At 42.8% G+C, this 72,089-nt stretch overlaps 4 protein-coding genes across 7 annotated transcripts; 2 read left to right on the top strand and 2 right to left on the bottom strand.

The window, feature by feature from the left end:
- Positions 1–14,702: 14,702 nt before the first annotated feature.
- LOC139560416 (gastrula zinc finger protein xFG20-1-like) lies at positions 14,703–21,280 on the top strand. 2 transcript variants are annotated; one of them, XM_071377160.1, is made up of 8 exons: positions 14,719–14,832; positions 15,463–15,665; positions 16,697–16,801; positions 16,887–16,982; positions 17,097–17,207; positions 17,332–17,458; positions 17,561–19,335; positions 19,390–20,375. In XM_071377160.1, exons 1-8 carry the CDS (start codon positions 14,802–14,804, stop codon positions 20,236–20,238), a joined length of 3,297 nt encoding a protein of 1,098 aa, XP_071233261.1. In that variant the 5' UTR covers positions 14,719–14,801; the 3' UTR covers positions 20,239–20,375. The 2 variants fall into 2 exon arrangements, with proteins under 2 accessions (XP_071233260.1, XP_071233261.1); XM_071377159.1 differs by having other exon boundaries at positions 14,703–14,832; positions 17,561–21,280.
- A 266-nt stretch (positions 21,281–21,546) lies between these two features.
- Positions 21,547–33,241, bottom strand: LOC139560419 (uncharacterized oxidoreductase ZK1290.5). Of its 3 annotated transcripts, none has more exons than XM_071377164.1 (8): positions 33,052–33,231; positions 31,924–32,172; positions 31,383–31,484; positions 31,191–31,282; positions 30,699–30,881; positions 23,142–23,201; positions 22,664–22,764; positions 21,547–22,177 (listed from the first exon to the last, which is right to left on the bottom strand). In XM_071377164.1, exons 1-7 carry the CDS (start codon positions 33,122–33,124, stop codon positions 22,669–22,671), a joined length of 855 nt encoding a protein of 284 aa, XP_071233265.1. In that variant the 5' UTR covers positions 33,125–33,231; the 3' UTR covers positions 21,547–22,177; positions 22,664–22,668. The 3 variants fall into 3 exon arrangements, with proteins under 3 accessions (XP_071233265.1, XP_071233263.1, XP_071233264.1); XM_071377163.1 differs by lacking the exon at positions 22,664–22,764 and having other exon boundaries at positions 21,886–22,013; positions 22,049–22,177; XM_071377162.1 differs by lacking the exon at positions 22,664–22,764 and having other exon boundaries at positions 33,052–33,241.
- A 52-nt stretch (positions 33,242–33,293) lies between these two features.
- On the top strand, positions 33,294–39,378 carry extl2 (exostosin-like glycosyltransferase 2). Its single transcript, XM_071377161.1, has 6 exons — positions 33,294–33,462; positions 33,979–34,433; positions 34,897–34,967; positions 35,819–35,934; positions 37,608–38,064; positions 38,301–39,378. Exons 1-5 carry the CDS (start codon positions 33,458–33,460, stop codon positions 38,005–38,007), a joined length of 1,047 nt encoding a protein of 348 aa, XP_071233262.1. The 5' UTR covers positions 33,294–33,457; the 3' UTR covers positions 38,008–38,064; positions 38,301–39,378.
- A 5,026-nt stretch (positions 39,379–44,404) lies between these two features.
- Positions 44,405–52,272, bottom strand: LOC139559991 (vascular cell adhesion protein 1-like). The gene is made up of 8 exons (XM_071376501.1): positions 51,988–52,272; positions 51,599–51,889; positions 49,541–49,837; positions 48,771–49,031; positions 48,091–48,429; positions 47,502–47,762; positions 46,033–46,299; positions 44,405–45,174 (listed from the first exon to the last, which is right to left on the bottom strand). The coding sequence occupies exons 1-8, from the start codon at positions 52,118–52,120 to the stop codon at positions 45,038–45,040; spliced, it is 1,986 nt and encodes a 661-aa protein (XP_071232602.1). The 5' UTR covers positions 52,121–52,272; the 3' UTR covers positions 44,405–45,037.
- Between the last annotated feature and the right edge of the window lie 19,817 nt (positions 52,273–72,089).

Raw genomic sequence — 72,089 nt, 5'->3', positions numbered from 1 at the left:
GTAGCGTAAACCCAGTATTAATCATACAATCAAAATAAAAATTATTTTACCACACAACTATAAAGCCTATCAAATACTAATACGTCCTGAAATACCGTATACAAAAAGGTTGTAGTCAGTCGGTCAGTCAGACAATACAATCCGCCAACAGATCTCCAGCAGAGAAAGGCCACGAAGAACAACGGAGAGATGTAGTCCACGGATGCAAAGAGTGGATCCGATCCTGAGTAAAACTTGCTATTAGGTTACAAAACACACTTTTAAAGGCAACAAAACAAACGGAATAGAGAAGCTTCGGAACTGAGGGTTAAACACATCCTCATTCACGTCTCCATCACAACCCCACTTTTGGGCAGCTGATGCTGGCTATTTAATTGGGAATTAAAGGGGAAACGTCCTATTGGAAGGAGAAGCACTATTTAATTGGGAATTAAAGGGGAAGCGTCCTATTGGAAGGAGAAGCACTATTTAATAGGGAATTAAAGGGGAAGCGTCCCATTGGAAGGAGAAGCACTATTTAATTGGGAATTAAAGGGGAAGCGTCCTATTGGAAGGAGAAGCACTGAGACGGTTCAGAAATATTCAGGGCCGTCACAGTTAGTCCTCAATTTAAGCATGTTTGATAGAATATCTGCATCGTGAAATTTACAATCCCAGAAGTAGCAGAAACACAATAAACCAATTATTATCCACATGGTATCAAGGGCCATTGCTTACTGAACTGTTAGTTGTTGATGAACAATTTGAGATGTTACAATGTACAACTTCTAGACACAATTATCTATCACAAAGATACCTTATCAGTTTGTGGTTTCCATCAAGGTGCCATAACGAGTTTGGTCCAGCAACACGGTATGACCTATGCAGCCTCTGTGACATGGCTCTGAGGGCAGCCGCCCTCGGGTTAACACGAAGCATGCTGTCCCTCACACTGCGCCTCTGCACCCAGAGCCCTTAATTGTGATCGAACAGCCTCCGGTCCACATTTGTCGTTCCCAGCCACCAAGTCCTTAATCTTTTCATCCAGTGCCAAGTCTGACATGTCAGAATATAACGGTGCATGTGACAGATTGTTAATTTTTTCCAGACACTTCAATGGACAGGGATAAGATAATGCATATCATCTATGTCATTTTAAAGTCCTGTCTTGATTTTAGTCATTCTAAATTGTTTGATTGATAAGAAACTGGAAACCATGCATCTAAAGTTTATAGCATTACTCCCAAGCACAACTGACCTTAGATGACATTTGACTGTCGATCGGGACACATGTAGAATATCTGCCATCTGAGACGCACTGAAAGCACAGGACATCAGAAACATCAGTTGCTCTTGAGTAATGGCATAACAAGGTGCACCTCTAGCTCCTCTCCAAGTCCGAGGAGCCCGGTAACCGGAACTGGCTGTAACAATAATACTGTGTTTAGGCTACTTAATGTATTGTGACACAGCCCAACCCCTCATTCCAAAAACACTTTTAAATTATAGTAACTGTCACATTGTGGCCAAGTAATGTTTTTATAATATTGGATTTTAAAGCCAAGACATAAATAGGAATAGTTTACCAAGAACGAATAGAATGGGCAGCAGGAGAACAAAGAGTGAAAACAACAACAAAACAAACAGTAAACCCAACCACACCCAACATTTATCAGCCTCCCCCTACAGTAAACCCAACCACACCCAACATTTATCAGCCTCCCCCTACAGTAAACCCAACCACACCCAACATTTATCAGCCTCCCCCTACAGTAAACCCAACCACACCCAACATTTATCAGCCTCCCCCTACAGTAAACCCAACCACACCCAACATTTATCAGCCTCCCCCTACAGTAAACCCAACCACACCCAACATTTATCAGCCTCCCCCTACAGTAAACCCAACCACACCCAACATTTATCAGCCTCCCCCTATCCCACTCAAGGATCCTCTGCATGGTTTCCATTCTGCAAGACGACAGTTTTGTGAAAATAGAGACCATGGATGGGACTGAGATTCCTGTTCAAACAGTGCCATAGTACTAACGTTGACATTCCTGGTTTATGTCTGAAGTAGGCTTAGATTAAATATCCATATTTCAAAGGGTATTCAAAATGAATATCTGTGCTGTTGGAAAGCTGATATGTTGTAGATATTAGCAAAGTTTTTACAGGGTTGTCCTAGGTCAAATGAGCTTTGTGAGCTTTATAAATGTTTTCATGCTAGCGCGGCAAAGGCTAGGTAGCATTGAAATTATAGCTAGCCAGCCAGCCTGCCTGAAGTTTTAGACCGTCAGTTGTTGTTTTGCCTAAAAATACAAAAACATGTTTGACGTCAGTACTCCTCGATAATAAGTCACCTTTATGTAACTAGCAGGGCTGTAAAAATATTACAAGACTGCGCCGTTCACTGTGGCTATGGCCGGGGTGTGCGGCTAAGGAACGTTAACAAGCGAACTAGTAACTCATTTTGCAGTCCAACCATTTAAATACCAGCACTCATTACAACAAAATATGTATATATATATATTTTACATATACTAGCTAAGTATAAAATACTCCCTTGGCCTAATCAGACTTACAATATTAGCGATACATAGGCCTAAGTTACTTACACCGCTGTCTCAGTGTCTGAGCCTCCAACATAACTGCAAAGCACTACACAAATCCGTCCTCTGTGTTAGCTAGCAGATCAACTTTATGATTTAAGTATTTAAAAATAATCAACCTTGTTAAGGTGGACCGAAGGGCATTAAGTGCAGCCATTTAGGGTCTGTTTGCAGCGGCGAGAAGGAACTTCCTTATCCATCTTCACTTGTGGTGTTGTTGCCTCAAACTGACTGTACACCAATTTAATGAAAGGAGGAGGTAGGGAAATTGGCTGGTAAAATTAGCATATTAAAGTACGCGTTAAGTTAGCGTGTGTAGGTGTATATTTAGCAGCTGTAGGAGTTAATTTGACATGTGCAGGACTGCTTGCAGCCGTTTATTTATCACATTTCCACGAGCTTATTTAACGTGTGTAGGCGTTAATTTAGTGCCTGCACCTGCTTACTTTACAAACGCAGCATTAAAAATATTGAGTTTTGACCACGTGCTTTAAGACCCAAACGGCGTTCCATAGAGAGAGGCGTCTGTGGCGCATGTCCTGGCTCTTCTTCTCCCACACATCCATCCTTTGGTAGGATTCACGGAGTAACACAGCAATGTCGTTAAGGAGAGCAAACAGTGACCCACTTGCTAAGACAATTTCAGTTGTTGTCAGACAAACCAGATTATGGACATGTGCATAGCATCATACATGCACTTGATTGGGGGGACTTTGAGGTTAACAGAGTAGAGAAGCCCTTATATTTGCCCTGCCTATTGGATGCTCCATCCGTAGCATTGACAATGCATTTGCTCATGTCTACTTTTAGTTTATCCACTCCATCTGTCAACAACTGGACAAAGTACTGTCCAGTGGATGCCTCACACTTCACAACAACCACAAGCCTCTCTTGTACAACATTTGTCACATATCTCACAATGACAGAGCACTGGTCTTGAGAAGTTATGTCCTGAGTTGTGTCGATCTGGACAGAGAACATTCCAGCTTGCTCCATTTCACATCAAATCAAAGTTTATTTGTCATGTGCGCCGAATACAACCGGTGTAGACATTAGAGTGAAATGCTTACTTACAGGCTAACCAATAGTGCGAAAAAAAGGTGTGTGTGTGTAAGTAAAGAAATAAAACAACAGTAAAAAGACATCTGAAAATAAGAGTAGCAAGGCTATATACAGACACCGGTTAGTCAGGCTTATTGAGGTAGTATGTACATGAAGGTATGGTTAAAGTGACTATGCATATATGATGAACAGAGAGTAGCAGTAGCGTAAAAAGAGGGGTTGGCGGGTGGTGGGACACAATGCAGATAGCCCGGTTATGTAATGCTCATCGTTGGAATGAGGTGAGGACCAAAGCGCAGCATGGTAAGTGTTCATCATTATATTTATTAAAACATAGAACACTAAACAAAATAACAAAGGAGAACAAAACGCAACAGTTCTGTAAGGTGACATCCACTACACAGAAAATAATCACCCACAAAACACAATGAAAAACAGGCTACCTAAATATGGCTCCCAATCAGAGACAACGACTGACACCTGCCTCTGAGAACCATACTAGGCCAAACACATAGAAAAGGACAATAGAACAAAACATAGAAAAAACAACATAGAATGCCCACCCCAACTCATGCCCTGACCAAACTAAAATAAAGACATAACAAAGGAACTAAGGTCAGAACGTGACAGGTTAGCCAATTGGTCGGGCCAATTGAGGTAGTATGTACATGAATGTATATGTAACGGATGTGAAATGGCTAGCTAGTTAGCGGTGGTGCAAGCTAGCAGCCTTTCAGTCGGTTACGTCACTTGCTCTGAAACCTAGAAGTAGTGGTTCCCCTTGCTCTGCAAGGGCCGCGGCCTTTGTGGAGTGATGGGTGATGATGCTTCGTGGGCGACCGTTGTTGATGTGTGCAGAGGGTCCCTGGTTCGCGCCCGGGTCGGGGCGAGGCGACGCCATAAAGTTATACTGTTACATATAGTTAAAGTGACTATGCATATATGATAAACAGAAAGTAGCAGCAGCGTAAAAGAGGGGTTGGGGGCACACAATGCAAATAGTCCGGGTAACCATTTGGTTACCTGTTCAGGATTCTTATGGCTTGGGGGTAAAAACTGTTGAGAAGCCTTTTTGTCCTAGACTTGGCACTCTGGCACCGCTTGCCATGCGGTAGTAGAGAGAACAGTCTATGACTGGGGTGGCTGGGGTCTTTTGACAATTTTTAGGGCCTTCCTCTGACACCGCCTGGTGTAGAGGTCCTGGATTGCAGGCAGCTTTGCCCCAGTGATGTACTGGGCCGTACGCACTACCCTCTGAAGTGCCTTGCGGTCGGAGGCCGAGCAATTGCCTTACCAGGCAGTGATGCAACCGGTCAGGATGCTCTCGGTGTTGCAGTTGTAGAACCTTTTGAGGATCTCAGGACCCATGCCAAATCTTTTTAGTTTCCTGAGGGGGAAAGGCTTTGTCGTGCCCTCTTCACAACTGTCTTAGTGTGTTTGGACCATTCTAGTTTGTTGTTGATGTGGACACCAAGGAACTTGAAGCTCTCAACCTGCTCCACTACAGCCCCGTCGATGAGAATGGGGGCGTGTTTGGTGCTCCTTTTCCTGTTGTCCACAATCATCTCCTTAGTTACATTGAGGGATAGGTTGTTATTCTGGCACCACCCGGCCAGGTCTCTGACCTCCTCCCTATAGGCTGTCTCGTCGTTGTCGGTGATCAGGCCTACCACTGTTGTGTCGTCTACAAACTTAATGATGGTGTTGGAGTCGTGCCTGGCCAGGGAGTACAGGAGGGGACTGAGCACGCACCCCCGGGGAGCTCCAGTGTGGCAGATGTGTTGCTACCTACCCTCACCACCTGGGGGCAGCCCGTCAGGAAGTCCAGGATCCAGTTGCAGAGGGAGGTGTTTAGTCTCAGGTTCCTTAGCTTAGTGATGAGCTTTGAGGGTACTATGGTGTTGAACGCTGAGCTGTAGTCAATGAATAGCATTCACAAATAGGTGTTCCTTTTGTCCGGGTGGAAAAGGGCGGTGTGGAGTGCAATAGAGATTGCATCATCTGTGGATTTGGTTGGGCGGTATGCAAATTTGAGTGGGTCTAGGGTTTCTGGGATAATGATGGTGTTGATGTGGGCCATTATCAGCCTTTCAAAGCACTTCATGGCTACGGACGTGAGTGCTACGGGTCTGTGGTCATTTAGGCAGGTTGCCTTTATGTTCTCAGGTACAGGGACTATGGTGGTCTGTTTGAAACATGTTAGTATTACAGACTCAATCAGGGACATGTTGAAAATGTCAGTGAAGACACCTGCCAGTTGGTCAGCACATGCCCGGAGCACACGTCCTGGTAATCCATCTGGCCCAGCAGCCTTGTGTATGTTGACCTGTTTAAAGGTCTTACTCACGTCGGCTACGGAGAGCGTGATCACACAGTCGTCCAGAACAGCTGATGCTCTCATGCATGCCTCAGTGTTGCTTGCCTCGAAGCGAGCATAGAAGTGATTTAGCTCATCTGGTAGGCTTGTGTCACTGGGCAGCTCGCGGCTGTGCTTCCCTTTGTAGTCTGTAATAGTTTGCAAGCCCTGCCACATCCGACGAGCGTCAGAGCCGGTGTAGTATGATTAAATATTAGCCCTGTATTGACGCTTTGCCTGTTTGATGGGTCGTCGCAGGGCATAGCGGGATTTCTTGTAAGCTGCCGGGTTAGAGTCCCGCACCTTGAAAGCGGCAGCTCTACCTTTTAGCTCAGTGCGAATGTTGCCTGTAATCCATGGCTTCTGGTTGGGGTATGTACGTACAGTCACTGTGGGGACGACGTCCTCGATGCACTTATTGATAAAGCCAGTGACTGATGTGGTGGTATTCCTCAATGTCATCGGAGGAATCCCGGAACATGTTCCAGTCTGTGCTAGCAAAACAGTCCTGTAGTTTAGCATCTGCTTCATCTGACCACTTTTTTATAGACCGTGTCACTGGTGCTTCCTGCTTTAATTTTTGCTTGTAAGCAGGAATCAGGAGGATAGAGTTGTGGTCGGATTTACCAAATGGAGGGCGAGGGAGAGCTTTGTACGCGCCTCTGTGTGTGGAGTACAGGTGATCTTGAATTTTTTTCCCTCTGGTTGCACATTGAACATATTGATAGAGATTTGGTAGAACTGATTTAAGTCGACTTGACATGGTCTCTTGGGTAATGACTGTGTTGACAGGAGTGTGATTAGAGAACCTCTGCCTCTTGTCTCAGACTGATGTAGGTTCTTGCTTTTCTCAATGCATTTGGTGAGATGTTCTTTCAAGCAGACGTCATACTTTCCCAGCAGTATTATAATCTCTAAGAAATGACTGTGATCGATACTGGTGTCCTCTAATGTATACGCAGACTCAGACTGCATCCCCCTGTAACTGAGCCCCATCTTGCCAATGACTTTCTCTACGACACGTTCCTTCTCCTGCGTACCTGCTCCCTGTGGACAGACACCTGACTGCCACTGAGCAGACTTTGAATGTCTGCTTGGGAGGACCTTAAAAGGTATGCCTCAGCACTACTTCAGTGCATGTTGCTCTTCTCCCCTTTGGTGAACATGTTTCCAATCCGTCATTCCACCCATAAAAATACTGCTGTCAGTAGGCTTCACAAATGCCATACAAATTGACTTTGGGTCTCTTGAAATAATCAAAAGTTGATCTGGCATCCTGGCCTTCCCTGACTCTCTTCCACTGAAACTGGACTGGACCTGTCATCAACATCAATGCTCACTTCCACTGAAACTGGACTGGGCCTGTCATCAACATCAATGCTCACTTCCACTGAAACTGGGCCTGTCATCAACATCAATGCTCACTTCCACTGAAACTGGACTGGACCTGTCATCAACATCAATGCTCACTTCCACTGAAACTGGGCCTGTCATCAACATCAATGCTCACTTCCACTGAAACTGGACTGGACCTATCATCAACCTGGATATGAATAAAATAATATATCAATTAACTAATAAAGGCCCAAATCTGCCCAAAGATGTTGAATGCAAATATACCTCCAGTCTGTGGCTTACGGTTTTATAATGTAGACATTCACCAATAAATACACTATACACACATTACTTGAACATACACAGCATCATACCTTTGATGAGAAGTATAAAAAATTGTCTCTGCATGTTGCCTTGTTTATTATTCATGAACTTAATTAGTTAAATAACGTATGATATACAGGCAAATGATTCTGCCTGCCTTTCAGTAGGAACTAAGTGATTTATCTCTTCCACTGACTACAGTTATTAACGGTCCTCCCTTTTGTCTGAAATTACACTTGTCATCATCATCCCCACGTGTGATTAATGTCACTAGAGCTATGGTTTTACCCCCTCATCTTACTTCATCAGACAGGCACTGACACTTAAAACTGGTCTGAGACCTGCTCCGTTTCTAAGTCCATTTTGTTTTAATGAGTTAACCACCGTAGCAGAGTTAATCATGAGAGCCAAACTGATACTTTTACCTAAAGTCAATTTACGGAAAGAACTTTGACATTCTTTCAGACATATCCAGAAACCTATAAAGTTTGAATAGCTTGTTTTCTACAAGCCTTACTGAGAAAGTGTCAGACATTCTTTTTACGAGTGATTTCCCAGCTCTTCCAAGAGCTGTTAACTCACTTTACATTAAGTGCAGCGATCAGGAAAGACAGTTTAAAGTGTGCCGCTGTCCCTGAGAGGTGTACTCAAGACACAGTGGGGCCAGCCAGGAAGGGCCTGAAGACACCAAACAGGCTGCACGTCAACTGAAGATATTAAGGAAATCTGACGTCGAGGTGTGGGAAATTTGTAAGCCCAGAATAACATAATTATTTAAATTCAAGTGCAAAGAGTTAAATAAAGCACATAATAATATATATATATATATATATATGGAGATAAGTAAACGATATCTTGATCTGAAATTTAAAAGGTGCAACTACATTTTGAAGAAGATGAATTATCTGAATTGAAAAATTAAATAGTTTCTTTTAATGTGTAATCTCCTTTAAACATTCAAATTTAAGCAGGTTTTGGAACAAATCCGATTGCCATTATACATGTCTCCCGAATGCCATATCAATGTGTAAAAATAAAATAGAACGGACATGTATTAATGCCATAAGAAATGTGAATGGAGAAACTGTTACTGATGAGAATAGGAAAAGCTGTAAAAGAAACAAACGTATAAGAAAATTGTCTAATGAAATGTATGAATTCCTAAAAGCTGTTAACAATCTACCTGTATGTTATTTATCCATTTTTCATTTTACTAGGCAAGTCAGTTAAGAACAAATTCTTATTTTCAATGACAGCCTAGGAACAGTGGGTTAACTGCCTTGTTCAGGGGCAGAACGACAGATTTTTACCTCGTCAACTCTGGGATTCGATCTTGCAACCTTTCGGTTACAAGTCCAATGCTCTTACCACTAGGCTACCTGCCGCCCCGATGATGTGATCGACTTACCTCTGCTTTTAATTAAGGTGTAAAACAAGGCAATCTAATATCAGCAAAAAAAGAAACATCCCTTTTTCAGGACACTGTCTTTCAAAGATCATTTGTAAAAATCCAAATAACTTCACAGATCTTCATTGTAAAGGGTTTAAACACCGTTTCCCATGCGTATTCAATGAACCATAAACAATTAATGAACATGCACCGGTCGTTAAGACACTAACAGCTTACAGGCGGTAGGCAATTAAGGTCACAGTTATGAAAACTTAGGACACTAAAGAAGCCTTTCTACTGACTCTGGAAAAACACCAAAAGAAAGATGCCCAGGGTCCCTGCTCATCTGCGTGAACGTGCCTGACTACACTGCGAGCGTTGCAAAATAAATTTTGAAATCTATATTGTTCAATTATTGCACCCACACAGCTTGCACGCGTTGCCATGGGCTAAAATAGAAGTCAGTTCTATTTGTGACACAGATTGTGCTGCAAGTCCTGCCTCTCCCATCTCCTCATTGGTTTATAGAAGCAGGTACCTACGTGCCATCACCTCATTGGTTATACCCACGTGGGTGACTGAAAGACGAACGAGGTCGGTGGCGGTAATGCACCTAATTTATGAAAGTTGCCAATCGCAATATAAAGTCAAGAGAAGAAAAAGCATGGAAGGACGAGAGATGACTAGAAACGATTCGGTTGACTGTTTTATGTGTAGATTATTTGTCGGAGTAGAGGACCTTGTGCATTTCAGGTAAAATAACAACTCAATGTTTATATCCCAGGACAAATTAGCTGGCAACACCAAGCTAGCTAAATAGGACAAATTAGCTAGCAAGTGCAAGCTAGCTAGCTAAATTACCATAAATGTTTAATGCATTTCGACCTGTCCCCAAATTAATGTAATTGGTTCAGAGTTTGTTTTGATATTTTAACCTGCGTGTAGTGATCACGTTTGGTGGTGGGGGGAATACATTTATGCACGATGACGCACGTGCGCAGCCGATTTGGGTTCCGTGTTAGGCATGCTGCAAGGAGGCATGAGGACTGCAGATGTGGCCAGGGCAATAAATTGCAATGTACGTACTGTGAGACACCTAAGACAGCGCTACAGGGAGACAGGACGGACAGCTGATCGTCCTCGAAGTGGCAGACCATGTGTAACAACACCTGCACAGGATCGGTACATCCGAACATCACACCTGCGGGACAGATATAGGATGGCAACAACAAATGCTCGAGTTACACCAGGAACACACAATCCCTCCATCAGTGCTCAGACTGTCCGCAATAGGCTGAGCGAGGCTGGACTGAGGGCTTGTAGGCCTGTTATAAGGCAGATCCTCACCAGACATCACCGGCAACAACGTCGCCTATGGGCACAAACCCACCGTCGCTGGACAAGACAGGACTGGCAAAAAGTGCTCTTCACTGACGAGTCGCGGTTTTGTCTCACCAGGGGTGATGGTCGGATTCGCATTTATCGTCGAAGGAATGGGCGTTACACCGAGGCCTGTACTCTGGAGCGGGATCGATTTGGAGGTGGAGGGTTCGTCATGGTCTGGGGCAGTGTGTCACAGCATCTTCGGACTGAGCTTGTTGTCATTGCAGGCAATCTCAATGCTGTGCGTTACAGGGAAGACATCCTCCTCCTTCATGTGGTACCCTTCCTGCTGGCTCATCCTGACATGACCCTCGTTATGTGTGTGATTTCCTGCAGACAGGAATGTCAGTGTTCTACCATGGCCAGCGAAGAGCCCGGATCTCAATCCCATTGAGCACGTCTGGGACCTGTTGGATCGGAGGGTGAGGGCTAGGGCCATTCCCCCCAGAAATGTCCGGGAACTTGCAGATGCCTTGGTGGAAGATTGGGGCAGCATTTCACAGCAAGAACTGGCAAATCTGGTGCAGTCGATGAGGAGGAGATGCACCGTAGTACTTAGTATCTGGTGTGGCCACCAGCTGCATTGACTGTTACTTTTGATTTTGACCCCCCCACCTTTGTTCAGGGACACATTATTCAATTTCTGTTAGCCACATGGCTGTGGAACTTGTTCAGTTTATGTCTGTTGAATCTTATGTTCATACAAATATTTACACATGTTAAGTTTGCTGAAAATAAACACAGTTGACAGTGAAGAGGACGTTTCTTGCTGAGTTTATGCACATCGTTTTCCCATGGGCTGATTACAATGCTTGACAGTAAACAAAAACAGACAGTGCCATGGCACCTTTTGGACTTGAAATCCAGTCACACCTCATACCTTTTTCCCTCCTTGCACACACAGACCATGATCCAGTACATATGAACCAGAGAAGGAATGGATCATTAGTAAATGTATTGAATTTGTGTAATATGAAATGCTTTTCCTCTTGATGAAAGTTATACACACATGTATTTGTGCCATTCGAATTAATAAGGCTCTTTTAAAAGAGACATGATACTGTAAATGTTTTTGTTCATGTACTGTATATAACATCATTGATTGATTCATTAGGTATGTCATAATACAGACACACAGGCCTGCATGCATGAGACACACACACACACACACACACACACACTAAAAGGGTAGAACAATTTGTGATAATTACCCATAACCAAGAGAAGGCTCTCACCTCACTCCCGAAATATGACTCTTAGTCGAGTGCATCCTGACTTCTACAGCAAGTCAACAGATAGCCGTGTCTATTTGTTTGTGGCGTCCTGTCTTTGTCCGCTCTGCTGCCCTGCCGAGAGAGAAATAAATCGTCCATTATGGATGACATTAAAGTGTCTGTGACAAGCATATGTCAACAGTGGCGCATTAATCAATCTTAATGGCCACCGCTGCTGTTGCACTAATTATTATTTCTGGAACTCTCTAATGACTGGAACCTTCCTAGACTGCAGGGTTCTGCAGTTATGTCTCCCTGCTATACAAGAACTGAGACTGGCTGTGTAACCTTTTATTCGTTAGATATATTTTATTAGGTAGCATATATTGTGAGAAATTACCCATACGTGTGAATTGCAAGATGTGTGTGTCTCTCTCTCTCTAACTTTATCCTCTCTCTTTCTCACTAACTCCCCCTCTAAAAAAGACTCGTTGTGGATCCTTGGGAGGTCCTAAGGTCGCTATCCTCTTTTCCTTTCAGGAAGACAAGAAGATCAGTCTATGTGGTGTGTTAAGTGTGATTTGAATGTAGCCGAAAGTACATGACAGTTTGATAGTTGGCATGATAGTTCTGCAAAAACATGTTAATTCATACTCCAATCTGTGTGTCCTAACAAAGTAAAGCTCTACTGCCACCTAGTGGCTGTGTTAACACATACCCGTACACCAAAGCAAAGTTTTTTTTGGTCTGTACACAGTTTTCAAATCAAATTATATTTGTCACATGCGCTGAATACATCTGGAAAATACCTTACCGTGAAATGCTTAATTACGAGCCCTAAATAAACTACAGTAAAAAAAAATGGAACAAGAAAATTACATAACAACAACGAGGCTATATACTGTATGGGGATACCAGTACTGAGTCAGACTATGCATAGATAATAGACGAGTAGCAGCAGTGTAAAAACAACAAAGATGTTTACAGATGTTATCGCAGGTTTAGTGAAATGCTTTTGTTTCTAGCTCCAATAATGCAGCAATATCTAGCAATACAATAACAATACACACATAATACAAAAAGAAAGAACAAGAAATGTAGACATATCTGAGCCCGGAATAAAAATATGTACAGTATGTGAAAGGTGTGTATAGACAGTATATGAATAGAAAAGGTGTGTACAGACAGTATATGAGTATAGAGGTGTGTATAGACCAGGGCTCTCCAACCCTGTTCCTGGAGAGGTAGCGTTCTTGTAGGTTTTTGCTCCAACCCTAATGTAGCGCACCTGATTTCTAATAATTAGCTAGTTGATGATAAGAATCAGGTTAGTTACAACTGGAGTTGGAGTGAAAACCTACAGTGGTTAAAACAGAATGAAAACATTATTAAAGTGACCATTTGTTCAATGGCTGTATGTACATAGGGCAGGAGTCTCTATGGTGAAGGGTAGGTAGAGTACCGGGTGGTAGCCCACTAGTGACATTGTCTAAGGTTCAGGGCAGGGTACGCCATACACTCAAACAAAGATGATCAATTATATTGACAAGACAGTTGACTGACCGTTCCCACTGTGCACAGACGTCAATTCAATGTCTATTCCACGTTGGTTCAACGTAATTTCGTTCAAATGACACGGAAACAACGTTGATTCCACCAGGTGTGTGCCCAGTGGGTTCTAATAATGGAAATATATGTCTGCAAAGGTGGACAAGGCAAAATCAGGTAGGAACATTCTAGCCAATGAGAGAGAGAGCAGATAAGTGCGTGAACAACTGACACAACTCCGATATGAAATAGTTTTTCTCAAAGATGCCGGAATGCCACGTGTGTCCACTTATATCATTACATTTCTAACACCCTAATCATTACGAAACTTCTGTTCAATCAAATAAGCCTCACATAGCAAATTAGCAATTAAATTGTTTGTTGTAGACCAAATTCGACACTCGTAGATTCTCATACAAAAACAAAAATCCCCATTTGGTCTGCTAAACGCGGTATTGTCGCGCGCACAGCTTTTTGGGCTGGAGTTGAACATCTTACTTTCCCTTTGACTCAAATCAAAGAACAGTGAAGAGAATATGGCCTATTCATTGTTCTTTGATTTGGGTGTACCGGTGTGTGTTAAATCAGCCACTAGGTGACAGTAAAGCTTTAGTTAGGCAACATGAGAGCAGTGTTTCATAATCCTGGTCCACGGGACCCCAAAGGGGTGCATATTTTGCTAGTGCAAAAAACTAAAATGTGCACCCCTTTGTGTCCCCAAGACCAGGATCAAGAAACACTGCAGTAGACAGATCAGGGCCACGTTCAAAGGTTCTCTAACGTTGCAGATAGAAATGTCATGAATAGAGCCTACATGATTTCTTGTTCCATGTCGGAGAGGCATGTTTGTTCTATATAACATATTTATATCTGAACTGTCCAAAACGTGTCCTGCTGAACGCGCCCCAGAGTATGAATGAACATACAGTGTCATAATCAAATGTCAATGTCATTGTGATGTCAAGGTACTTTCGCCGGCAGGTACCCTAGCGGTTAACAGCGTTGAGCCAGTAATTGAACGGTTGCTGGTTTGAGTCCCTGAGCCGACTGGGTGAAAAATCTGTCAATGTGCCCTTGAGCAAGGCACTTAACCCTAAGTTATCCTGTAAATGACTAAAATGTACATTTAAATCACACTACAGGCCCGGGACTACTGAAATATAAAAGTTCTTTAGTCACCTTGTTTACACTGTTCTTTTGTCTTCTTCTATGGCTGACGAAAGACACAAGATAATGTGTGACTGTCTGTGTGTGGCTGGGATAGGTAACTTCTCTGGAGAATCTTTACAGTTTTTTGTGGTTATTGGTCTGAAAAGGTCTTCATTATAATTTTCACCTCATTAATTAATTATTAACTACATTTATTTATTATAACAATGTCAGTGACTAGAAATTTCAGTTTTTCTTTTCTTGTTCCTCTTCTTTGGGGTTTTATGACTGTGTGCAAACCAAACCAGAGACGGTATAGAAACCTTTTAAAGATTTCTTATTTGAATACCGGAAGTGACGTTAAAAACAAGAAAGAAGGAAACGCATCCACGAACAAAGCTCACATAATTGTATTTTGAATACAAGTATTCTGGCACTGAAATCTCGAAATGCGAAAACACCATATCCTGATTGAAGAAGGTATAGTTGCTTGTGGCCTTCTCTTTGGTGTTGTCAACATTTCTCGGCTAGTTAGCTAGTGTATTGAATTAAAAACGTGAGGAACTTGTAGCTAGCTAGCTATTAGACAGTTTAGCCACACGTTGTAAAAGATGTGCCACAAACAAAAACGTAGCTGTTTAGCTGAACAAAGTAATTGCATTTTCACATGGAAATAGCACTTGATTTTCTATGTAATATAGTAGCTCGTTTTCAAGGAATGACATTATATGAAGAAAAAAATATATACTTTGCTAAAACTTTGGAAGCTATAGAATAACAAGGATACTTGACAGTGTTATTAAAGAGGACAGGGTTTTTGTTATCCAAATAACTGAATGTGTGCCTGCAGTAGGTCCCCCTATCATCTCTGTTATCCAAATAACTGAATGTGTGCCTGTTGTAAGTCCCTCTCTGCCCCTATAATATCTGTTTTCCAAATAAGTGAATTTGTCCCTTCTGTAGGTCCCTCAAGCTGGATAACAGAGATTATAACTGAATTTGTCTGCAGAAGTTCCCTATCATCTCTGTTATCCAGCTAACCGAATTTGTCTGCTGTAGGTCCCCCTATCATCTTTGTTATCCAGCTAACTGAATTTGTGTCTGCTGTAGGTCTCCCTCTCCCCCTATCATCTCTGCGTCTGTTGGTTCCTCCACTGCGGCTGGTGTCTGCAGCTCTATGGCAAGTTGTTCAGCAGAGAGACGTAATGGACTACGGGTTGGTGGAGGAGTTTGTCACCACTGTGTTGGAGATAGTTCCTGATATGATGAGTTACAGGGAGAGAGTCCAACTCATCATGGGGCTCCGAGCACAGGTGAGAGATGTTGCAGAGTGAGGGGCCAGAATTCCTCAACTCTCATCTCCCGACGTGTATTCATTAGTGTGTACACCGTAGTACCGTACCATATTCTGAGGCTTTTTAAACACAAACCCTTACGGGTGGCAGGTAGCCTGGTGGGTTAGGGGCTTTGGGCCAGTAACCGAATCACCAAGCCCACTAGGTATGAGCAAGGCAATTAACCCTAAGGGGCGTCTCAGGGCGAGTGGGATATGCAAAAAAACACATTTCCATTTTACACCTCACACTTGTACAGGTTACCCTCTTGCACATACAGTGGAACAGGACTATATACACACACCCTAATAATAATCATTTAAACATCAGCTATCTGAGCAGCTAACCGATCGCTGCAGCTGTACATAGTCCATCTGTAAATAGCCCACCCAATCTACCTACCTCATCCCCATATTGTTTTTATTTACTTTTCTGCTCTTTTGCACACCAGTATCTCTACTTGCTCATCTATCACTCCAGTGTTAATCTGCTAAATTGTAATTACTTCGCTACTATGGCCTATTTATTGCCTTACCACCTCACGCCATTTGCACACACTGTATATAGACTTTCTTTTTTTCTATTGTGTTATTGACTGTACGCTTGTTTATTCTATGTGTAACTCTGTGTTGTTGTTTGTCACAATGCTTTGCTTTATCTTGGCCAGGTCACAGTTGTAAATGAGAACTTGTTCTCAACTAGCCTACCTGGTTAAATAAATGTGAAATTCAAAATAAATTGCTGCTTTTTGTGTCTGTTTTTATGGTGTATTTATTGATGCTGTATTGGCTTGTGCAATCAATCAAATTTCCCCTCTGTGGGATGAATGAAGTACCATCTTGTTTTTGCAACAAAAAATACTTTCTTATTGGACACATTCATATGTTTCAGCCCATTTGCTTTCTAGTGAATACACTCCCGATGTCAATATACTGTTTCTATTTTTGTTGGCCCACCCACCAGTCCAATTTGAATTGCATTCATAACAAATTGAACTTTTACTTCATCAGCTGGTTCTGGAGTTGTGTCGCTCTGATCACCTAGCCAACCCTGAGACCATCCAGCCACACCTGAACAGGATGAACACCTGTATCATCACTCATAGTGACAAGGAGGTTAGTACTACCCAGTAACAGATCAAGACTTGTAACGCTGCTACTTAGTTGAATTTATTGACTGAGCTATCCATACTTGCTGTAGATTTCAGATCCTGAGATGGAGGCATCAGAATTAACTTTCCGGAAGCTGATTCAAACTCTGCTGGAAGACCCAGTTGAGAAAGAACACTTCTTTCAGGTCAGTGTTGTAACTAAGGAGCTGCTGATAACTAAGGGGTCATTTGTTTTACGAGGCAGGTGTAAATAATTGTCTAAATCAGAAAGTACTGAATATCCTCTACTTGTTTCTTAGAATATTTTTCCAGAGGAATTTGGCCCCAAGTATGACTCCGCACTGCAGACTCTGGTGTGGGAGTTCCTCTCCAGGCTGGAGAAGCTGCTTCCAGCACCAACCCTTCAACAGGTACCACGCTAACATCTTATTACCTTCATCAGCATACTGTCATACATGTTGTTTAACAATTGCATATGTTATAATATAAATTGGGATACATTGGTCTTTTTAAAAGCCATTCTCTTCCCATTAGACTACATCTTGGTTCCTACCTGATCCCTCTGTCTTGGAGGAGTGTGTGCAGTGTGTATCCCACCCTCAGCCTTTGAAGACCCTTCTCCAGCACCACAACAACACATGTGGACATGTAGACACCAATGGTAGGAGAAATAGACTTTGGACAGGAAATAATGTTATCAGAAAGCCTATAACATTTCCATGTTTGGCTTTAATATTGACTTTTCTTCTTCAACTGTCCCTAGCTCTGTCTTCCGGTGACAATCAGATCCTCGCTTCAATGTCTCTCACTTCCTTAGTGATAGATGAAGCCTTCACTGACCAAGCTGACCCAGAGGTCCAATCAGAACCTGAGCAGGAATGTATGAGTCCTGTCTCATCTGACAATGAGCCAAAGATGGCCTCTTTGTTGGAACACATGGAGAGTGAACTGTTGCCTTTGAATAAAGAGGTGAAGCCTGCTTTTTTGGAGGTAGCATGTAGACACAAGAAAACAACAGCGAAAAACAATACATCTTTTCACCACCTTCACACTGACAGTGGGCTGAAAATCCAAGGAAAAGCCCACAGCAGCCAACATGAAGTGCAGGACATTTCTACTTTATCTACTTCCTGTCGGCTCCGTCAGCCCAAAGTGCTGCTACACAGACTTGACATTACTGATATGAAGAGACCTCTGACACAGGTAACAGCAACACCGAGGAGAGAGAGGCTTCAGATTGACAAAGCGGGATCCCAAGGACAGAGAAGAGGACAGGTCATATCACAAAAGAGTGAGAGGAATATCAATGAAGAGCCCTCTGATGTTCAAGCTCAGTATTCTCTGGCCCCTGACCCATCCCCTCCCTCAGGGCAGCCTATAAGAAGCAAGCGTGTCAAAATATGCTCCTTGTGTGGAAAGACTTTCAGCGAAGCAAAGGATTTGACGGCACACATGAGATCTCACAATGAGCAGAGCCCTTACAAGTGCACCCAGTGTGGACAAGACTTTGAACACCATGAGGACTTACAGAAACATCAGCAGAATGTGTGTGAGGAGGCAGCTCAACCAGAAGAGGACAACATGTCTACGGCATCTTTTAAGGAGGATGACATGTCTATGACATCTGTGGAGGATGATTGGACAGAGATATCCCACCCCCATGACACTTTACCTCGGAACAAAAGAGGTCCCTATGTTCATCACACTCCAAAAGCCTTCCAGCCTTCCAAAGCCAGACAAATATGCCATGTGTGTCACAAGACTCTTTGTAATGTATTTATGCTGAGAAGGCACCTGAAATCCGTTCATGGTCTGCGCCCCTACAAGTGCTACAACTGTGAGGCAAGTTTTGGGAATAATCCTAGTTTGAAGAAACATGTAAAAGAGTGCTTGAAGACGAAGAAACGCCACCCTTGCTCTCTGTGCGGTGTGACCTTTGAGCGTTCGGAGGGGAACCAACAGGAGTTCATAGCTGCAGTAAAAAATGGTACAGTGATACCCCAGACCTCCAGTTCTACACCACAGAATGCAACAGCCTTCAGTGCTCTGCCTGTTCTGATACAGTCCTCCAGTAATTACAGAACATGTCTTCTGTGTAATGAAACTTTCGATACTGCAGCGAACTTGAGAATACACCTAAAATGTCAACATGATGTACATCCTTACCCATGCATCAATTGTGGGGAAAGTTTCCCAAGCATATCGGATCTGCGGATACACAAGTGTTCAGGTCAAAACATTCCAGACTCCAGAAAGTGTCCGGGGTGCAGGAATAGGACCTCTCAATCCACACCTGAGCACTTAAAGATAAGTCAGGAAGTGAACCTTAGACACCAGACAGATAGGCCACTAGTTGCAGCAGAAAACGAGATGGCGATCCCGCAGTCCTGCAACATAGTTGTTGACTACTCAAATGACTTGCAGCAATGCCAGCCAAAGGAGTGTGAGATTAACTTTCAGAGAGGACAGCAAGACTGGAGCGAGGCAGTTGATCCAAACCAGCATCCAGAGGAGGTTGATCCAAACCAGCATCCAGAGGTTGATCCAAACCAGCATCCGGAGGAGGTTGATCCAAACCAGCATCCAGAGGAGGTTGATCCAGCGGACAGAAGCAGTTCTCTGGTTCCAAGGGAGAATGGGACAGAGATTCCCCAGAGCCAAAGCACGTCATCCGAGAACCCAACAACTTCCAAAGCTCCTCCCACTGGCGTGATTTTAAATTCTAGAACATGTCTGGTGTGCTATAAGACATTCTTTAACAGGGCAAGCTTGCTTCAACATCGAAGACGTCACTCACAGGGTCAGGGACCCCACACATGCGCCATATGTTCAAGGAGCTTTGGTCGAGCTTTCGACTTGACGAGACATCAGGCCAGGAAAACAGGTTGTGGGTCAATGCACCGTAATCTGGTTGTACATGAGAATGCTCCTACAGAAGTGAAACCGGTCTTCTCTTGCCCCCGTTGTCAGGAATGGTTCACGAGCGAAAATAAACTGGAAACACACATGCTATGTCACACAGGGGAAGGGTTCACATGTAGGTTTTGCGGCAAGATGTTTGTTAAACAATATAAATTATACATCCATGTTCGTTCGCATATTGACAGACCTCATCTATGTGATGCATGTGGTAAGGATTTCAGAACTAAGTATGCATTGAAAGTACACACACGTGTACACACAGGAGAACGACCATTCTCTTGCCCAGATTGTGGCAAAAGATGTTCTTCGAAGGGTAATCTGAAGGCCCATCAACAGAGTCATACAGGAGAACGTCCATTTGCGTGCCCTCTCTGTAAAGTACGCTGTCGCATTAAGTCGCAACTAAAAGTACACATTTTAACTCACACAGGGGAGAGGCCTCATAAGTGTTTGGCTTGTGGGAAGACTTTTCAACTGAAACTTTTGTTGAGAAAACATCAGTTGGCTTCGTGTTCTTAGTTGTCTTTGACTCCCAGGATGTATTTTTTTTTATTTTTTATACTTTGTTTTTATTGTAGGAACACAAAGAAAGTACAAATAAAAGAACAAAAATTATCTAGCAGTTACAGTGCACTTCATACCTTCATCATCATATTAGTTACATTAGCATCTTTGAATTAGACCTTTTCCAAGTATGAAACCCATTTCTCCCAGTATCCCTGACCTCTCTCCCAGTGATAGCCTTTTTACTGGCTGCCAGTAGGATCTTCAAGAGGTACTTTTCTCTATTGTTTAAGTTATCTGGTATTTCAACCAAGTACAAAGAAAGGAATGTTTGTTCTATGTCAAATCCCATTATTTTTCCAATGTTAGATCTTATTTCTCCCCAGTAAGTTTCGATTGCGGGGCAGGACCAAAAGATAGTGGTCCGCCCTCAATAGACCGCATTCTCTCCAACAAGGGTGTGGTGAGCCAGTCTGTTTTGATGTCAGTTTAGGTGTTATGAAGAAACGTATAACATTCTTCCAACAGAATTCTCTCCATGACCTTGAGTTGGTGGAGCTTTGTTGAGTCTCTAATATGTTCAACCATGTTTCATCAGTTATTTCAATGTTAAGTTCCTCCTCCCATTTCTTTTTAATATAGTTTGTAGAATGTTTCTTTGAGGTTTGAATACCCAAGTAGAGATTTGAAATCGTTTTTTTGTTACTCCCCAAGTTGTATGCGTTAGTGAATACTTGGATTAATTTGAGGTGCTCGAGGGTCAGTCACTTTTATCGATGTACACGTTTAAGTGTTCGATTTCATTCGTCAAGATTCACCACGTTACTAGCTCGTAACTAGGTGTAAATTCTAATCCAGACTGTAGCCTTCACCTTTTGCTACAGTAAGGTCACTTTGAACATTTTATTCTCTTTTGAATGTACATGTTAAAGAAAATCTCAAATGCAGTATGATTTTTTTTTCTCACTAAGAATTGATTAGCACAACAGCCCATTGTGAAAATCCTTTATAAATGGCAAATGTATGTTAAAAATAAACGGTGCAATTATTACGCGTGGCGGTTGTCCTCCCCCTTTGTTTCTCCTTCAGCTGATCTTATTCAAAGATCACCATGGCATACCCAGCTATGTTTAGCTATAAAGTTTTTACCCATGTGAGCAACCTATATATATTTCTTTAAGTTCAGGATGTTTTTGTTCACTTACACCTCAAGAAAAATAATCCATGCAGTGTTCATGATTTTATAATGCCCTTCTGGTTCAATTCTGAATGTGTTTCTCAGAGTATACGGTACCTTGAGAATAAAATGATAAAAGCAACTGATAAATTGAGATGAACTCCGTGTTCCCCTCAAAGTATTTATTAAAATTAATTTAACCAATGACATGATCGATGAATTACAATATTCCGGAGGAAGGATCCTTTTTTACAATTAAAATAATCTTAACCTCGATATTCCCAGAAGGAATATTTTGTTAACTTTGCTCCAGTTTAGCATTAGCAATAGTTGAGTACAAAAATGTCATTGATCTAAGGAGCATAGCCTCCCTAAAATCCCATTAACCATTTGGGTGACCTAATTCTTTAAGAGCCAGTGGATTAAGGCAATGTTGTGTCTAGGCATACAGTAATGGCTGATTTATATAAATCAATGATGTTAACAAGTATCCTACCAGTCACATCGATTAGGAGGATAGGCACTAATATCTCATTAAGGCAGTTGGGTGAGGCTAGCAGCAACTATGGCTTCACAAATCTGGTTGAAGCACCAGAGTCACCCACCATTTCTATTCACAGCCATAAACACACACAGATCTAATTTCTAAAAGTTCTGTTTTGTATTTTAAGATGTTAATCCTTTCCAGAGTGGGTAGCTGAGATGAATGAGCTTCATGTCACTGTGGAGTCTCCTGACGTGATCCACGTCCTCATCTGAGAGGGAGAACCCAAAGACCTGAGGAGACAACACTTATGAGTGACATCACTCTCAGAGAAAACAGTCCTCCCCAGATCTCAATGGTATTTTAAATTGAGACACGGCCATTCATTTTCTACTTAGTTACCTCTAACTAAGCAGCCATTCACATACTGAACAGAGTACATACACACCAACTAAAAGCGAGCCAAGATATAGGGGCAGCCAAATATACACATGAAATCAGATGAAAGGGTTTGTGAAGCAAAATGAGAAAAGCGAATACGTTGTATGCAAATATGATTAATGATAATCAAAGATCCTGAATCAGGGATACATTTTGTAGGGTGGAAGACTGCAAGCCAGGGAAAAATACCAGAAAGGAAGAGTGGGGGGGGATGTGAAAGAGTGGCTGAGAATGATTTAGTTACTAAATAAAGTTAGCAGAGCTTCAGCTCTTTACTCTTCTATCCATAGAGGCAAGGCATGCTTGTGAGAAGCAGTGATGGTGAACACATGCTGCACCTGTGTCACTCCACACATGTGGGATCCCAGCTCACGTGTCTCCCATCATGCAAACTGCCCAGTGCCGCCATGTCTTTCCCCTCCAGTTGGAACCCAAAGACCTAGGAGTGGGAGGAGCCAGGACCAGCAGGGGGGAGGGGTGGAAGTTGAGTGGACAAACATGGTGGTTTGATACGTGTCCTTTTAGCTGGGGCAGGACTCTGACAGGATCCATTCTTGAGCTTGTGATTATCATTTGACATTTGAGTCTTAAAATAACAGTACACCCAAATGTCCCTTTTCATCCTTCACAGACTCAAGTTGGCATTGATTACCCCAAAACAATGGGGTTCTCTTAGAGCCTATTTCAATGCAAAGTTAGACCGAACTGTCTTTTTAATATTAGATTGATCTAGATCTACTTCAACACATGCTCAAACAGAACTCAACTAAAACATGCACACAATTCCCTTCTGTCTTGTAAATAAATCCAACTCACTTGACAGTTTTCCAGGATCCTCTCGTTTTTGGTGGACTTGGGAATGGTGACAACTCCATTCTGAGAGGGAAGGGGGACAAAGCACGCCATTAAAGATTTACATTTTCAGTGTCTTAATGTAAGTGTATAATTATGACAGTGTAATAAGGAATACCCTTTTCATAAGAATGAGTAACTGTATGGAACTTTCACTCTCAAACATCCCCTTACCAATCATATCCAGTCGCATAGGCGCCTGAGCAATGAAGCAAACGTGTTTTTGCACCCCCACTTTTTTACTAGAAAAGTATCATGATCCATTGGGTAATTTGTCATTTTCAATAATTAGAAATATTTTTCGGCTAAGTTTGTATAAAAAAAAAAAATGTCAATTTAATATACATTGGGGCAAAAAAGTATTTAGTCAGCCACCAATTGTGCAAGTTCTCCCACTTAAAAAGATGAGAGGCTTGTAATTTTCATCATAGGTACACTTCAACTATGACAGACAAAATGAGAAGAAAAGAATCCAGAATATCACATTGTAGGATTTTTAATGAATTTATTTGCAAATTATGGTGGAAAATAAGTATTTGGTCAATAACAAAAGTTTATCTCAATACTTTGTTATATACCCTTTGTTGGCAATGACAGAGGTCAAACGTTTTCTGTAAGTCTTCACAAGGTTTTCACACACTGTTGCTGGTATTTTGGCCCATTCCTCCATGCAGATCTCCTCTAGAGCAGTGATGTTTTGGGGCTGTTGCTGGGCAACACGGACTTTCAACTCCCTCCAAAGATTTTCTATGGGGTTGAGATCTGGAGACTGGCTAGGCCACTCCAGGACCTTGAAATGCTTCTTACGAAGCCACTCCTTCGTTGCCCGGGCGGTGTGTTTGGGATCATTGTCATGCTGAAAGACCCAGCCACGTTTCATCTTCAATGCCCTTGCTGATGGAGGTTTTCACTCAAAATCTCACGATACATGGCCCCATTCATTCTTTCCTTTACACGGATCAGTCGTCCTGGTCCCTTTGCAGAAAAACAGCCCCAAAGTATGATGTTTCCACCCCCATGCTTCACAGTAGGTATGGTGTTCTTTGGATGCAACTCAGCATTCTTTGTCCTCCAAACACGACGAGTTGAGTTTTTACCAAAAAGTTAGATTTTGGTTTCATCTGACCATATGACATTCTCCCAATCTTCTTCTGGATCATCCAAATGCTCTCTAGCAAACTTCAGACGGGCCTGGACATGTACTGGCTTAAGCAGGGGGACACGTCTGCTTAAGCCGGAAGTGAGTGCTACGACCCGTAGCACTCACTTCCGTCATCAGGAAGTGCTTCCAGAGGCTAGTCAAAGACCACATCACGTCCCTTCCTGACACACTCGCCCTCTCCAATTCGCCTACCGCCCGACAGATCCACGGATGACACAATCGCCACTGCACACTGCCCTCACCCACCTGGAGAAGAGGAATGCGTATGTGAGAATGCTATTCATTGACTACAGCTCGGCCTTCAATACCATAGTGCCCTCTAAGCTCACGGCCCTGAACACCTCCCTATGCAACAGGGGTCCTGGACTTCCTGACGGGCCACCCCCCCAGGTGGTGAAGGTAGGCAACATTACCACCTCCACACTGATCCTCAACACAGGGGCCTCACAAGGGTGTCCTCAGGCCCCTCCTGTACTCCCTGTATACCCACCACTCCGTGACTTTACAGAATTACAACTCCATCATCAAGTTTGCTGACGACACGACAGTAGTAGGCCCGATTACCAACAGCGACGAGACCACCTACAGGAAGGCAGTAGGCTCTCTGATGGCTTGGTGCCAGGTAAACGACCTCTCCCTCAACAAAACAATGGAGCTGATTGTTGACTTCAGGAAGAACCATGCTGGGGCCGCCGTGGAGACAGTCAAAAACGTCAAGTTCATCGGGGTACACATCTCTGAGGAGCTGAAATGGTCAAACCACACAGACACCGTGGTGAAGAAGGCACGACAGCAACTCTTCAACCTCAGGAGGCTGAAGAAATGTGTCCTGTCCCCGAGGGCCTTCACAGTGTTCTACAGGAGCACCATCAGGGCATTCTGTCGGGCTGCATCACAGCCTTGTACGGCAACTCCACCGCCGCTAACCTCAAGGCACTACAGAGGGTGGTACGCTCAGCTAAAACGCCTCTTTGGGTGCACACTGCCTGCTCTCCAGGACATATACAACACCAGGTGTCGCAGGAAGGCCAAGAAGAACATCAGGGGCCTCAGCCGGTTCTCCACGCTTCCATCACTCAGATGCGGGCAGTACAGGAGCATCATGGCTAAATCTGAACAGACTGGCCAATAGCCACCACTAGTCAGCTATCTGCTCCCCCTGCTTTCACTCCAACTGAGCTCATAGCTTAAGAATTTCACTGTGCACTGCAACTACATCTGCGACCTTGTGCACGTGACTAAACTAATCTAATGGGTTTTTAGAAGGAGGGAGGACTTGGAGTATGCAATTGAGATTCTCGCACTGACTCGGAGTAGCCTTCCATCAGCCTACACCTTTGCAGAAAACTGAATGTCCAGTAGCTACTATTACATGATTAAATCTATGAGAATGTATTTTTCTCCCCAAGCCGTTTACAAGTATTTAACACCATTCTGCAAAAAAAATTTTTTATCTATTTTCCCAAGATCAAATCGGTTAAACCACATTATTAAAATGTTTTAAGTCTGTCACAAAATGAACAGTCCTGGCTGAGCCCCATACGCTTTGCGGTTACAATGTAGCCAAGCTGTGTCTGGATGCGCCTATGCGCAAAAGGATATTTGTACCTTTTGATAAAACAGCTCTGCTTTACTTGGTAAGTAATATCGACCAAATAAGCCATTTCTACCCTCGTTGCATCAAATATTACTACGGAGTGTTCATGGTGACACTGTGACAGCACTTCAAAACCCCCCAAAAATCCATGTCGGAGTTAGAGATAGGTATGAATCTCGACGGACGTAAAAATACTTTTCAAATACGGTAAAAGTATTTGGTGGCTGGCTGCCCAAATGGGCAAGTGACATTTTGTCCCTGAACAAAATTGATATACTGTATATTTTGTCTTGAAGACAAAAGAAGCTTTGACTCTAGTCTTCCATTTGTGGGCCTACATGTGCAGTTGCGGAGCACAACAAGAAAAAAAGAAACCAAGCCAAGCATCACGCAGTTCTTCTCCCCAAATTCCCTTTCCCCTCTGACCGCTCTCTCTACACGTGTCCTGAGTGAGCACACAAGCTTCCGTTAGGCCTACAGAATTACATGCCTAGAAAAACGTATCTAAACTGAACAAAAATATAAACGTAAACTGCAACAATTTCGAAGATTTTACTGAGTTACAGTTCATATAAGGAAATCAGTCAATTTAAATATATTCATTAGGCCCTAATCTACGAATTTCACATGACTGGGAATACAAATAAGCATATTTTGGTCACAGATACCTTAAAGAAAAAGTAGGGTGTGGATTAGAAAACCATCTGCTGTGACCACTATTTGCTCCATGCAGCATGACACATCTCCTTCCCATCGAGTTGATCAGGCTGTTGATTGTGGCCTGTGGAATGTTGACCCACTCCTCTTCAATGGCTGTGTGAAGTTGCTGGATATTGTCGGGAACTGGAACACACTGTCGTAAACGTTGATCCAGAGCATTCCAAACATGATCAATGGGTGACTTGTCTGGTGAGTATGCAGGCCATGGAAGAACTGGGACATTTGCAGCATCCAGGAATTGTATACAGATCCATGAGACATGGGGCTGTGCATTATCATGCTGAAACATGAGGTGATGGCGGTGGATGAACAGCGCGACAATGGGCCTCAGGATCTCGTCACAGTATCTCTATGCATTCAAACTGCCATTGCAAAAAATGCAATTGTGTTCAATGTCCGTAGCTTATTCCTGCCCATACCATAACCCCACCGCCACCATGGGGCACTCTGTTCACAACGTTGACATCAGCAAACCGCTCGCCCACACAACGCTATATGAATGTGGTCTGCGGTTGTGAGGCCGGTTGGATGTACTGCTAAATTCTTTCTTCTTTTTTTACGTTGGAGGCGGCTTATGGTATATAAATGAACACTCCATTCTCTGGCGGACATTCCTGCAGTCAGCATGCAAATTGCACGCTCCCTCAAAACTTGACACATCTGTGGCATTGTGTTATGTGACACAACTGCACATTTTAGAGTGGCCTTATTGTCCCCAGCACAAGGTGCACCTGTGTAATGATCATACTGTTTAATCAGCATATTGATATGCCACACCTGTCAGGTGGATGGATTATCTTGGCAAAGAGAAATAAGCTTTTTCTGCATATGGAACATTTCTGGGATCTTTTATTTCAGCTTGTGAAACATGGGACCAACACTTTACATGTTGCGCTTACATTTTTGTTCAGTGTAACTGATGGGATACACAAGCTACATTCCTTGCCAAATGAGGACCCAAAATGGACTGGTTGATTGAAGTTGGGAAAATATGTGTTCCAACAAAAAGCTGCAGTTTTGCAATAATTGTATTGCTTAAAATATTCCGCTTAGGCTACTTTGCAAACTGCTAGTGCCATATAGAATTGGTTATAACCCCCCCCCCTTAAACAGAGACAGGTTCCACACTGAAAATATGCAAAAACAGTTTGCTAAAGACATAAATATTTTCATCAGAATCATTAAGCCTGTGCCCTACTCAACAAACAGATGTTGTGGCTGTAATTCATCACCAGGCAGTATTCAAATGTGGAATTGACCATTTAGAAAGAACAGGCAGGAAACTAAATCAAACATCTGTATATTGAAAAGGAGACTGATTTTGGTTTATAACCCTGAATTTTTGTTCTATTTCAACTCGCCAAATTGAGCCCCCGTATGCTCTTTGAGAATAACTGCTCTAGATCTGAGATGCGCATCACTTCACACTGGAAACTTTTTCTATATTGGGAAAATATTCTGTTCCATTTTATTCTGTTATATTACATCATGATTTTTACTATAAAATAGGTATGTCTTGACTGTGATAAGGGACTCAGGGGAAATAAAAGCGTCTTGTCTGTTAAATAAACAAAACTATGCCATTACACAGCCATAGGTTTCTACAAGCGCCACCGCTGAGGATACAGCCTTTATGAAGATTGTGTTCCATCATATAATGTAACCAGTTGATATTACGCTTTCAATAAATCAATATTAAATTACGTTTTATTTTATTTTATTGACTATATTTATGGGACAATTTAGCAATTAGGATTTGTTATCTCGTTGTCATCCGGTGTCTAGCTAGCTAAAATTGGCCCTTTCCTAAATCAGCCATTGATGGAGATTGGAATTTGGCCTTGTGGTTTTACTTCATTCTCAGTGTTGGCCAAAGACAAGCACACTTGATTCAACTTGTCAACTAATCATCAAGCCCTCAATGACTTGAATGAGGTATGTTTGTCAAGGGCTATAACAAAACTGTGTACTGTTGGAGCTACTGGAGGACCAGGGATTGTGAAACACTGTGTCTAGGTCATGTAACTGTCTGTTACATGCAATGCTCATCGTGGACTTCACTAGACAGAGGTTGCTATCAGGTTTTGTGATAAAAGAAAAAGGTGTGGTTGAATTTATTCTGCCACGGTCTTCTTATTGTCTCGGCCTTGAGGCCTATATATCACGGTCGCAAGGCATATGAACTAACAGGTAACGGAGCAAATTACGCAATTATCTCAACACGTACAGTGGGGAGAACAAGTATTTGATACACTGCCGATATTGCAGGTGTTCCTACTTACAAAGCATGTAGAGGTCTGTAATTTTTATCATAGGTACACTTCAACTGTGAGAGACGGAATCTAAAACAAAAATCCAGAAAATCACATTGTATGATTTTTAAGTAATTCATTTGCATTTTATTGCATGACATAAGTATTTGATCACCTACCAACCAGTAAGAATTCCGGCTCTCACAGACCTGTTAGTTTTTCTTTAAGAAGCCTCCTGTTCTCCACTCATTACCTGTATTAACTGCACCTGTTTGAACTCGTTACCTGTATAAAAGACACCTGTCCACAACCTCAATCAAACAGACCCCAACCTCTCCACAATGGCCAAGACCAGAGAGCTGTGTAAGGATATCAGGGTTAAATTGTAGACCTGCACAAGGCTGGGATGGGCTACAGGACAATAGGCAAGCAGCTTGGTGAGAAGGCAACAACTGTTGGCGCAATTATTAGAAAATGGAAGAAGTTCAAGATGATGGTCAATCACCCTCGGTCTGGGGCTCCATGCAAGATCTCACCTCGTGGGGCATCAATGATCATGAGGAAGGTGAGGGATCAGCCAGAACTACACGGCAGGACCTGGTCAATGACCTGAAGAGAGCTGGGACCACAGTCTCAAAGAAAACCATTAGTAACACACTACGCCGTCATGGATTAAAATCCTGCAGCGCACGCAAGGTCCCCCTGGTCAAGCCAGCGCATGTCCAGGCCCGTCTGAAGTTTGCCAATGACCATCTGGATGATCCAGAGGAGGAATGGGAGAAGGTCATGTGGTCTGTTGAGACAAAAATAGAGCTTTTTGGTCTAAACTTCCCTCGCCGTGTTTGGAGGAAGAAGAAGGATGAGTACAACCCCAAGATCACCATCCCAACCGTGAAGCATGGAGGTGGAAACATCATTCTTTGGGGATGCTTTTCTGTAAAGGGGACAGGACGACTGCACCGTATTGAGGGGAGGATGGATGGGGCCATGTATCGCGAGATCTTGGCCAACAACCTCCTTCCCTCAGTAAGAGCATTGAAGATGGGTCGTGGCTGGGTCTTCCAGCATGACAACGACCCGAAACACACAGCCAGGGCAACTAAGGAGTGGCTCCGTAAGAAGCATCTCAAGGTCCTGGAGTGGCCTAGCCAGTCTCCAGACCTGAACCCAATAGAAAATCTTTGGAGGGAGCTGAAAGTCCGTATTGCCCAGCGACAGCCCCGAAACCTGAAGGATCTGGAGAAGGTCTGTATGGAGGAGTGGGCCAAAATCCCTGCTGCAGTGTGTGCAAACCTGGTCAAGAACTACAGGAAACGTATTATCTCTGTAATTGCAAACAAAGGTTTCTGTACCAAATATTAAGTTCTGCTTTTCTGATGTATCAAATACTTATGTCATGCAATAAAATGCAAATTAATTACTTAAAAATCATACAATGTGATTTTCTGGATTTTTGTTTTAGATTCCGTCTCTCACAGTTGAAGTGTACCTATGATAAAAATTACAGACCTCTACATGCTTTGTAAGTAGGAAAACCTGCAAAATCGGCAGTGTATCAAATACTTGTTCTCCCCACTGTAGGTTGTAATATGGCTTTTTTTTAATGGCTTGGCTTCCCCAGTGATTTTACCCACACACTGACACTGAATTCCACTGACATCACGTGGTATTGTAGATCAGTGACACAAAATCTAAATGTAATAAATGTTGAATTCAGGCTGTAACAACCAACATGTGGAAAGTGAATACATTCTGAAGGCACTGTAGGTGGGCATCAGAGTTGGCGGTACCTGTACGCTCCACCGGATGCAGATCTGAGAAGGCGTGCGGGCATACTTGTGTGCCAGCTGGAGGATGGTGGGGTGGCTGAGAGCTTGACCCTTGGCCAGGGGACAATAGCCCTCGAACACGATGCCCTCCTTGCGACAGTACTCCACCAGCTCCTCTGGCTGCTGGAACGGGTGGTACTCCACCTGAGAGGTGGGAAAGGGACATCACTCGGTCTGTCCTTTCCTGTCGCTTATAACTGAAGGGCCAATGTAGGTAATGGGTCATGTCCCACAGACACACTGGCCGCATTCCATTCCAAATATCAATCGCCTACCCTCTGCCCTCATTCAGTCCCCGTCACGGATCTAAGATGACTAGGTGATCACTGGACAGGAAGCTACAACTCGTTTCATCCATGTTGCAATCACCCATCCAGTCCCTTCAGATCCTTCAGGGAGTGAACTAGGCCAGGAAAGACTGTGGAATGAAACGCAGCCCAATGCATCACTCACCTGGTTGACGTGAGGCACCACACTACAGTCCTCCTTCAGCTCCTTCAGGTGGGAGACGAGGAAGTTACTCACGCCGATGGCACGACACACCCCTGCCTCGCGTTCACCGAGACAGAAACAGAAGGCTCTTGATAAGAATCCTATAGGCTTATAGCACGGTGTGTGACTATAAGAAATAATGTTCTGTGTCACCTTCATTATACAGCTCCTCCAAGGCCCTCCAGGTCTCCACCCTGACCTCCCTATTGGACCTTCCTGGGACCATGGCATCTGGCCAGTGCATCAGGTACAAATCTGGGGGGTGAGAGAGGAGGGGAGAGTGAAAGAGTGGGAAAGGGAGAGAGACGGGAGTGAGTGGGGTGGTATAAGGGGAAAAAAGAGGATTGATACAATTAGAGGGAGAGCAAGGAGAAGGGAGACATTCCACTACACCAAGGAGAAGGGAGACATTCCACCACGCCAAGGAGAAGGGAGACAGTAGACGTTCCACCAAGGTGAGTGAGAGTGAAAAGCATTTTTTCTTTTTTACCTATAGTGGACAAGCTTTGGTATGAGTAGTGGGAGATAATCTTGTTGTGGACGTTGTCTCTTGCAAATGAGAACCGGTTTTCAATTGACCTGGTTCAATAAAGTCTGAATATGTTTCCCTTATATATTAGATCAAAAAGGACTGAATACTTTTTATCTATCAGATAAGTAAAAAGTACTCGCACCATATTGTCTTGAGCCTTACCAAGGTATTCCACCCCTAGGCGGGAACACGAGTCGCGGCAGGCCTTTTTGGCAGCGGTATAGCCGTATTCTCCGGGCCACAGTTTGGTTGTAAGCCATAGGTCTTGCCGCGGTACTCCGCTCTCCTGCACGGCTTTACTCAGCTGCTCCTCACAGCCGTAACGCTTCGCTGTGTCGATGTGCCGCACGCCACACTCGCGGAGTGCGTACAACACGGCGTCATGTGAATACCCGCCGTCATGCGATGTTCCTTGGGAAGAAAAGAAAGATACATCACTTTCCCTGATTTAGAATTTCTGGTATGAATTTCAAACTTTCCCTGATTTTAGAATTTCTGGTATGAATTTAAAACTTTCCCTGATTTTAGTATTTCTGGTATGAATTTCAAACTTTCCCTGATTTTAGAATTTCTGGTATGAATTTCAAACTTTCCCTGATTTTAGTATTTCTGGTATGAATTTCAAACTTCTTCCTTTCAATGGGGCCATCTCAATAGTCTGAGATGGTTCCCTCTCAGAATCTTCTCCTTCATCTGCACTCCTATAACAACATAAGATGAAAGCAATTTGAAGGATAGGGCTACCTACTAGATGTTTGCTTTCACCAGTCCAGCTCTTTCACAGAGCAGAGAGGATGCCTCTGTGGACTACTGATACGGTGTCTCTTCATTCACACTGATTACTGATCTACAAAACCTTTTGGTTAGCCACTATTGAGAAGCCCACTACTTTCACACTGGTCTGTGGTGTTTTCATATTCAGTTCAAAAGTTTGAGGTTGTGTTCTTGATGGAATTCATGCTAGAACAGTCAGTCCTCTACGTAGGCTAGTTTGACACAATGTGGTGATGTTTCAGCAGAAATTCATCCGAGTAATTCCATTCGGTGTATATATATATATATATATACACATACACATATATATATATATATATATATATATATATATATATATATACACATATATATATGGATTAACTGACTCCTCCTGAGCACAGTAGTAAACATTGTTGCAAAATCGTCACCTTATGCAAATACCATTTACATTTCTCTTTAAAAAGGTTGCACGTGATATAAAATAAAGGAAGCTTTGAACATTGTTATCATAGATTTGTTTGTTTTTTATCTTACCCAGTCCAAGAATTGGAATTTGCAGGCCATTGGAAAGAGAAACTTTAGGACAAGTCGTTACAATAGAATTCATGTTTGTTCAACTGTGTTGGTAAAACCAACTAATGCGTTGTATTATATTCACTCGGACGTTTCCAGGGTGCCGCTAGAATCCAATTTTCCAAATACGTCGTAAAACTAAAAGCACCTCACTATGCGGCGAAAACCATCGCCATAAAGCAGTACAGTTGTGCGTCATTGTAGTTTTCCTGACTTTCCCGAATTTGCCTACAAATACTTTCCTGCAAGTCTACGTTGCGTCTGCGTAAATCAACAGAACTCTTGTGTGTGGAATGGGAAAAGAGGGAGAAAACAACTAAAGTAGATTAATTAATTGTTTTGGAATGTGCGTTATAAGGATACAACAATGAGGTAGGTAGCTTAGTGTTTTTCCTCACTGTTGTATTGTTAAGTGGCCTAGTCTATTGTAGGCCGAGGTTTGTAACCCATTTCCATTAGGCTACTTTAAAAGTCACTAACGCCGTTAAAGTACCGTTTAATAAAGTTAACTTTTTGATGATGCCATAGCCTAATAGGCCCAATCATATGCACGCGCGCAACATGTCGTCGATTATTATCATGGAGGGTGTTGTGATGGGAATGTCGTGGTTTACAATGTATGCGCTTGACAAATAGTCCTTCTTTTTAAAAAGCCTATTCTGTGAAATAGTTTCTGCACCCTAAACACTGAAGGTCTGTGATCTGTGTGGATTAGCAATATGGCGAAAATTCCCCCTGATCTATTACAAAGGGCAAGGTAGACCTATATCCATATTGTTTATGTCTATCTAATCATCTCAGATCTCCACAAGTGCATAGGGAGTATGGGCTAGGGGTTGATTTGGGAATCAGTATATATGTCCATTGTTGTCTTTCTCCTGAGTGCAGAGTCCTTCTCCGTGGCTGCAAAGGTCTTCGGCGGTCCTATCTCGTTGCTCCCATACTACTCCTTCTCTTGGTCGGTGCTGCCTTGACTGCCCTCCTGCCTTCCGTCGAGGACCGGGGCCATGTCGGGGCCATGGGAGCCCTTCGCCATAGAGCCACCGCCGGCAACAATGCCAACGCCATTCCCGGGCGCCAAACGGAAGAGGAGGACGCCACCGCATTTACCATAGTCATACAGACGTATAACCGTACCGACGTCCTGCTGAAACTGCTCAACCATTACCAGGCGGTGCCACACCTGCGGCGGGTCATCATCGTGTGGAACAACATTGGGGAGCGGACCCCTCAAGAGCTCTGGGACGCCCTGGGGCCCCATCCCATCCCTGTGGTGTTCAAAGAGCAGAGCGTCAACCGCATGCGCAACCGCCTGCAGCCATTTGCTGAGATCGATACCGACGGTGAGGTGTGTGAGTGTGTGGTGTGTGAGTGTGTGTGTGTGAGAGGGTCAGACAGACAGAGATGGCGTTAAGGTGGCTTTCCAAAGTGTCTACCTCACTTAGCCGTTCAACCGAAGATAGATACTGACTGTGGTGTGGAGTGTGAAAGAGAGACACAGACAGACCAGTGGAGGCTGCTGAGGGGAGGACCGCTAATAATAATGGCATCAAACACATTGAGGACGTGGTTTCCATGTGGTCGATACCATTCCATTGACTCCATTCCAGCCATTATTATGGCCGTCCTTTCCTTCAGCAGCCTCCACTGAGACACAGACTGACAGACACTCTCCTCGTCTCCTCGTCTCCTTTCCTCAGCTACGTCGCAAAATTGTCCAGTCGAGTATACAGGCACAACAACGCTGTGTATTGGAAGTATTTAATCATCTAATGGTAATACTCTGTGTTCAACTTCTCTCCTCAGCTGTGTTGATGCTGGATGATGACACGTTGGTCAGCGTTCCAGATATCAGTTTTGCCTTCTCTGTGTGGAAGGTATGTACTAACAACAATACACATTGAAATCAAATCAAATGTTATTAGTCACATGTGCCGATTACAACAGGTGTAGGTAGACCTTACAGTGAAATGCTTACTTACAAGACCCTAACCAACAATGCGTTTTAAAAACTATGAATAGAAATAAAACTAACAAGTAATTTAAAGAGCAACAGTAAAAACAATAGCGTAACTATATACAGGGGGGTACCGGTGCAGAGTCAATGTGCGGGGGCACCGGTTAGTCGAGGTAATTGAGGTAATATGTACATGTAGGTAGAGTTATTAAAGTGACTATGCATAGATAATAACAGAGTAGCAGCGGTGTAAAAGAAGGGGGTGGGGGTGGGTAATGCAAATAGTCTGGGTAGCCATTTGACTAAATGTTCAGGAGTCTTATTGCTTGGGGGTAGAAGCTTTTTAGAAGCCTCTTGGACCTAGACGTGGCGCTCCGGTACCGCTTGCCGTGCGATAGCAGAGAGAACAGTCTGACTAGTGTGGCTGGAGTCTTTGACAATTTTTAGGGCCTTCCTCTGACACCGCCTCGTATAGAGGTCCTGGATGGCAGGAAGCTTGGCCCCTGTGATGTACTGGGCTGTACGCACTACCCTCTGTAGTGCCTTGCGGTCGGAGGCCGAGCACTTGCCCTACCAGGCAGTGATGCAACCAGTCAGGATGCTCTCGATGGTGCAGCTGTGTAACCTTTTGAGGATCTGAGGACCCATGCCAAATCTTTTCAGACTCCTGAGGGGGATAGGTTTTGTCGTGCCCTCTTCTACATAATAGCTTACATTGTATTACTATTGGAATGCTCCTCAATGCTGTCCCATACTCTCATCCTCCAACAGCAATTCCCAGATCAGATAGTTGGATTTGTCCCCCGTAAACACGTTACCACGGTGACGGGGGTCTACAGCTACGGCAGCTTTGAACTCCAGGACCCAGAGATGGGAGGAGGTGACAGGTACAGTGTCTTCAAAGTATTCACACCCCTTGACTTTTTCCACATGTTCTTGTGTTGCAGCCTGCATTTAAAATGTATTCATTTGAGATTTTGTGTCACGGGCCTACACACAATACCCCATACTGTCAAAGTGGAATTATGTTTTTAGACATTTTTACTAATTAATTAACGAAAAGCTGAAATATTTTGCATCAATAAGTATTCAACCCCTTTGTAATGGCAAGCCTAAATAAGTTCAGGAGTAAAAATGTGACTCACTCTGTGTTCAATAATAGTGTTTAACGACTACCTCATCTCTGTACCCCACACATACAATTATCTGTAAGGTTCCTCAGTCGAGCAGTGAATTTCAAACACAGATTTAACCACAAAGACCCTGCCTTGCAAAGAATGGCACCTACCTATTGATATAAAAAACAGACATTGAATATCCCTTTTGAGCATGGTGAAGTTATTAGTTACACTTTGGATGGTGTACCAATACACCCAGTCACTACAAATATACAGGTGTCCTTCCTAACTCAGTTGCCAGAGAGGAAATAAACCGCTCAGGGATTTCACGATGAGACCAATGGTGATTTTTAAAACAGTTAGAGGTTAATGGCTGTGGTAGGGGAAAACTGAGGATGGATCAACACTGTAGTTACTCCACAATACTAACCTAAATGACCGAAGGAAACCTGTACAGAATACAAATATTCCAAAACATGCATCCTGTTTGCAATAAGGCACTAAAGTAAAACTGCAAGAAATGCGGAAAATAAATTATCTTTTTGTCCTGAAAACAAAGTGTTATGTTGGGGCAAATCCAGAACAACACATCACTGAGTACCACTCCATATTTGCAAGCATGGTGGTGGCTGCATCATGTTATGGGTATGCTTGTCATCGGCAAGGACTAGGGAGTTGTTTTATGATAAAAAGAAACAGAATAGAGCCTTAAATCAAGTGCATTGTTGGGTTTCTCCGTCTCTTCATACAATGCCACAGGTAAAATCCTAGAGGAAAACCTGGTTCAGTCTGCTTTCCACCAGACACTGGGAGACAAATTCACCTTTTGGTAAGGACAATAACCTAAAACACAAGGCCAAATATACACTGGAGTTGCTTACCAAGACTACATTGAATGTTCCTGAGTGGCCTACTGTAGTTACAGTTTTGACTTAAATCTGCTTGAAAGTCTATGGCAAGACTTGAAGATGGTTGTCTAGCAATGATCAACAATCAATTTGAAAGAGCTTGAAGAATTTTGAAAAGAATATTGTACAATCCAGGTGTGCAAAGTTCTTAGACTTATCCAGAAAGAAGCACAGTTGTTATCACTGCCAACGGTGATTCAGGGGTGTGAATACTTTTTTCAATAAATTAGCAAAAATGTCTAAAAACATATTTTCACTTTGTCATTATGGGTTATTGGGTGTAGATGGGTGAGAGAGAGAAAATCTATGTAATCCATGTTGAATTCAGGCTGTAACACACAAAATCTGGGAATAAGTCAAGGGGTGTGAATACTTCCTGAAGACACTATAACTGCATAACTATAGAGGTTTGCCATATCTAGACACTGAAGGCCTAGATGTAGACGTTGTTGCTCTAAACCATGTTCATGTCTTGCGCCCTGATGCATTTTTAAAACAATCTGAATGTGGGCCCTGCTTTCCACACTGCTGCAGATACTCCATGGTGCTGATCGGCGCCGCCTTCTTCCACCACCGCTACCTGCAGCTCTTCCAGGAGCAGCCGCCCGAGGTGCATGCCCTGGTGGATGACACGCAGAACTGCGACGACATCGCCGTGAACTTTGCCGTGGCAGCGGAGCTACAACGAGGTTCTGGGGCCATAAAAAGTAGACCCTCTGGCATCTTTGTGAAGCCCGTGGATATGCGCAATCTGGAGAGGGACGCCAGCAGCGGGTACCTAGGCATGTGGCACCGTCCCGAACACCTGCTCCAGCGCTCCTACTGCCTGAACCGGCTGGCACAGATCTACGGCGCAATGCCCCTGAGGTACTCTAACATGATGCTGTGCCAGTTTGGCTTCCCAAGCTATGCCAACCACAAGGGCAGGGGCTGACTGGCACAGGGAGGCACGGACTGGCATTGACAGGTGTCGAACACAGCGGACATTCAGGTAGGTCAATGTACAGGTGTTGGGATGTGATAGGGGATGAGGATTTGATCAGTGTTTTGGGTGAGGAAACAGAGTAGATTGCATGCCCGGGGTTAATACTGAAGTATGCAGGATTGTGTAACACAAAGCGTTAAGAGAATTAACACTTACTGTAAAATGTGAGGATTTTGGTTGGGTAATGGTTCGGTTTTTGGGATACCTTAAAGTAAGGTTCTCATTCTGTTGTCTTTTTGTAGGCGAGAGAAGGGATTCCTTATTATGACCTCATCGGGACTAGATCTCTGAGTCGGTTACCTCCAGGACCAGACGCTGACAACACGGCAGATGGTCCAACAAGCGGTGCCTTACTAAAGATGGACTCTTTACGTTAACCTGTTCTTGATAATCTGACAAACAAGATATCAGTATTAAACCAGAGGACTTTTGCTGTTGCCAAAATCATAAGATATTACGTGGCACGGTTGATAGATAGACTTTAGTTGGTGCAAATGTTTTTATTGCCAGCTGATGGCAGCATTGTAATATGCACATTCGCACAGGGTATGTACTGTAACTGTTCAAAAGTCAGATTTTACTTTTGCCTTTGTGTCAGTACTTGCACTCCCATGACAGGCTTAACTTGTCAGGTATTCAGATGTGTATTTGATAAATGTGATGAGAGACACACACACAGGTGCTCATACAATCACAAGACAACTGAGAATATTCCTTTGATTCTGAGATGCATTGGAAGGTCAAGTGAACATTCTTTTTTTTTTTTATCTACTGGTTTAAACATTACGACGACGTCACGACTTTGAATAATGGCTGCTTTCTGCTCTTGCTCGACTCAAACTTTGCATTGTTAAACGGTACTTACTGGAATTATGTGAATGTTGCGCTGACTTTGTTCTGGTGAAAACTGCTGTTTCTGGCGATTGCCTCCCTGACATGACTGTTTCAGGGTGAATATCTACAGGACTTGTAGCAAGTATCCTCTCTTTTACCATTTCTGTTGCATCAAGAGCCTGAAATTGTGATGCATTGAAAAAGGCTGTCCCTCCAAAACTGTTTGTCCTTCGATCAGATTTCATATTATCTCCCTTAAAATGGGTTGTCTGCCAAAAAAATTCTACTATTGTGCATCTCAAACTGAAAAACGATGTTTCTTTTCTACATGACATGTAGACCACTGGGACATTTATTCTCTCATTGATTTGTTGTTTTGTTTGTGATTTTGGCTTTGTTTGCATATGCTGTTGGTAGAGCTTTGTTGCAAATCATTTGTTTGGTGGGCTTAGTGTGCTGTGCAACAATTAAAAGTTTTAATACACATTTTGTATTTTTTTTAATGTTATAAAATTAAAAGGTTTATGTCAGCATATGGATTATTATGTTAGACAACCAGCTGGTTACAGCTCTTACATTGCACTCCTTTTGAACAGGCTATGTGTCACGGAGCTAGGCGTGGTGGGTGCGGAGTATGGCGCAGAGGATTTTGGATTTTCGTAATTTATTCCGGACAGAACAAGATCACGCCAAATAACAATAGGCGACAAATACTGACCTACCCAAAACAGGACACAAAAACAGTCCAACAAAATAACAAACGCAACCATCTACACACAGAACAGAAAATAAGCCCGCACAAAAGCAGGCGGGCATAAACAGCCCTGAACAAAAACCCCAAACGAGAAACAGGTGAAAACAATAAAGACATAACCAACAGAAAAGGAAATCGGTGGCAGCTAGTAGCCCGGTGACGACGACCGCCGAGCACCGCCCGAACAGGAAGAGGAGCCACCTTCGGTGGAAGTCGTGACACTATGATTCTGATTAGATAGTGGTTTAATACAGCCTTTCTTAAAGTATGGGTCGCGGCGTGTCAGTGTAAATTTGTAATTGTTTCATGAATTACTGGAATTGTTTTGGCCAAGTGCATCTGCGCTCTCTGTTCAGTGCACTCTCTGCTTCTCCGTTTGGCAGCTGTGTGATTGTGAGAGGTGGTGTACCGGATCTTTTTTTTCTGCAGTTTTCTTGAAGAGAAACGATGCAGCGCTGTGGTTCAGACAGCAGATGATGTGCTGTCAGCCACTGACTTGTCATTCCCACTCGACACCATTCACCGCTGTCATCAAATGGACTAATGCTAGCGACAAGATCTGACTGAGCTCAATTGTCATGAAACGCATATACAGCGAATAGTTTCTCTCTGTTTCACACACACACTTATAACGAGGAGCGCCCACAATGTGTTGTGTGTGTGGAAGTGCTTAGTAATGAGTCTTGCAAAACGAACAAATAAATAAAACGACACGTCCTGACCAAACATCCACAGCATGATGGTAAACCTAGGAAGTCCTTTCAGGACAGGGCAGAATGTTTCAGGAAACAGTGCCTCGACAGTGGAAAAGTAAATCAGCTAGCAAGGCATTGTTGTCATTTTATAACAGGTGATGATCAGCAGTAATAAGGGAGTACTAACTCTCATAGTAGATGTGAGTTTCTCTTTCAAACAATCCCCTGGCTTTGTACACAGCTAATAGCTAACATTCGCCCAAGCAAGCTACTGATAGTGCAACCCTAAGTAACAGTACAGATGAAGATGAACAATGATCAGGCCCACTGTACATCTTACTGTAGAAATTATTGTTGAAAACTAGTCTAGGTTGGAACTGTTGCTGTTAAAATACAATAATAATTGTTATTCTTAACTGGAATAAACTGATTGAAGCAAGGTGCTTTTTGAGGTAAACACACTCACATAGTTCTGGGTTGTTCATCTGCAGCAGGAAGCGGTCTCCTGCCTGACTGAGGAAGCAGTAGATGTTCTGGTCCAGTTTGGCACCACATACCTATGTGAGTCAGGGTTCTCAACTCTGACATACTTAAAAAAACAAGTACAGAAACAGTCTCAAGGCTGAGCCCAGAATAGACATGTTGCTGTTACAATACAATACATATTTTTTATTCTGAACTGAAATAAACTGATTGATCACACCACACAGATATAGAGACCAGAAAAGGACAGCGTGGGTGTTTTCTGGTCTATATCTGTGTGATGTGATCAATCCGTTTATTCCAGTTCAGAATAAAAAATATGTATTGTATTTTAACAGCAACAGTTAAAACCTAGACAGATATGTAAGTGTTTTAATGGGGGAAAATAACATGAATAGATATTATATGGATATTTCATTTCATTATTTGTTTTTGTCTATATTACATTTGTTTTAGGCATAAGGGCAATGAAATGTACCAATATTTATGTATCGTTGCATATTTTCCTAAACTTGGGTCCCAGGAAAACACAGAATATCTCATTTGGGTCTCAGGAAAACACAGAATATCTCATTTGGGTCTCAGGAAAACACAGAATTTCTCATTTGGGTCTCAGGAAAACACAGAATTTCTCATTTGGGTCTCAGGAAAACACAGAATTTCTCATTTGGGTCTCAGGAAAACACAGAATTTCTCATTTGGGTCTCAGGAAAACACAGAATTTCTCATTTGGGTCTCAGGAAAACACAGAATTTCTCATTTGGGTCTCAGGAAAACACAGAATTTCTCATTTGGGTCCCAGGAAAACACAGAATTTCTCATTTGGGTCCCAGGAAAACACAGAATTTCTCATTTGGGTCCCAGGAAAACACAGAATTTCTCATTTGGGTCTCAGGAAAACACAGAATTTCTCATTTGGGTCCCAGGCTGAAAAAGTTGAAGAAGCCCTGGTCTAATGGATCCAAGGCTGAATAATCAAACAAAATGCTGGTTTAGTTTTGTTTTCTCTTTGCCCCATACTTCAACACATTCTGGAAATTCCCAGGCCTAAATTCCTAATTTTAGTTCAGACCTTTGAAGAATGTAATCATCATTTCATCTCTGGGTTGAGACTGAGATCTGAGAAAATTTGAAATATAACAAACCCACCCCTTGGAACTTCCAATAGACCAGGGTCATTGGGGCACACATGGAAAAACATGTTGTAATGGACAACTAAAATGAGTCCAACTAGCCCCTTCCTGTTCTAGTCTGTTTTTTATTGATTGGTGCATAATGAATACGAACCAACCAACCAACTTCAGAATACATCTTTGCATTACTGTTGCACAATGTATAGTCCCTCTTATTTCCTCATGTTACCTAGGTTTGAGAACATATACCATTTGGTTGCTAACAGTAGGGGGCAGTTTAGCAAAACAGATTTTATGTTATCTTTGTCGACCAAATTGCATGGTTTACAAAAGATTGTGTGTATTGGCAGGGAAGTTCTTCCCATTTTCAAGGGGAACTTACCGGGAAGAAAAAGGAAGAGACACAATGTGCTTGTGCAATAGACTAGATTAGAATACCTCTCTATCCGGTTGGTTTATGAACAGTCTGAATTATATCCAGTAGAGGAAGGAAGTTCTAAACCACTGTATGAAGGTGTGTATTGAAAGATTTCATTTTAATATCAGAACGACTATGTGATGAACATCGCAGTTTTGACCCTAAAATAAATGTTCCTCTGACGAAAGACATGGGTTAGGTTTAAGTATTAATTTTATCTCGACTGATGCCTCTACATATATATTATACACAATCACCCTAACACACACACCCTGACACACAGATCTACAGGTCACAGCAAAGACATCTGATTACTTCTGACTGGAGGACATACCTTATTAACTGTGAAGATGGGCTAACCAACACCTGCTCATCACTGGAGTTGGTAAACAAACAAACCCCTTCACAGACTGCACAGTGCTTCTTAGATGAGAGCTCAGCAAATACAAAGGGCATTACTTAACTGTTTCCTTTTTTTTTTTAAACACTGTCATTGTCACCTTTAACCTGTTTGTGCCCTGAGAAGACGTGCGTAAAAACATCCCATGACTCAACTTGTGTAAAAGTATTTGGACATTACGTCTGATCTAAGGCTGTAGGTGGAAATATGTCTCTACTTTGATCCGTATATGTGACCTATGACCCGAGGATGGAGATGAGGTCAACCTGAATATTAATCTCTAGACCCGGAAGAGAAGTGTTACTGATAGTGGGATGCATGTTGTCCCTGCTAAATCATCATTACCCAATACCCACAACACTTTCCCTACTACACTGAGCAACAATATAAACACAACATGTATAGTGTTGGTTTCATGAGCTGAAATAAAAGATCCCAGAAATGTTCCATACACACAAAAAGCTTCTCAAATGTTGTGCACAAATTTGTTTACCTCCCTGTTAGTGAGCATTTCTCCTTTACCAAGATAATCCATCCACCTTACAAGTGTGGCATATCAAGAAGCTCATTAAACAGCATGATCATTACACAGGTGCACCTTGTGTTGGAGACAAAGGCCACTCTAAAATGGTCTGTTTTGTCACGAAACACAATGCCACAGATGTCTCAAGTTTTGAGGGAGTGTACAATTGGCATGCTGACTGCAGGGATGTCCACCAGAGCTGTTGGCAGATAATTGAATGTTAATCTCTACCATAAGCCGCCTCCAATGTAATTTTAGAGAATATGGCAGTACGTCCAACCGGCCTCAAAAACGCAGACCACATGTAACCACGCCAGCCCAGGACCTTCACATCCGACTTCTTCACCTGTGGGATCGTCTAAGACCAGCCACCTGGACAGCTGATGAAACTGAGGAGTATTTCTGTCTGTAATAAAGCCCTTTTGTGGAGAAAAACTCATTCTGACTGGCTGGGCCTGGCTCCTCAGTGGGTGGGCCTATGCCCTACCAGGCCCATCCATGAGTGTGCCTCTGCCCATTCATGTGAAATCCGTAGTTTAGGGCCTAATTTATTTGTCAATTTAATGACTAACTAAAAAATATAACAGAAGCATCTAATTTCATGATATGTATACTGAACAAAAAGAAAACACAATAATTTCGATTTGACTGTTTGTCCCCCTAAGATTTCCTCAGTTTTGTGTGTGTCTTTTCACAGATTTGGCTGAAAGCTATTAAAGGAGAAGCTAACCAGAGGTCATTTGGGATTGGTGTCTGTAAGCACAATGAACTCCAAACTGCTCCTCCCATTGACTGAGCCCTTGGGACAAATTAAAGTATTGTACTTATGTTCTAGGGATAAAAACGCTCCCCCCCCACAAACACACGGTCTCAAATGGAAGATTAGTCTCACACTTCCCAGAAGAGTTTGTGGAGCATGAGTGTTTGTTTCTGAGATGGTTTCCTTGATACGGAGTGCCATATCCTCACTCAAGTCAATTTGGTCTTTGTGTGTTTTGGAGGAAAACCTGTTTTGTTGTTTCCTTGTTTCTTCCTCACCCTCCAACTCTTATCTAAACCCTGTATCACCGTGTGTGCGTGTGTCTGTTCAAACAGGAGGCAGAGTAAACCTTTTCATTGTCATCTTTATTACAATAAGTCTGTACAAAACATATTAATTCACATTAAAAAAATATTATATACAGCAATAATATAAACTTCAGTGAAAGAAGGTCTGATGCTACAGTGACACAATGTCCTGGGCTGGTGGTTGACTAATAAGGTATTATCAGATGCTATAAGTCATATCTGTGCAATCATCAGTTACATTCATGGCTTTGTACATCCATCAGTAGAGAACACGCATAAACAAACAATTAGGCCTCGATACAATCCGTATCGCGGAAGTTTCATCGCTGTAGCGCAATTGAATTTTAAAAAGGCAATGTCCCCGTGTTCGCGGATTCTGCATTCACGGTAACCGCTGCATCTGTCGGCTCAATTGGAAAATATTTACATATCAATCGCGCTATTGCGCTGAACTTCCACGATACGGATTGAGACCATGATTTCAGTGCGTGCGTGTTTGAGCTTCACTTGACCAATAGCAACGAAGAATACAGTCTCTCACTGCCGAAAGCACAGCTCTGTCCACCTCTGAGGAAAACACCCCCTCGATGCTAGAAGTGGACTGTTCCAGTGTACAGTGCTCAATTGCAGACTGGTGTTGAGACCATCTCTCTTCCCTCCATGGGGGGAGTCTAAACTGTCCTTGCAAGTTCATATGAACTTGCCATTTTTGCTCTCCTCAGGAATCGCATCAGAGTCGCTGCAGCAGCGGTCATGGAAACGAAGCACACGGCAGGTATGATGACGGTCTTTGGATTGACGGATTTATCTGGAGGGATGAGATTTAAAGTTAGCAGACTCCATATCCATTTTTTCAAACATTATTCTATGTCTCGGTTCACCCTAAGCCTGTCATATTTACATTTTGACATTTTACTCAATTATCAGATGCTCTTATCCAGAGTGACTTACATTAGTGCATTCATCTTAAGATCGCTAGGTGAGACAACCACATATCACAATTGTCCCTTAACAAAAGGTAGTTATCAGCAAACTCAGTGCCAGTAGAAAGTGACAAGTGCATTTTTTGGGGGTGTATGTCTGTATGCACACTGAACAAAAATATAAACACAACATGTAAAGTGTTGGGCCCATGTTTCCTGAGCTGAAATAAAAGATCCCAGAAATGTTCTATATGCACAAAAAAGTATATTTCTCTCAAATGTTGTGCACAAATTTGTTTACCTCCCTGTTAGTGAGCATTTCTCCTTTACCAAGATAATCCATCCACCTGACAGGTGTGGCATATCAAGAAGCAGATTAAACAGCGTGATCATTACACAGGTGCACCTTGTGCATTTTGTCAGACAACACAATGCCACACATTTCACTGCACCTATCTTACTTCTATGGCTGATCCTGTAAAACAACACATTTCACTGCACCTATCTTACTACTATGGCTGATCCTGTAAAACAACACATTTCACTGCACCTATCTTACTACTATGGCTGATCCTGTAAAACAACACATTTCACTGAACCTATCCGGTGTATGTGTCAATACAACATTTGTTTTTGTGTGCGTCAATGATGTATATAAACCATTAGTGTGTGTGTTTGTGTGAGAGACAGAGAGAGAGTGTGTGCCCGCATGTCTTTGTGTGAGTATATCTCAGTGGTCTCACCCTGGAGGCTGACGCTGAGGCTGAAGCTGAGGCTCTGGTGTCCCACTACGTTGGTGACATTGAGCAGGTAGAGCCCTGCGTGCTCCGGGCCCAGGTGGACCAGGTGGAAGGTTCCGTCAGAGGAGTGCAACTCCACCCCGTCCCGTAGCCTCACCAGGGTGGCCGAGGGGGCGGGAACGCCCACAGCCCAGCTCCGGATGGTCACGTTCTGCCCCTTTTCAAACTCAGCAGACGGGAACAACTCCATGGACAGGTTTGTGGGCGGTGCTTCAGGGGGAAAGAAAGGTAGCAAATTGAAATGAAGGATTGTCGTTTGTTTCCTATTCACGTCAAACGACGTGACGTCGTATGCTATTTGTAAACTGATTATACGGTTGAAAAGACATCATATAACATTACAACCAGTTAGACCTAGATTTCATGACATCACGACGCCATGGAAACATTCTGGTTGTTATCTGGTCAGACTGGTGACCAGAATATAACTATTTTACTACTAGCACTGACGTTGCTGCTAACTTCTCTAATTGATGTGCTCACTGTGACTGAGATATGTGGTTGTCCCACCTCACCATGACTGAGATATGTGGTTGTACCACCTCACTATGACTGAGAGATGTGGTTGTACCACCTCACTATGACTGAGATATGTGGTTGTCCCACCTCACTATGACTGAGATATGTGGTTGTCTCACCTTACCATGACTGAGAGATGTGGTTGTACCACCTCACTATGACTGAGATATGTGGTTGTCTCACCTCACTATGACTGAGATATGTGGTTGTCCCACCTCACTATGACTGAGATATGTGGTTGTCCCACCTCACTGTGACTGAGAGATGTGGTTGTCCCACCTCACTATGACTGAGAGATGTGGTTGTCCCACCTCACTGTGACAGAGATGTGGTTGTCCCACCTCACTATGACTGAGAGATGTCCCACATCTCTCATCTGGCTATGACAGATGAATGCACTAACTAACTGTAAGTCGCTCTGGATAAGTGTGTCTGCTAAATGCTTCAAATGTGAAATGATTAAGACATATTTTTCACTTTGCAGCTAAAAAGATGAAAACGTCCTTTTACAACCAGTTAAAACCTTTTACATATTTTTTTACTTAAAATTATTTAGTAAATACATTAACTCTAGTTCTTGAACTGCATTGTTGGTTAAGGGCTTGTAAGTAAGCATTTCACGGTAAGGTCTACTACACCTGTTGCATGTGACAAATAAAAGTTGATGTGTTTCAATGACATTGCAACCAGTTTTTCCCACTAGGAATGTCTTCTGTACTTGCATGGTAAACTCGTTGAAGCAACTGTCGCTGGTGCCAAAGTTGACACAATATTAAGCACGCTTTTTTGTCCTTATGAATTATAATCTTACTTGGTTATTCTGTGTCTTACAGTCAGTATTTGTCAACTAGAAATGGGATCGCAATGGGATATACACCTTTTATTTGACTCACCTTGAACATGAACAGTCATGTGAGCTGTACGGTTTCCTACGACGTTGTGGGCCACGCATTCATACTCTCCACCGTGGGACCATGCCGCTTCTTCCACCAAGACGGTCGCACCCTCTCCTGCCACGATTGAGCGGCCATCTTGGTCCAGTTTTCTCCACAACACTGTAGGTTCAGGGTTTCCCTCAGCACGACACGTCAGTGTAAAACTGTCTCCCATTTTCACCCGAGTGTTCTCTGAGATAGTGATATTTCTGGGGGAATCTACATTGGGGAAAATAATGGTTGTCAGATATACATTATGGAAGTTAAGTTGCTCATTGTTTAAGTCAAATATTGGATTGTTTGCTGTATAGTTCATATACCTATGACATAATATGAAACAAACCTTTAGTTGTCGGCAAACAATGGGCTCCTTTTTGTCCAATGAGGTAATTTCTGGAGAATATTTCTGTCCATTTATGGGAACCCTTTTATCTCGAGCACCCCAGAGGCAAAAGTTCTGTATAGCCTCATTAACTTGTACCCAAATTGTATTTGAAACATTGTCTAATGAGAATGAGTGAACAACTCTTGACAGAAATGTACTTACATTGACCTGTCATTGATGCGACAGCCTCTGTGGTTCTCTGGTTCTCTGTATGAAGCTCATCTAAGACTGTGAAGTTAATGGAAGATGTCTGTTTCCCATAGGGATTGGTAGCCTGACATTCGTACAGTCCCGAGTCTCTAGTGGTCAGTGATTGGACAGTGATGAAGGTGGAGGTGTGGCCCTGGTTGGATTGTAGCTCCGCCCCCTGACTGCAGTTCAACTGGCGTAACGCCACACGCCCCTGCGGCCCACTCTCTGATTGGCAGGTAATGGTCACACTGTCCCCTGCTTTCAGCTCACCAGATGGGCTCAGTTTAAGAACAGGCTTCTCTGGAGGACCTGCCAGAGGCAATGAGTAACATAATCATATATCAATGAAGTTATATAAATACAAAAATGTATTTATAAAATGGGAATAATAATGATGGTAAACTATGTTAATAAGGTATTTCACAAAGTAAAATGGACTAGTTGATTTCCAAGGGCATCTTCATGGTTCCAACGTTGACACAATATTAAGCACGCTTTTTTGTCCTTATGAATTATAATCTTACTTGGTTATTATTTAGTCTTTGTCTTACAGTCAGTATTTGTCAACTAGAAATGGGATCGCAATGGGATATACACCTTTTTATAACTACAAACCACAAGCTGATACAGTCTGCTTTTATTTGACTCACCTTGAACATGAACAGTCATGTGAGCTGTACGGTTTCCTACGACGTTGTGGGCCACGCATTCATACTCTCCACCGTGGGACCATGCCGCTTCTTCCACCAAGACGGTCGCACCCTCTCCTGCCACGACTGAGCGGCCATCTTGGTCCAGTTTTCTCCACAACACTGTAGGTTCAGGGTTTCCCTCAGCACGACACGTCAGTGTAAAACTGTCTCCCATTTTCACCCGAGTGTTCTCTGAGATAGTGATATTTCTGGGGGAATCTACATTGGGGAAAATAATGGTTGTTAGATACACATTATGATTAGTTGCATGGTTGATATACCTATGACATAATATTAAACAAACCTTTAGTTTTATGCAAACAATGTATTATTTTGCTCATGGGTATGCTCCTTTCTGTCCAATGATGTAATTTCTGGAGAATATTTCTGTCCGTTCTGGAGTGGCAGGTAGCCTAGTGGTTAGAGCATTGGGCCAGTAACCAAAAGGTTGCTCGATCGAATCCCTGAGCTGACAAGGTAAAAATCTGTCATTCTGCCCCTGAACAAGACAGTTAACCCACTGTTCCTAGGCCGCCATTGTAAATAAGAATTTGTTTTTAACTGTCTTGCCTGGTTAAATAAAAATACAATTTAGGGGACCCCTTTTGTCTCAAGAGCACCCCCGCAGCAAACGTTCTGTATAGCTTCTTTAACTTGTAACCCAAATTGTATTTTGAAACATTGTCTGATGAGAATGATTGAACAACTGTTGACAGATATGTATTTACATTGAACGGTCATTGATGCGACAGTCTCTCTGATTCTCTTGTCAATCCCAATGTCCAGCGTGGCTCTGCAGGTAACATTCTGTCCATTGTTCTGGGCTGTCGGTCTGTATTTCAACACTGACGTGACAGTCTGGACTTCCAGATGTTCATCTTGTTTGAGGAGAACTTCATCTCCCAGTAGCCACTCGATGATTAGATGTTCAGCTGGGTACACATCTGGAACTGTACAGGTGAGGTTACTCTCCTGACCCTCAGTCAAAAGGTCACTTCTTGATATGGTGGGATCCTTTGGTAAGGCTGTCAATGACAAATCAATTAATGGTTAATCAAAATACAAAATACATTGGGTCGTAGCATTCCAGAAGACAATGTGTTTTGTAGCAGTAACTTGAAATAAGACCTACAGATAGTAGCCAAATAGAAGATATATACAGCTACAGACAAACTAACTTGTGTCCAAGTTGCATTTTAACCTACTACTGTATCAATTCATTCATACATGTTTTAATCAAATTATCAAGTCCATCATCATGATCTGCCATGCCTATTTCATATAGGTATCAGTAGCGTTGCACGGGTAAAGAGACAATAAGAAGACAGTGGCAGAATAAATTCAACCACACCTTTGTTTTATCACAAAACCGGATAGCAACCTCTGTCCGGTGAAGTCCACGACGCGCATTGCATGTAACAGACAGTTAGTTACATGACCTACAGCATTGTTAAGCAAGTCAATGTTTCCGAAATTTTGGGACCACTAAACAACTATTGATTTAGAACCAGCACCATTTCAACTTCAATATTTCAACATCAGAATCACCTTTATAATCCTTGGCCAGTACATAGAATTAAGTAAAACCACAAGTCCAAATCCCTATCTCCATCCATGGCTAATTTAGGAAAGGGACAATTTTAGCTAGCTAGAGGAGGACAACACAACGATATGTAACAATTCAAGTTGTTTCTGTTAATGACGTAAGCTCTCAAAGCGATTTGATAGGAGACGCCAAATCCAAGCAGGCTTCCGTTTACACTTTTTTTACGCCTCCAGGACCATTCACAGTTTAGCTCAACGCTTATTGGCAAATGTTTTATTATTTTTTTGTCGAATGAGCCCAAAATGCTCGCTGGCTTCCCTTGCATTCAATGCTACGGGCGGCAACAATGCCATACTCGTTTGGACCAGACAGCATCAGATAGATGGCCTATACACGTAGAGAGACGGAGTGCCCCTGTTTCGCTCGCTCGGATGCTTTCTCCTGTTAGATACATTCAGCCTCTTGCGAATTGAAGGAAAATTATTCAAACACAGAGACCAAATACAAATTTTTTTTTGGGGGGGGGGATCCTGGCTCCCCTTGGCCCCCATGATAGGCATCCATCCTATTGTATGTAGACTATCGACATACAGTAGCACTGCTTAAAACACTTTAGATTAATTGTAATGTTCTTATTTGGGAGGAACCCGAGAGTGTGTATATTAGAGGATTAATTTAATATTATTGTAATGAAACAGGCAGGGAGCAGGTCTCGAACCCTCGACCTTCTAGCCCGAAGTCCAGCGTGCTACTGTGCCCCAAAAGCATGCTCGTGCTGCAGAGTCGATTTCCGCGCTTATAAACCCAGGGTCGTTACATTATAAACTTCAAAGCAATTGCGCATCATCTGAAGAAGTTATAAACTACTGTTAATGAAGACGTTCTACTATAAAAGCCTACAATAAACAAAAAGCTACTGAGCCACACGGTCCCGTGTGGCTCAGTTGGTAGAGCATGGCGCTTGCAACGCCAGGGTTGTGGGTTCATTCCCCACGGGGGGACCAGGATGAATATGTATGAACTTTCCAATTTGTAAGTCGCTCTGGATAAGAGCGTCTGCTAAATGACTTAAATGTTAAATGTAAATGTAAGACGTTCTACTATAAAAGCCTACAATAAACAAAAAGCTACTGTTCATGAAGACGTTCTACTATAAAAGCCTACAATAAACAAAAAACTACTGTTCATGAAGACGTTATACTATAAAAGCCTACAATAAACAAAGACGCACAAAACTTACCATATACGTTCACCTTAGTAGACGTTTGCGCTTTTTGTGTATCTTCTCCTTTGGTTCTGCATGTGGCCTTACAGACGACCGCGTTGACGTGCTGAATTACCAATGGGTTAAATATTTGCAGGGACACTGTCCCGTTGGTCTCCGTTTTACCGTAGAGTGACCGGTCAAGCAATGAAGACCAGGTGAACGTAACTGTTTCGGCGCAACCACTGGCTTTGCACGTCAGGACCAGACTGTCGCCGACTCGAGCCATGGGATCCTTCGGTGTGAGGTTTAGGACAAATTTCGACGCTTTAAAAGAGAGAGAATAATTTGTCCAAATTAAACATATTTGACCTTATATAAAACTTAAAACTGCAGCATTTTTAGGAAAAATGTTAAATTCTTACCTGCAGTAGGCAGCAATACTATCCAAAGTGCGAACGCAGTCATGATCTGTTTTGAGAAATTACAGGTAGTTGTAGAAACCTTGAGAGACATAGCCTTCTGTCCTTTGCCCATGTTGATATTTATACATGTCATTTTCTTGGGGGGGGGGTTCCCGTTGCAGACTCCCCTTAGAAGTTTTGTAGCGTATTAATCCATGCGCCCTGGTCTAATAGACTTGGGCTGCAGTCCAAACAATTTATTTTTACCCCCTCAGCCCTTGCCTTAGCCACTTTCTCCCCGAAAATCCCCATCGAAACCGGATGCATTTTGATTGACATCTTAAGTGGTCAAATTAACTAACTTTGTCCTCTCCGCGAGTGAACAACTAAGGTCAGTTGCGGGGTTGACCTACAATTCCAATGCAAACTGTAGTCACATGTCAAACTCTGGTGGCTGCGAAGTGTACATTTTAATAAAAAAGGCTGAAGCTAGCTTGCTTTAAAAAATATATATACACACATTGATTTTTGCGTTGGCAATTTGGCTTAGTCTTGTAGTGAGGAGCCTATAAAACCTTGCTAGATTCATTAACATCTTTTTTGCAACTCTGAAATTTATTGGAATAAATTACTAAAGTATAAAACTAGCTAGCCAGCTATGGGTAACTGTAGCTAGCTACCTGACAGGAGTGTTTACATACAGTTTACATACACTTAGGTTGGAGTCATTAACTTTTTTTTCAACCACTCCACACATTTCTTGTTAACAAACTATAGTTTTGGCAAGTCGGTTAGGACATCTACTTCGTGCATGACACAAGTCATTTTTCCAACAATTGTTTACAGACAGATTATTTCACTTATAATTCACTGTAACACAATTCCAGTGGGTCAGAAGTTTACATACACTAAGTTGACTGAGCCTTTAAACAGCTTGGAAAATTCCAGAAAATAATGTCATGGCTTTAGAAGCTTCTGATAGGCTAATTGACATAATTTGAGTCAATTGGAGGTGTACCTGTGGATGTATTTCAAGGCCTACCTTCAAACTCAATGCCTCTTTGACTGACATCATGGGAAATCAAAAGAAATCAGCCAAGACTTCAGAAAAAAAAAGTGTAGACCTCCACAAGTCTGGTTCATCCTTGGGAGCAATTTCCAAATGCCTGAAGGTATCACATTCATCTGTACAAACAATAGTACGCAAGTATAAACACCATGGGACCACGCAGCCATCATACCGCTCAGGAAGGAGACGTGTTCTGTCTCCTAGAGATGAACGTACTTTGGTGCGAAAAGTGCAAATCAATCCCAGAACAACAGCAAAGGACCTTGTGAAGATGCTGGAGGAAACGGGTACAAAATTATCTATATCCACAGTAAAACGAGTCCTATATCGACATAACCTGAAAGGCTGCTCAGCAAGGAAGAAGCCACTGCTCCAAAACCTCCATAAAAAAGCCAGACTACGGTTTGCAACTGCACATGGGGACAAAGATCATACTTTTTGGAGAAATGTCCTCTGGTCTGATGAAACAAAAAAAGAACTGTTTGGCCAAAATGGCCATCGTTATGTTTGTAGGAAAGGGGGGAGGCTTGCAACTCGAAGAACACCATCCCAACTGTGAAGCACGGGGGTGGCAGCATCATGTTGTGGGGGTGCTTTGCTGTAGGAGGGACTGGTGCACTTCACAAAATAGATGGCATCATGAGGTAGGAAAAGGATGTGGATATATTGAAGCAACACCTCAAGACATCAGTCACGAAGTTAAAGCTTGGTCGCAAATGGGTCTTCCAAATGGACAATAACCTCAAGCATACTTCCAAAATGGTGGCAAAATGGCTTAAGGACAACAAAGTCAAGGTATTGGAGTGGCCATCACAAAGCCCTGACCTCAATCCTATAGAAAATTTGTGGTCAGAACTGAGGAAGCGTGTGTGAGCAAGGAGGCCGACAAACCTGACTCAGTTACACCAGCTCTGTCAGGAGAAATGGGCCAAAATTCACCCAACTTATTGTGGGAAGCTTGTGGAAGGCTACCTGAAACGTTTGACCCAAGTTAAACAATTTAAAGGCAATGCTACCAAATATTAATTGAGTGTATGTACATTTCTGACCTACTGGGAATGTGATGAAAGAAATAAAAGCTAAAATAAATCATTCTCTCTAATATTATTCTGACATTTCACATTCTTAAAATAAAGTGGTGATCCCAATTGACCTAAGACAGGGAATTTTTACTGAATTTAAATGTATTTTGCTAAGGTGAATGTAAACTTCCGACTTCAACTGTAGATACGTTAGCTTACTAGGTAACGTTACATTAATAGCTTTAGGTTGGTTGTTTTTAAGCTCAACTTCAAGATTTCCACCAAGGATGTTGCCTCTCCGATCATCACTCTCCCTCGCTGGGGCAAGGGACATTTAAGGTAGACTTGGATGTGACGATATAAAACGTCATTCAAGGGCTGAGGGTGTAGGGCCGAGGGCTGTCTACTTTGAGTTTGAAATGCAGCCTAGAAGTAACATAGTAAACGGAAATCAGGGACATGCAAATTAGTATAATATGTTACATTTGGTATGGTTAGGTCAGGGTGCATGGATGGGCGTATTAATGCAAACATCTAACAACCCAAAGGATGCGAGTTCGAATCTCATCAGAGGCAAGTTTAGCTAATTAGCAACTTTTAAACTACTTACACATTTTTATCTACTTTATAACTACTTAGCATGTTAGCTCACCCTTCCCCTTAACCCTAACCCCTAGCCTAGCTAGCTTACGTTTGGCAAATTCGTAACATATCATACGAATTGTAATTTGTTACATATCATACGAAATGGGTGATGGAAATCCACAAATTAATACATACCATACGAAACATAACACTAAATGGAGTGTTCCGGATTTACGTAGAGAATAATACGAAATACTCTGAGACCCGGTTGCAGCGACAGGAGATAACTCATTCAGAGAATGTGAGATTAGATAGAAAGAAAATCAAATCAATATGTTATGTATGTTTTGCATACCTCTAACAATTTTATGTTTAGGTTCTCTGTTCTCCACTCTGGCTCTCATTTACACAGGGATCCCAATTCTGATCTTTTTTCCAATCACATCAGATCTTTTCACATCAGATAATTTTCTTTGGTCAGAAGACCAAATAGTGAAAAAAATTATCTGAATTGGGCTATCTGTGTAGATGCAGCCTTTAACACAGGAGTTCCCAAACTCTTTTTGGACCTAGCATAAATTATTTGTTCAACAGTGTTATCTGACAAAGGTATGATGTGAGTTTCTGTGCCTCATGCAATTGCATCCGGTAATAAAGTCTCTGTAGTAGTGTGTGATTTCATAGCGTAGTGAGCCTAGCCATTCACCGTGGGAATGATTCAAGTGCAACAGTCAAGTGCGGCCTTTTCCCATGATGTAAGGGCACTCTCTGGTTTTATTTTATCGTTTTAATTTGAATAATTTTCATGTAGATTTTTAAAGTTAACCATATTACAACGATTTTGAGATACAAAGACAATATTATAATATCTATTTTTGTAGATTTTTTATTTTTTTTTCAGGATTTTGGAAATTCTCCAACAAAATGGGGTCGCGTCCTTCAGTTTTGGAACCACATATCATCTTTATATTAGTTAATGAACTGATGTCAAGTCATCCAGGGATGAAGATAAGCTCAGGGGGTCACAGAGTCACCTATCAGGAAGACTGGTCGTTTGAGGTCCTATGGATAAGCTCTCTCTATCATCATCAACGACGACAGCCGGGTCACACTCCAGGAAGGTTATAATTTTATTGAAATGTATTATCCTGTACAGCTAGAAGGCTCTTCTACATGCCAAGGTTTTCATTTTTAATGTCTTGGTAACAGCCATGTGCAACACATATACAGAGGGGGAGTGTGGGAGAAGTATTATTTCAATGTAAAAGGCTATGATTTTAAGGTTGCAGGCTACTAGTAAAACATGTGTTTGTACCATATTCCACCACCCTCTGCACTACATTTGCAGCTTTCACTTTCGTTCTGGCACTTTCATAAAACAGATGGAACAGTTGGGGTTTTCCCATGTTTACTACTACTACATGCTGTGGTTACTACTACCTGCTGTGGTTACTACTACATGCTGTGGTTACTACTACCTGCTGTGGTTACTACTACCTGCTGTGGTTACTACTACATGTTGTGGTTACTACTACCTGCTGTGGTTACTACTACATGCTGTGGTTACTACTACCTGCTGTGGTTACTACTACATGCTGTGGTTACTACTACCTGCTGTGGTTACTACTACCCGCTGTGGTTACTACTACCCACTGTGGTTACTACTACCCACTGTGGTTACTACTACCCGCTGTGGTTACTACTACATGCTGTGGTTACTACTACCCACTGTGGTTACTACTACATGCTGTGGTTACTACTACATGCTGTGGTTACTACTACATGCTGTGGTTACTACTACATGCTGTGGTTACTACTACCTGCTGTGGTTACTACTACCTGCTGTGGTTACTACTACCCGCTGTGGTTACTACTACATGCTGTGGTTACTACTACCCACTGTGGTTACTACTACATGCTGTGGTTACTAGTACCTGCTATGGTTACTACTACATGCTGTGGTTACTACTACCCACTGTGGTTACTACTACATGCTGTGGTTACTACTACATGCTGTGGTTACTACTACCCGCTGTGGTTACTACTACATGCTGTGGTTACTACTACCCGCTGTGGTTACTACTACATGCTGTGGTTACTACTACATGCTGTGGTTACTACTACATGCTGTGGTTACTACTACATGCTGTGGTTACTACTACATGCTGTGGTTACTACTACATGCTGTGGTTACTACTACATGCTGTGGTTACTACTACATGCTGTGGTTACTACTACATGCTGTGGTTACTACTACATGCTGTGGTTACTACTACCCACTGTGGTTACTACATGTGGTTACTACTACCTGCTGTGGTTACTACATGTGGTTACTACTACCTGCTATGGTTACTACTACCTGTTGTGGTTATAACTACCTGCTGTGGTTACTACATGTGGATAAGCTCAGGGGGTCACAGAGTCACCTATCAGGAAGACTGGTCGTTTGAGGTCCTATGGATAAGCTCTCTCTATCATCATCAACGACGACAGCCGGGTCACACTCCAGGAAGGTTATAATTTTATTGAAATGTATTATCCTGTACAGCTAGAAGGCTCTTCTACATGCCAAGGATTTCATTTTTAATGTCTTGGTAGCAGCCATGTGCAACACATATACAGAGGGGGAGTGTGGGAGAAGTATTATTTCAATGTAAAAGGCTATGATTTTAAGGTTGCAGGCTACTAGTAAAACATGTGTTTGTACCATATTCCACCACCCTCTGCACTACATTTGCAGCTTTCACTTTCGTTCTGGCACTTTCATAAAACAGATGGAACAGTTGGGGTTTTCCCATGTTTATGCGTTGCATTGTCTAATTTGGAGCCAAGCTCCAGTTCTTTCAAGTAAACTATGAATTCCCTGCAGAATAACAAAAGGACTGGTTTGGGGAGTGGGATTTTCCACATAGGGTGGGGAAAAACTGATAAATAGAGATTTCACATAAATGATCCCTGCCATAGGAAATCATTAAGGCCAGGATAAATTCCAGTGTGTTATAGACCATCTCACTAGACGAGTAGGGTCCATCTGCAGACCACGGTTACTACTACATGCCGCAGTTACTACGACATGCCGCAGTTACTATCACATGCTGCCGTTACTACGACATGCCGCAGTTACTATCACATGCTGCCGTTACTATCACATGTTGCCGTTACTATCACATGCTGTGGTTACTACTACCTGCTGTGGTTACTACTACATGCTGTGGTTACTACCTGCTGTGGTTACTACTACATGTTGTGGTTACTACCTGCTGTGGTTACTACTACCTGCTGTGGTTACTACCTGCTGTGGTTACTACTACATTCTGTGGTTACTAGTACCTGCTATGGTTACTACTACATGCTGTGGTTACTACTACCTGCTGTGGTTACTACTACCTGCTGTGGTTACTAGTACCTGCTATGGTTACTACTACATGCTGTGGTTACTACTACCTGCTGTGGTTACTAGTACCTGCTGTGGTTACTACTACATGCTGTGGTTACTACCTGCTGTGGTTACTACCTGCTGTGGTTACTACTACATGCTGTGGTTACTACTACATGCTGTGGTTACTACTACATGCTGTGGTTACTACTACATGCTGTGGTTACTACTACATGCTGTGGTTACTACTACATGCTGTGGTTACTACTACATGCTCTGGTTACTACTACATGCTCTGGTTACTACTACATGCTGTGGTTACTACCTGCTGTGGTTACTACTACCTGCTGTGGTTACTACTACATGCTGTGGTTACTACTACATGCTGTGGTTACTACTACATGCTGTGGTTACTACTACATGCTGTGGTTACTACTACATGCTGTGGTTACTACTACATGCTGTGGTTACTACATGTGGTGACTTCTACCTGCTGTGGTTACTACTACATGCTGTGGTTACTACTACATGCTGTGGTTACTACCTGCTGTGGTTACTACCTGCTGTGGTTACTACTACCTGCTATGGTTACTACTACATGCTGTGGTTACTACATGCTGTGGTTACTACTACCTGCTGTGGTTACTAATACATGTTGTGGTTACTACATGCGGTTACTTCTACCTGCTGTGGTTACTACTACATTTTGTGGTTACTACTACATGCTGTGGTTACTACTACCTGCTGTGGTTACTACTACCTGCTGTGGTTACTACTACCTGCTGTGGTTACTACTACCTGCTGTGGTTACTACTACCTGCTGTGGTTACTAATACATGTTGTGGTTACTTCTACCTGCTGTGGTTACTACTACCTGCTGTGGTTACTACTACCTGCTGTGGTTACTACTACCTGCTGTGGTTACTACTACCTGCTGTGGTTACTACTACCCACTGTGGTTACTACTACATGCTGTGGTTACTAGTACCCGCTATGGTTACTACTACATGCTGTGGTTACTACTAAATGCTGTGGTTACTAATACCTGCTATGGTTACTTCTACCTGCTGTGGTTACTACTACATGCTGTGGTTACTACATGCGGTTACTTCTACCTGCTGTGGTTACTACTACATTTTGTGGTTACTACTACATGCTGTGGTTACTACTACCTGCTGTGGTTACTACTACCTGCTGTGGTTACTACTACCTGCTGTGGTTACTACTACCTGCTGTGGTTACTACTACCTGCTGTGGTTACTAATACATGTTGTGGTTACTTCTACCTGCTGTGGTTACTACTACCTGCTGTGGTTACTACTACCTGCTGTGGTTACTACTACCTGCTGTGGTTACTACTACCTGCTGTGGTTACTACTACCCACTGTGGTTACTACTACATGCTGTGGTTACTAGTACCCGCTATGGTTACTACTACATGCTGTGGTTACTACTAAATGCTGTGGTTACTACTACCCACTGTGGTTACTACTACATGCTGTGGTTACTACTACATGCTGTGGTTACTACTACATGCTGTGGTTACTACTACATGCTGTGGTTACTACTACATGCTGTGGTTACTACTACATGCTGTGGTTACTACTACATGCTGTGGTTACTACATGTGGTTACTACTACCTGCTATGGTTATAACTACCTGCTGTGGTTACTACATGTGGTTACTACTACCTGCTGTGGTTACTACTACCTGCTGTGGTTACTACTACCTGCTGTGGTTACTACTACCTGCTGTGGTTACTACTACCCACTGTGGTTACTACATGTGGTTACTACTACCTTCTATGGTTACTACTACATGCTGTGGTTATAACTACCTGCTGTGGTTACTACATGTGGTTACTACTGCCCACTGTGGTTACTACTACATGTGGTTACTACTACCTGCTGTGGTTACTACATGTGGTTACTACTACCTGCTGTGGTTACTACTACATGCTGTGGTTACTTCTACCTGCTGCAGTTACTACTACATGCTGTGGTTACTACTACCTGCTGCAGTTACTACTACATGCTGCAGTTACTACTACCTGCTGTGGTTACTTCTACCTGCTGTGGTTACTACTACCTGCTGCAGTTACTACTACATGCTGTGGTTACTACTACCTGCTGCGGTTACTTCTACCTGCTGCAGTTACTACTACCTGCTGTGGTTACTTCTACCTGCTGCAGTTACTACTACCTGCTGTGGTTACTTCTACCTGCTGTGGTTACTACATGTGGTTACTACTACATGCTGTGGTTACTACATGTGGTTACTACTACCTGCTATGGTTACTACTACATGCTGTGGTTATAACTACCTGCTGTGGTTACTACATGTGGTTACTACTGTCCACTGTGGTTACTACTACATGTGGTTACTACTACCTGCTGTGGTTACTTCTACCTGCTGTGGTTACTACATGTGGTTACTACTACATGCTGTGGTTACTTCTACCTGCTGTGGTTACTTCTACATGCTGCGGTTACTACTACATGCTGTGGTTACTACTACCTGCTGTGGTTACTTCTACCTGCTGCAGTTACTACTACCTGCTGTGGTTACTTCTACCTGCTGCAGTTACTACTACCTGCTGTGGTTACTTCTACCTGCTGTGGTTACTACATGTGGTTACTACTACATGCTGTGGTTACTACATGTGGTTACTACTACCTGCTATGGTTACTACTACATGCTGTGGTTATAACTACCTGCTGTGGTTACTACATGTGGTTACTACTGTCCACTGTGGTTACTACTACATGTGGTTACTACTACCTGCTGTGGTTACTTCTACCTGCTGTGGTTACTACATGTGGTTACTACTACATGCTGTGGTTACTTCTACCTGCTGTGGTTACTTCTACATGCTGCGGTTACTTCTACCTGCTGTGGTTACTTCTACCCACTGTGGTTACTACATGTGGTTACTACTACCTTCTATGGTTACTACTACATGCTGTGGTTATAACTACCTGCTGTGGTTACTACATGTGGTTACTACTGCCCACTGTGGTTACTACTACATGTGGTTACTACTACCTGCTGTGGTTACTACATGTGGTTACTACTACCTGCTGTGGTTACTACTACATGCTGTGGTTACTTCTACCTGCTGCAGTTACTACTACATGCTGTGGTTACTACTACCTGCTGCAGTTACTACTAAATGCTGCAGTTACTACTACATTCTGTGGTTACTACTACCTGCTGTGGTTACTTCTACCTGCTGTGGTTACTACTACCTGCTGCAGTTACTACTACATGCTGTGGTTACTACTACCTGCTGTGGTTACTTCTACCTGCTGCAGTTACTACTACCTGCTGTGGTTACTTCTACCTGCTGCAGTTACTACTACCTGCTGTGGTTACTTCTACCTGCTGTGGTTACTACATGTGGTTACTACTACATGCTGTGGTTACTACATGTGGTTACTACTACCTGCTATGGTTACTACTACATGCTGTGGTTATAACTACCTGCTGTGGTTACTACATGTGGTTATTACTGTCCACTGTGGTTACTACTACATGTGGTTACTACTACCTGCTGTGGTTACTTCTACCTGCTGTGGTTACTACATGTGGTTACTACTACATGCTGTGGTTACTTCTACCTGCTGTGGTTACTTCTACATGCTGCGGTTACTTCTACCTGCTGTGGTTACTTCTACCTGCTGTGGTTACTACATGTGGTTACTACTACATGCTGTGGTTACTTCTACCTGCTGTGGTTACTTCTACATGCTGCGGTTACTACTACATGCTGTGGTTACTACTACCTGCTGTGGTTACTTCTACCTGCTGCGGTTACTTCTACCTGCTGCAGTTACTACTACCTGCTGTGGTTACTTCTACCTGCTGCAGTTACTACTACCTGCTGTGGTTACTTCTACCTGCTGTGGTTACTACATGTGGTTACTACTACATGCTGTGGTTACTACATGTGGTTACTACTACCTGCTATGGTTACTACTACATGCTGTGGTTATAACTACCTGCTGTGGTTACTACATGTGGTTACTACTGTCCACTGTGGTTACTACTACATGTGGTTACTACTACCTGCTGTGGTTACTTCTACCTGCTGTGGTTACTACATGTGGTTACTACTACATGCTGTGGTTACTTCTACCTGCTGTGGTTACTTCTACATGCTGCGGTTACTTCTACCTGCTGTGGTTACTTCTACCTGCTGTGGTTACTACATGTGGTTACTACTACATGCTGTGGTTACTTCTACCTGCTGTGGTTACTTCTACATGCTGCGGTTACTACTACCTGCTGTGGTTACTTCTACATGCTGCGGTTACTTCTACCTGCTGCAGTTACTACTACCTGCTGTGGTTACTTCTACCTGCTGCAGTTACTACTACCTGCTGTGGTTACTTCTACCTGCTGTGGTTACTACATGTGGTTACTACTACATGCTGTGGTTACTACATGTGGTTACTACTACCTGCTATGGTTACTACTACATGCTGTGGTTATAACTACCTGCTGTGGTTACTACATGTGGTTACTACTGTCCACTGTGGTTACTACTACATGTGGTTACTACTACCTGCTGTGGTTACTTCTACCTGCTGTGGTTACTACATGTGGTTACTACTACATGCTGTGGTTACTTCTACCTGCTGTGGTTACTTCTACATGCTGCGGTTACTTCTACCTGCTGTGGTTACTTCTACCTGCTGTGGTTACTACATGTGGTTACTACTACATGCTGTGGTTACTTCTACCTGCTGTGGTTACTTCTACATGCTGCGGTTACTACTACCTGCTGTGGTTACTTCTACATGCTGCGGTTACTTCTACCTGCTGTGGTTACTTCTACCTGCTGTGGTTACTACATGTGGTTACTACTACATGCTGTGGTTACTTCTACCTGCTGTGGTTACTTCTACATGCTGCGGTTACTACTACATGCTGTGGTTACTACTACCTGCTGTGGTTACTTCTACCTGCTGCAGTTACTACTACCTGCTGTGGTTACTTCTACCTGCTGCAGTTACTACTACCTGCTGTGGTTACTTCTACCTGCTGTGGTTACTACATGTGGTTACTACTACATGCTGTGGTTACTACATGTGGTTACTACTACCTGCTATGGTTACTAATACATGCTGTGGTTATAACTACCTGCTGTGGTTACTACATGTGGTTACTACTGTCCACTGTGGTTACTACTACATGTGGTTACTACTACCTGCTGTGGTTACTTCTACCTGCTGTGGTTACTACATGTGGTTACTACTACATGCTGTGGTTACTTCTACCTGCTGTGGTTACTTCTACATGCTGCGGTTACTTCTACATGCTGTGGTTACTTCTACCTGCTGTGGTTACTACATGTGGTTACTACTACATGCTGTGGTTACTTCTACCTGCTGTGGTTACTTCTACATGCTGCGGTTACTACTACATGCGGTAAAGTTAACAGAACTGTGGGAAAGCAGTGCTTGGCAGGCAGGGAGCGAAGACACTGTGTACCGGTGTCCACTGCTAGTGGTCCGTGGGTCAGCTCTTTCTTTACCCTCACCAGCATGCAATTGATTAAAGTTCAGACTACATGAGATCGCAGATATCCCTAGCAGAGAGAGACAGAGACGCTGTGAGATTTCTATGGCTCACAGGCCCACCAAGGGGAGAAAATGAAGAGGAGCTGCGTGTGCTGAGGATGAAAAAATTGGTATTTGGAGCTTCCCGAAGTCCATTCTTGCTGGCAGCTACAATCAGAAAGCACCTGAAACAATATGAAACAGAACAACCAGAAGTTGTAGAGATACTGAGAGAGTCACTCTATGTAGATGACTTCATTGCAAGTTCACGCAATGTTGAAGAGGCTTACCTTGTGACAACAACTGCAAAGCGAATGCTGTCAATTGCAGGCATGGACCTCTGCAAGTGGATGACCAACTCTCCTGAATTGAAAACAAAATGGGAGGAGAGTACGACAACTGACCACCCGTTGACACTAGAAACACAAGGATTAGTGCTGAAGGTTTAGTATGGAGACCGGAAACGGATGACTTTGTGTTTGACCTCAGGCCGCTACTGAGCATTCTAAAGCTAAAGGAAAACACAAAGAGAAGTGTTCTGCAGTCGTCTGCACGTATCTTCGACCCTCTTGGTTTCCTGACCCCCTTCACCATCAGGATCAAGTGCATGTTCCAGGAAATGTGGGAGAGGGGATTCAGCTGGGACGAAGAATTACCACCTGATCTGACACGAGAATGGCAACAGTGGTGTTCAGAACTACCCCAGTTACACCAGCTCACCATACCAAGGTGGTACAGAACAGACATGCGGCCACAGAATAGACACACTCTGAAACTACACGTGTTCTGTGATGCAAGTGAAAGGGCTTACAGCTTACTTGCAAGGTGAATCACAAGACAGGGAAACAACAAGTCTAGTTGCATTCCAAGCCCCACTCAAGAAAATGACACTGCCACGCCTGGAGCTCATGGGAGCTGTGATTGGAGCGAGACTAGCAAACAACCTGATGACCACACTGAAAATGGAAGAAAACCAGATCAAAATGTGGACAGACTCGATGATCGTGCTGCATTGGATTTGCAGCTCAGCTCAGAAATGGAAACAGTTTGTTGCGAACAGAGTGACAGAGATTCAGTCCTTGACCAATCCAGAGTCATGGTCACATATTGAAGGGAAAACTAATCCAGCTGACCTCCTACAAGAGGACAAACTGTTCGAAACTTGACACAGAGCGAGCTATGGTGGAATGGACCCAGAATTCTGACATCACACAATCAGTCCGTGGAGACTGATGATAACAAGGTTCCAGAAGAGGTAAATACAGAACTCAAGCCCAGTTGCCAGGTTGCTGTACAACTCGCAGCAAACAGCACAGACATCACTGAACCTGTGTTGGAGCTTGAAAGGTACAGCAAACTGAAAAGAGTGTTCAGAGTCACCGCCTGGATAAAGAGATTCATAGCCAATGCTCATACAACCATAAAGATGCAAGGTGAACTGACTGCTGACGAACTGTTCGATGCAGAAAAGTACTGGATTAAGGTAACACAACAACAGAGTTTTGGACAGGAGATCAAACTACTGAAGGCAGGAAAAAGCCTAAACAATGACTGTAAAATCAGAGAACTGAAACCGTTCCTGGACGAACACGAACTACTCAGTGTAGGAGGAAGACTGCAACAGTCCAACTTCACATTCAGAGAGCAGCACCCATGAGTTCTGCCCAACAAGTACAGATACTCAGAAATGCTGATACAGTACCACCATGAGAAGGTGATGCATTCTGGAGCAAGAGACACTCTAGTACAAATCAGAGCGATACTGGATCTTGAGTGCTAGGCAGCTAGTCAAGAGCACAGTGGCAAGATGTATAGTGTGCAAGAGATTCAAGGCAAGGGCCGGACAGCAGGTCACTGCGCCTTTACCAAAAGACAGAATAACTGAATCGCCACCATTTGAAGTCACAGGTGTGGATTTTGCAGGACCGCTCTATGTGAAAGAAAATGGTTCTGTGAAGAAGTCATACATTGCACTGTTCACTTGTGCTGTAACCATAGTAGTGCATTTGGAACTGGTCTCAGATCAGTCAACAGAGACATTCCTGTTAGCTCTAAAAAGATTCATCTCAAGGAGAGGATTATGCAAGGTAATCTACTCAGACAATGCAAAAACGTTCAAGAGAGCTGATCAGGACTTGAAAGAGCTGTGGAAGGCAATCGAAGAGCCCCAACTCTTGGGGTTCTTCTCAGAAAGGGGCATCACCTGGAGGTTCATCGCCGAGCGAGCAGCCTGGTGGGGCGGATTCTGGGAAAGACTCGTCAGGTCAGTGAAAACATGCATGTGAAAGGTTCTTGGGAGAGCTTCACTCAACTTTGAAGAGATGTGCACAGTCCTGACAGAGGTTGAAGCTATTCTAAATTCTAGGCCTCTGACCTTCGTGCACAATGAAGTGGATGAACCACAACCCCTGACCCCAGCACACTTCCTGGTGGGTAAAAGACTAACCTCTTTGCCTCCAAAGCCATTTCCAGCTGACACTCAGCACCCAACGCTAAACAAGGAGGAAATGACATGCAGATGGAAGTACAGGCAGAGACTTGTGACCAGCTTCTGGAACAGTTGGCGAAGAGACTACTTGCTGGATCTAAAGTCAGCGCACCGCTGTGACACACCACAGCCCACCCCACTGAAAGCGGGTGACGTTGTACTCATAGGAGAAGATAACACACCCAGACAAACCTGGAGACTAGGAAAGATTGAGGAACTGTTTCCAGGCCGAGATGGCCTAGTTAGGTCATGTTCAGTTCGTACTGCTTCAGGGACTTTGAGGAGACCTATTCAGTTGATATACTGCCTAGAGATTTAGATGAACACAGTTGTTCATCGGGGGGGAGGATGTTGTAACTTTAATGGGTTACAGAGTTAATGTTTAAGTTAATTCATCGAGCTCTATCTAAAGATATTTGTAATTGTATTAGAATTTGTGTGTTGGAGATTGAGAGAACTACATACATATTTTGTACTGGTTAGTATTGAATTAGGCTTTTGACTGCAAGTTACCGAATGCCTTGCGACAGGAAGTAGAGAGAGAACGCGCTAGTTAAGTGCAATTGACAGGTGATTATCCTGACTCCTTTGCGCTAGCAACTCATTATTCATTGTTCTGTAGAATCTAAAGTTTGTAAATGTAACGTGAACAAGTATTATTACTAAAAGAAGATTTCATATCAAACCCGACGTCCCGAGTCATTACTTTGAAGATAGTTATTCTATAGCTATTGAATACTAATTTATCTTATCATACGCTGCGTAGTACGGCACTCTTGTGGGAAGACAGCTTGGTAACTGCGTCCAAGCTGCATTGTACCAATAAGTCATGGTAGTGTATTGCACATTATTGTTTGCTTTCCGCGATTGGAAATGCATTGTATTGGCACGGAGAAGTGTTATTACAGCAATTAGCAACTGTTTTGCAATGCATTGATGGGTATTGTGCATGTAGCTGTGTAGTGTTGTCATAATTTGCAATTTCTCGAGCCGGTTATGAATTGTCAATGTTTGTAAAGTGGTATAGTAGTCTGTATTCTTGCAGCAAATACATTGTGTGTAATTGTACTGTGCTGCCCTACCACGCAAAAAGGCAGTAACTGCTAATTTGGTCGAAAATGAGTTAGTCCTTTTTACAACATTAAATACATGCTTAATCATGTGGACAAGTATCCTGCCTCTAATGTATTGTGTTCTGGAGAAAATGGGGGTCATGTTAGCAGTAACTGCATAAAGTTACTGTGAAACTAAGGTAAATAAATCCCTTTTTCTCAGTTCCACGCTATGAGCAAATCCTGCTTTTTTGCTTGGTAGGGCAGTATGGATTATTATCCATCCTGTGATATCAGCAAGTGAAAATAGTTGTGCCCCCTTAGTGATTTCTGATGCCCCCTTGCCGAGTTAATCTTACCGCCGGACCTGCACCCATGGAAGTCAATTTTTTATTTAGTCAATCATTTTGACAGTCTCCAAAAAGTAATTCATAAACCTTGTTAATTTCCGCATGTACTAAGTATTTGTTTCTTGGGCTTAAAGAATGTGACTGATCAAAGTGCCCCAGGCCTTTGAAAAAATGAATAATTGTACTGATTGAAAGTAAGGGGATATCGGTGAACAAATGCCATGGTCAAGGCTATGACGGCGCCAGTGTAATGAGTGGAGCTTACTCACCCAGTGGGCATACGATATGATAAGGACGTATTTTACTGGTTGAAATCTGGTTGGGAGGTTGTATAACCAGATCTATGTCACGTCTGCTCCTCCCCTCCGGCGTACAACGTCGCCAGAATACTAACCACCGGTCCTGGGATTCATCATTACGCACACCTGTGAATCATTACGGCAGTTGAGAGAGCGGTCAACGTTCCATACGGCGGTTGGGACAGAGCGGTCAACGTTCCATACGGCGGTTGGGACAGAGCGGTCAACGTTCCATACGGCGGTTGGGACAGAGCGGTCAACGTTCCATACGGCGGTTGGGACAGAGCGGTCAACGTTCCATACGGCGGTTGGGACAGAGCGGTCAACGTTCCATACGGCGGTTGAGACAGAGCGGTCAACGTTCCATACGGCGGTTGAGACAGAGTGGTCAACGTTCCATACGGCGGTTGAGACAGAGCGGTCAACGTTCCATACGGCGGTTGGGACAGAGCGGTCAACGTTCCACACAACAACACAGCTGGAAAACAACAACAGTTTCTTCAGATTTCACAACATATTAAGTGAGTGCCCTCAGGCCACTACTCTACTACCACATATCTACAACACAAAATCTGTGTGTTCGTGTGTGTGTATGCATGTGTCTGTGCCAATGTTTGTGCTGCTTCACAGTCCCTGCTGTTCCATAAGGTGTACTTTTATCTGTTTTTTAAATCTAATTTTACTACTTGCATGAGTTACTTGATGTGGAATAGAGTTCCATGCAGTCATGGCTCTATTTAGTACTGTGTGCCTCCCATAGTCTGTTCTGGACTTGGTGACCGTGAAGCGACCTCTTGTGGCATGTCTTGTGGGGTATGCATGGGTGTCCGAGCTGTGTGCCAGTTGTTCAAACAGACAACTTTGTGCATTCAACATGTCAATACCTCTCACAAATACAAGTAGTTATGAAGTCAATCTCTCCTCCACTTTCAGCCAGGAGAGATTGACATGCATATTATTAATGTTAGCTCTCTGTGTACATCCAAGGGCCAGCTGTGCTGCCCTGTTCTGAGCCAATTTTCCTGAGTCCCTCTTTGTGGCACCTGACCACACGACTGAACACTAGTCCAGGTGCGACACAACTAGGGCCCGTAGGACCTGCCTTGTTGATAGTGTTGTTAAGACGGTATAGCAGCGCTTTATTATTGTAACGGCAGCCTTCCTCTTCACGAGAAGGGAAGGTGTAGCAGGGATCGGACCAACACGCAGCGTAGCCAGTGCTCAACATGTTTAATAAAACGAAACTGTGAACACTCACAACAATACAAAATAACAAAATGTGGCAAACCGATACAGCCCTATATCTGGTGCAGAGAAAACACAAAGACAGTAAACAACCACCCACAATCCCCAACACAAAACAAGCCACCTAAATATGATTCCCAATCAGACACAACACAAAACATCTGCCTCTAATTGGGAACCATATTAGGCCAAACATAGAAACAGACAAACTAGACACACAACATAGAATGCCCACCCAGCTCACGTCCTGACCAACACTAAAACAAGCACAACACACAAGAACTATGGTCAGAACGTGACAATTATGGACATCTTAGCTACTGTTGTATCAATATGTTTTGACCAGGAAAGTTTACAATCCAGGATTTCTCCAAGCAGTTTAGTCTCTTAAATTTCCACATTATTAATTACAAGATTTAGTTGAGGTTTAGGGTTTAGTGAATGATTTGTCCCAAATACAATGCTTTTAGTTTTTTTAATATTTAGGAATAACTTATTCCTTGCCACCCATTCTGAAAGTAACTGTAGCTCTTTGTTAAGCGTTGCAGTCATTTCAGTCGCTGATGTGTATAGTGTTAAGTCATCCGCATACATGACTTTACTCAAAGCCAGTGGCAGGTCATTAAAGATTGAAAAAAGTAAGGGGCCTAGACAGCTGCCATGGGGAGATGCTGATCACAACACTGTCATCATGTCAACATTTGGTCATGCTAGCTGTGTGTGAGAGAAAAAGAGTGAGAATGGTTGATGAATACACATATAGGAAACATTGATTGTGTGTGAGAGATACATTTTAAGCTAGCCTAATTCTTGAAACGTGCCCCCCAATATGGATGTGAATTTGTTCTAGATTCATCAGGGATCCTTGTATTTTCTATTGGACAATACATGTTGCCTATCCCTGCTCCCCCCCCAACACTCATTCTAACGTTACACCTGTCATCTGCAGTTTTCAATTCTTGATCCTCTTTTTCTGCAGGAATCTTCTAGCTTGGATGGAAGGCTTGAACAAAGGAGGACAGTAGTTATCCTGCTGACTAAGAAATGGAAATAGCCTATCTCTCTCCGTATGTCTGCCTGACTGCCAGATTGCTGAGGGGCAACATAGTCAATGTACTTGCTAGGCTAAGTCTAACTTAGGGAAGACCTTAGGTAATGGTTAATCACGATCTGTCTGTCTTTAAAGCTCCTGAAACATGTCAATGACCTGATGCATGGCCTCTACAGCAGTGCTTGTCCCCACACTCAGTTACCAGTGATCTATTCTGCCACATCCCAGGGAAAGGAGGGAGCGGAACCACCCATCCTTAAATCCATAGTCATTGACAGTAAGATATGTGTGCAAAATGTTTTTTTCTTCTGTTTGATACTCTGATCTTCAATGTCTATTGATTCCTACTAACCAGCTTGGTAAGAGCTAGGTTTGTACTAGCTATGCTGATGATCAGTCATGTTTTTTTCTCTGCATCAAGTCTCAGACTGGATTCCCCAAGAGACATGTTACCAGCTGCCCATGATTGCCTGATCATACACTCTTCGATAAAAAGGTGCTATCTAGAACCTAAAACGTTTCAACGGCCGTCTCCATAGGAGAACCCTTTTAAGATTCCTTTTGGGTTTCATGTAGAACCCTTTCCACAGAGGGTCCTACATGGAACCAAAATGGGTGGTATGTCGTGGAAATTCATAGAGATATAGTCCTTTGGGTGGTAATTGCTTGATTTCATTTTTAACATCTTATGCACCCTTTTCAAATTCCAGCCTCTCAGCCTATTCCTTTTTTCATTTTTGAGGGACACTCAAAGTCAATCTTAAATGAATCAGTGTTTATTGTCAGCGCGCTGGAGACTTTCCAACAAACGTAATGCACCATAGTGAATGTCAGTCAGGAGCTCTGCTGGGGCAGTCCTAGCAGGTGTCTTATATACGGCTGTACACAGACAAGCAGGGTTGGGTAGGTTACTTTCTAAATGGAATCCGTTCGTTACTAGTTACCTGTCCAATTGTAATCAGTAATGTATCTTTGATTACCCAAACTCTAATGTAATCTGATTACTTTCCCCTTAAGAGACATTAGAAGGAGACAAAAATGTATGTTACCAATTGAACGACATCTATTGCAGAACAAATCAATGTTAAAGTTTACATAGCTGGCCATATGTGGATGTTCAATTTTACTTTATGGGTTGGTTATGCAGGCTTCTTCTAACCCATCGCTTTCTACGAGATATAATAATACGATTAAATTATATCTTATTAGCTAGCCCTACTCTTTTTATGATTTTGTTGTCATGGAGGACTGATTGGGCTCATTGATTCAAGTTGAAAAATAAATGCTGCGCTCATGGAATGGCATGCTTTGAGCACTACTGAAAAGTGGTATTTACATGTGAAAAATGAATATCATATGCTGCATTTGCTATAGGCCTATTGTTTTCCTTTTTTTTGGTGACACTTTGATAATATGCCGCTGTTTAAAAGGCAAATCCACAGATGAAACAATAACAAAACGGTCGCCCGGACTCTGTTTTGGTAAATTGCTGAGGGATGTGCCTGGAGAAATGTCTGACCATCCATGATATCAAAATTGTTTTACCATGTTATGAGGCTTTACAATGTTTACAAACATTGGAGTAAAACAAGCTTATATTATGGGTTTTGATGGGGTGTGACAGTTGAACTAAGCTCATGAGGCATTTATAAGTTATATTCTTCAAGAATCAATGGATATATATATAATTTATAAGTCTAAAAATTGATGTAGCAACTACAGACTGCCCCTTTAAATCCATCAAAAGTGTGTGAGTTTGAGCATGTGTACATTTAGGCCTATGGATTTTTTTAAATCAGCATAATATTATCCTGACCAACTTGCCCTCCAAATACACCTCTGCTGTTTTCAATCAGGATCTCAGCAATCACTGCCTCATTGACTGCATCCGTTATGGGTCCACTGTCAAGCGCTCCCTTAAACACTTCTGCGAGCAGGCCTTTCAAATCGACCTAGCCCGGGTATCCTGGAAGGATATTGACCTCATTTTGGAAGGATATTGACCTCATCTTGTCAGCAGA

Source organism: Salvelinus alpinus, chromosome 30 (assembly GCF_045679555.1).
Source record: "Salvelinus alpinus chromosome 30, SLU_Salpinus.1, whole genome shotgun sequence".
Classification (NCBI taxonomy): Eukaryota; Metazoa; Chordata; class Actinopteri; order Salmoniformes; family Salmonidae; genus Salvelinus; species Salvelinus alpinus.
This window is presented reverse-complemented; position numbering and strand designations above follow the sequence as displayed.

Coding starts and splice junctions, on each gene's coding strand:
- LOC139560416 (XM_071377159.1), top strand. CDS start 14,802: ATGCGAAAACACCATATCCTGATTGAAGAAG. Junction 16,983..17,096: donor AGAAAGAACACTTCTTTCAG/GTCAGTGTTGTA, acceptor CTTGTTTCTTAG/AATATTTTTCCAGAGGAATT. Junction 17,208..17,331: donor CAGCACCAACCCTTCAACAG/GTACCACGCTAA, acceptor TCTTCCCATTAG/ACTACATCTTGGTTCCTACC.
- LOC139560419 (XM_071377162.1), bottom strand. CDS start 33,124: ATGAATTCTATTGTAACGACTTGTCCTAAAGTTTCTCTTTCCAATGGC. Junction 31,485..31,923: donor CCTAGGGGTGGAATACCTTG/GTAAGGCTCAAG, acceptor CTCACCCCCCAG/ATTTGTACCTGATGCACTGG. Junction 22,178..23,141: donor GGATCCTGGAAAACTGTCAA/GTGAGTTGGATT, acceptor TTGTCTCCTCAG/GTCTTTGGGTTCTCCCTCTC.
- extl2 (XM_071377161.1), top strand. Junction 34,968..35,818: donor TTGCCTTCTCTGTGTGGAAG/GTATGTACTAAC, acceptor ATCCTCCAACAG/CAATTCCCAGATCAGATAGT. Junction 35,935..37,607: donor GAGATGGGAGGAGGTGACAG/GTACAGTGTCTT, acceptor ACACTGCTGCAG/ATACTCCATGGTGCTGATCG.
- LOC139559991 (XM_071376501.1), bottom strand. CDS start 52,120: ATGACATGTATAAATATCAACATGGGCAAAGGACAGAAGGCTATGTCT. Junction 49,838..51,598: donor TACTAAGGTGAACGTATATG/GTAAGTTTTGTG, acceptor TGTCATTGACAG/CCTTACCAAAGGATCCCACC. Junction 46,300..47,501: donor CATGACTGTTCATGTTCAAG/GTGAGTCAAATA, acceptor TTCCCCCTGAAG/CACCGCCCACAAACCTGTCC.